The sequence below is a fragment of the Conger conger genome, chromosome 12 (assembly GCF_963514075.1).
Source record: "Conger conger chromosome 12, fConCon1.1, whole genome shotgun sequence".
NCBI classification, from domain to species: Eukaryota; Metazoa; Chordata; class Actinopteri; order Anguilliformes; family Congridae; genus Conger; species Conger conger.
In genome coordinates this window covers 47,970,201-48,041,555 of record NC_083771.1, presented here as the reverse complement: position 1 = coordinate 48,041,555, position 71,355 = coordinate 47,970,201, and the positions used below count along the sequence as shown (strand labels likewise).

The following is a 71,355-nucleotide window of genomic DNA, read 5'->3' as shown; positions in this document are numbered from 1 at the left end:
TGATGCCTATGCTTACATCATTTATAATTTCACAGTACATATGAATAAATATTTAGGCAGAGGACAATAAAACCAGATTTGTTGGGCTAGGTTTGAAACATTGCAATGTGTGTATATATATATTTTTTTTTTTTTTTACATTTCCTGAGGGAAAGGAAAAGTTTACACTTTAAAAACAGCGTTAAAGTGTACTTTCAGAACAATACAGTGGGAAACTTTAGACTAACAAACTGCCTGTATAAGCCCTTATCGCAGGCTTCGGTGGAGTCAAAGGTTTCGCCTCTAAAAATCCTCACAAACAAGCAAACTAAGCAAAAATAAGAGAAGCACACAGGCAAGCAATAATGAGAAACACAGCCATGAGGAAGTACAAAATGAATCCCAACATCAACCAACACGATTACACAGCCCTGGCTCATCTAAAGTTCATATACCGTTTTTTCCGCCAATCTGGTACAAACCCACCAATCCCACCCTCACAACCCACCATGGCCTGACTCCAGGACACTGCTCAAGAACAGGGACATAAGCAACCTTTGTGAATCATAACCAGGACACGGGCACACTGGAGGTAATTATAGACTCAGAGAATGTAGCACTAATGCGTTACGCATGCGTCTCATACAGACCCGTGTCATGGCTGTTCTGCCTTACACACGCGCGCTCACACACACACACACACACACACACACACCAGCATGAGGAGCTAGCACACAGTAGCAGCTAAACCAGCCATCTTCAGGCCAAAGGTGAAATGAGATGAACCATCACTAAGCTCACGCAGGAGTGCCCTATATGAACCCGTCAATTCTGCTATCAAAGAAAGAAAATTACCCCAGAAGGAGGGGTGGTATTACTGAGCAGTGCCAGAATAGACACTCAACACACACACGCACACACATGTCCAGAACATTTAAAACTGTGGGCCCCCACCCCGCCAGTGACCCAAATCACACATTACAGGTCATCTGAGCTCAGTTTCACACACACACACACACACACACACACACACACACACACACACACACACACACACACACACACACACACACACACACACACACACACACCACACACACACACACACACACACGCCAGCAGGGGAGGAATGAATGGAGTCGTAACTAAGCCACAGACACTGAAACAGCATTGTGGGCGGAGTGTGATATCTGCCTGACAGGTAACATTCAAACTCCCCATCCATCAGGCAAGTACATCCAATCAATCACTCCAAACACTGTAAATGAAAAAGAAACAAAAATTCTGGTATTTTTTGCAATTTGTCATATCCAAGTGTAATCGCGGATTTCACAGCAACGTTTACATTAGAGATTACCGAAAGGCAAAGGCAATCTACTGGCTTGCTAGAGTACTGTAGCGTCCAGGGAATGACACAGACGCTGTTGGGCTCCCATCATGCCCTGCGTCCGGGTGAGCAAAAGACTAACGCGCCAATTGAGCAAGATCAGCGAACTACGTAATGGTGCCGGAAAACATACATGCATGTAAAATAAATGCGTTAACTTGTAGGGGATCGGGGGCTATCGGTCTGTTCGTCACAAAATGGTATACTGGTCGCAGTCCAACTGTTTCCCTGTATTCGCGCTTAATAAAGTTGTTGAGCTTTATCATGGAACCCGGCCACGCTACAATACGATTTCATTTTCTTTTTAAACCTGATGGACCGGATTTCTGTTCCTAGAGTGCTTTACGTTAAAAACGATACTATACGGTCAAACTGTTTCACAATGGGTGCAATACAAGAACAGCACGATATATAAAGAAAAAATATATTTAGTTGTTAAACAATATTAAGCTAGTATGGATCAAGTTGCATTGCATTAGGCTTCAGTAATACAAAATATTATGCAGGCCAGAAACCAAAAAAACATTTAGTGTTACAGAACTTGTACCACGTCTACCTTAGGAGTATAGTTGGCTTATGTGGGCATGGCTACATTAGTCAGCTAATTGAACAATTAAAAAAAAGGAACACTCAAAGCTTCATGAAGCTTTTGCAAACAGAAGTGTAGCCAACTATGCACGTTCATGAAGCCTTGCACATACTTTGTTACAGAGATTGTATTAGTCCTAGCTATATTTAATAGCTTAACGAATATAGAGTTTTGATGGTTTTAATCTGCACGATTATCCGGGCAAGAAACCAAGTGAGCCAACGTCAAATGTGCGCCCTGACAAATTACGTCACGCAAAGTGAAACATCTACCGTTAGCTAGCGGCTACATAAAAAAAACAAAAAAAAACAAATTAATTTCCCTCGAGTGAAAATGTCCTTTTCTCTACAGGGGTCCCCTCCCACTTTCAGTGGAAAACAGGCAGACGGTCGCAGGACACTTTTGAGCGTGAGCCAAAATAAATCGCAGATGCTTGGCGTTTTCACTTCGGCGAAAGACACGTGGGTGGAGGGTTCCGTCGTCTCCGTGGTAACAAGATGCCGAACTCGGCATAAGTTGTTTACACTGGCAAACCATCCAAACGCACGAGATGACAGTTGAAGTACAACGGCGTGTGTGTGTGACATAATTCCAGAGGTGCGCGCTTTAACGCTTTAAAGTGCTGTTCGAGGAATACATGAGGCTTATAAGCCCATAACTGTAACCGCAATATTCATGCTAAAGGCACTCTACCACTGAAGTGTGACAAAGCCAGAGTTTTATACACAACGCCATGCAGTCGTGCCGTGGAAAAATTTAAAATAGCTAAATAAATTAATAACACACCCCCAAAGAGAACTTGGTACCATCCCTAAAAAATGCGTAATTGGAGACTGCAGGTGGTGCATGCATATTTCAATGCAAGGGAGGAAACAAAACCGAACAAGTCCGTTATCCATGCAGTATGTGATACGGGGCAAGTACAGAGAGGAGAGGGAGTGAGTGTGAGCAAGAGTGTGGAGTGGAGAATTGAATCAGTTGTGTACACACACGCAGACGTACACACACACACACGTGTACGTACACACACGTACGTACACACACGTACGCACGTACGCACGTACGCACACACACACACTAGGCTTGCCCAATGAGATTGAGAGATGCTGAAAAGTTCCTGAGTTAAAGGAGATTCCCTCTTGGCCGCGCTGGAGGCTAGGGGGATGCTGGAGCAGATTTGGGGGGTTGTTCGGGGAGGGGGGGGGGGCTGCAGGGGGAGAGAGCCCCCATAGCTCCCTCCACACAGCCCCTCCCGGCCCCACCGGTGGCTAGGTGAGGCTGGGAATGTCTGGAATGCCTTGGGAATGTCTGGAATTTCACACAAGAGCAGGAGAGCCGCAGCGCGGGGAGAGTGCACTGGGAGTCATGAACTCACTGCCAGAAACCAAAACCCCTCTAAACCTCTTATACAAAGAAATACAAACAAAGATGAAACTGAAAATTCAGTCCAACCCAACAGAGTAGAATGAACACTCTCGCTCTCTCGCTCTCTCGCTCTCTCGCTCTCGCTCTCTCGCTCTCTCTCGCTCTCTCGCTCGCTCTCTCTCTCTCTCGCTCTCTCTCTCTCTCTCTCTCGCGCTCTCACACACACACGCGCTCTCACACACACACGCACGCACGCACGCACGCACGCACGCACGCACGCACGCACGCACGCACGCACGCACGCACGCACGCACGCACGCACGCACGCACACACACACACACACACACACTGCTCTCTTCCTGCGAGAAACAGCTGCCCCAATGAGGGAGCGATACGTCAGCAAACTCCAGCTGCCCTGTCACTCAAACCTGCCCCACAAAGACCATATATTTACTAAATCTACACACCACACCACACAAGGCCATTTGTCTTTCACTCCAACACCCGCCCCCCCACACCCACCATTCACCAAACCACCACCCGCCCCAACAGGAGAAAACAGACTGCCTTATTTGAAGAAATAAAGGCGTTGTTTGACAGAGGGGGCATGGCGTTTAACCAGCTTCATCACCTCCTACCTGAACAGGAGGGTACAGACGCCGTTTGTCCGGAACCACGGCAGGCACAGGTAAGGATAACTTCCCACACAAATACAGACACCACCCAGTCATCAAGCAGCCCAATTAGGGAACACCCCCCCATACAGAGCTAGACCACTACGCTAGATGGAGTTTCCACAAGAGTTTCATAAAAATGAGTGGAATCTAGGTTTTTTTTTTGGAATGCTCTAAAGTCAGTGTTCTAGAACTCCACTGCATTCGGTCAGCGGCAGTGATTGTGACATCAGCACTGGAATGTTCTGTTAAGAACACGGTAATCACATCAGTGATATTACTCTCCCAAAGGGTTCAAAAGATTAAACTGTTTACAAATAATGATAATAGCATTATTCTCGGACAAAATAGATCCGTGCCACAACGCCAGGCTAAGGGCAACACTCGTTAGCGCAGGACCCCGGCTTTCCAAGCGGGACTGAAAGAAGGCCTGCAGAGTGTGAGGAGATGGGTGCTCTCTCCCTCCCACTCTAGTGCAGAGATGGCCACCCCTCACAATGCTGCTCGTTCACATTCAAACAAGCCCTCGCTTTTCAAACAAAAACAACTGCCCCTGCACCACGCGCACGTGCCCCTTCCACAACCCGCCCCCCTCCCTCCCTCCCCGACGACTCCTCAAAGCAACAGCTCAGAGGATGGGGGGGGGGACTGACTGAGGAACTGGGGGGGGTCCCCCAGAGCATCTGTTCCACAGTGTACACACAGCACAGTACAGACAGGTGTTCACGCTGCACTGCACTGTCTCTGTCAGTCAAAGCCCTGCCCCACCCTCCCCCTCCCCCTCCCCCACACACAGCCGAACAGACCAGTCTTTGTGCCAAACGGGTTAACTCCCCAAGGCCTGTCACGACTCGCAAGGTGCCTGACCTGGCCCTCCAACAAGCCGCACGTTTAAGGAGAGAACACGAGCTTTTTACGGCTTTCGGTCCACTTTTTTACGACTGCAGTCTGGAGTTTTGCGCGGGAGAAAAACAACGCCCTTATCGCACTGGCTTATCGTTCGGCACACGTTCATCAGGTTTCATTTCTGCGTGAATAACAGAATGCAATTCCTTCTGTAGGGAGCTGGTGATCCAAAGACAACGGTGGAGAAATAAACACACAGATGTAGAGGCACGTGGCAGGAGCAGTGCATTATGGGCCGGGTTGCGGGAGGTCTTTGAAACGCTTACCTGGAACAACCTCAATTACCTGTGAAAGGGGTCACAGACCCACAGTCAAAGCCCGGAGCAGTGATGCGTTTACACACCTAAGAGACCTGAGCAGGTTGCTCACACACCTGAGTCTGCTCATCCAAAGCGACTTCGTTGATTAGACTCATAAGGGGACAATCCCCCCAGGAGCAATGTGAAGTTAATGGCTTTGCTCAAGGGGCCCAACAGCTGCACTGATCTTATTGTGGCCACACTGGGGCTTCAATCACCAACCTTCTGGGTCCCAGTCAAGCACCTAATCCATCACTAGGCTACAGGCTGCCCCATCACAGCAGACAGGCAGAGTAGCTGTGGTTCAGCACTGCCTGCGTGACAACGTGAGCACAAACAGGCCGGCACTAATTCAGCTCCGCCATGTCTAGGAGCAGGAGCAGGAGGGCCCGATATCTCTTTACGTGATAACGTCACGCATCAACATTTCCCAGATGTTCTTACCCCGAGGGACTTGGGTATTGGGTACTCATATTTTACTGACAGCAGACAGTAAAATGAATCTTTTTATTGTATTTTTTTTTTTTTAAAACACCTCATGTTGCTGATATTTACAAATATTTACCAGAGCAGTTCAGGTTACGTACCTTGCTTTAGAGCACTGAGCCATCGCAGGGAATTAAACCTGCAACCTCTTTAGAAAAGCAAAGTTTCACCAACTGCTCCACTGCAGGGCCACCATTTAATTTCATTCCCGTTCAGAACACAGCGCAGCTGAGCGACAGCACACTGACCCCAGACTAACGCAGCTGGGGGTTAGGTGTCCTGCTCTGGGACACCCAGGGTGGGCTCGAACCGGCAACAGACTGCCCTTACCTCCTCAGCCGACATCCCCAACGTGTCCTCAAAATACGCACAGCCAACTAAACATACTGTCTACATATTAGTACGCACTGCGTTCCCGAATGCAGAACGCAAATACACGGAAAGAGAAAGTTGGGAAGGTGGTGAATGCAGTGCAGATTATATACATTTTTCCGGAGTTTTGCTGAGAGTATTCGGGAACACGCTTTCCAGGAAGTGTTCCCAGTTCACGTATGCAACGGAGGCAGGCAAGTATCAAACGGATGCGTGACCGTAGTTTTCCGGCTGTGGCATATCTGGGAATACCTGGGAACGTTGAGGAGAATCGGAGCTTTCCGCCAGCAGTCTGACATGAGGCAAAGCGATAGCATTCCACACGCAAATATTTCTCATTCAAGGCCTCAATTTAAAACACAAATTACCCAGAAGGCAACGCTTCCACGTTCAGAAAATGCCTTTCCCTCGGTGACAGACCGGGCCCTGAAGGGGGTGAAAATGCAATCTGTTCTAAAATATGACACCTGGAACTCTCATCAACACCGACAGCCCGCTAACGGCGCTAACACCGCTAACGAGGTAAGCCACATGTCCGAACACAGTGCCGCGGGCCCCGGAACACCTCGGAACACCCACTCAGAGAAATTACAGAGCTCACGTGTCAAACCACCGTCTCCAATCTAAACGGAACTGATCTGCGACGTTCATTATTGGTTTTTTTGGATGGGTGGGTGGAGGTCGTCCCTTCCAGGTTCCACGCATCCGATGTGACGTCATGGACAATTTATTTGAGGCAAACTTTACCACCACGGTCAAATAAGAGGCTTTATTTTTTTATAAGGGGCCGAGGCGAGGCGGAGACCAGGGGCAGGCAACCCTGATCCTGGAGTGCCAGAGACGGTCCTGGTTTTTGCACCATCCAAACCTGCAACTACAAAACGGGATGAATTTTGAAATATTCGTTTTAATGGATTCAGGAGACCACGCGCTGGAGGCACTCGGCGTGTCTCCATCCAGAACATTCAGCCTCAGGCTTTTAATCCTCCATCGGACCATTGTGACCGAGCTCAGAAGGAACAGAAACACAGAAACGTCCCTGAATGGGGTCACCGTCCCCGGTCTAGACCTGGGACCACTAACTCACGGTCCCCAAGGGCTGAGAACTGCCGGTGTCCCACCACCCCTATCTGGGAGGCAGGTGTGGCGAAGGCAGCACTAATTATTCAGTTAATTAACGAGGAGAGAATAAAACAGGGCCAGATTAAACCCCTGGTTCAGACTGACAGTGATCTTAAGCGGGGAAGAGCGTCTGCTAAATGCCTGTAAAGTAATGAAGAGCAGAAAATGGGAATAGAACAAAAAAAAACATTTCATCTCCAGCTTTCAGACTAGCCTGCGATGCCACAAAACTCCTGCTTACCGGGGTGGAGATAAACCATCAGCATGTTCACAAAGACGGTCCAAATTACACCTGAAGTCCTGAGCACTGGAAACAAGCTAACCACATACCCATTAAGGCCTCGTGTGCCTCCCTGATTCACACGACACGTTCCAGCTGTCCCTCACAGGGACCACAGCGTACGCCCCCCTCTAGCGGTTCATACTGCAGCCTGCCCATTAACAATCCCACGTGTCAATACAGTGGCTGCTAAATCAGCATGGGTGCAGTTTAAAATTCACTTCCATTGAAAACATGCGCATTTGTATTGCCAACCCAGAGTGTAACTGAACTAAACATGAAAACTTAAACTCGGAATTCATAACCGTTCAACTTCAACTTCAAAGAGGTGTCATTTTTGAGGCTGCCATGGCTTAAGTTCTGTTTACTGTACACAAACAGCTGCGGTACTCGGATGTCCAGAGTGATTTCCTTGACACGTTTTCCTTCCCCAAAGGAAAGTTCTTCTACTTCTAGCTCCTAGGGGGAACATTTAAAGATGCTGGACCTCAACTGATTTACGGGACAGGGAAAGGAGATGGGAGGTAAAAAAAACTAAGGTTTGGATAGTGAACTCTGCGCACAGGAGGATTCACCCTGTATCTTATAACAGTGACGTTATAACCACAACGACACGGCTACATCAGATGACAGGCCACAGCTGCTGTAACATGCCCTTAATTAGCACTGAATATTTAAAACAGAAACTAATCTGAAAATGTCCATTGCCCAAAACTCTCAGGAAAAGGCTTCTTTGGCTTGCCTTGTTTTTATTTTTTTTATAACAGAATGACAAGAACAGGCCATTCAGCCCAGCAATGCTCGCCTTTTCCCACCTTAGGCGAACCCTTTTTAGTTCCTTCTGGAAACCTTGAGGGTACGGGAGAGAAGTATGGAAGCTCCCAGACTTAACCATTTTTCTTAAGAAAGAACCCTAAACCTAGAACCTCAGAACTAGACCGGGTTCCACCAGACACAGGGGGGCCTTTAGAAACCCTTTCCCCTGAGAGTGAAATGATGTTCTTCACAGCGAACTATGGCATCTCCATCAACCACCAACACACGGCATGCGTGTGCTAAGGGGAGAACACGCAGAGGGGGAGCGTGTCAGACAGTGGGACGTGTAAATGTTCTACAGAACATACGATTCTGTACTGTAAATAAAGTACGCATCTGAACTGAAAACCCAATTTCTGGTAGAGGGATGACGGCCCATATCAGCGGTAACATTTCTGTGTGGGGGGAGTGGGTACCAGTGTATTGCGACCGTGGGTGGGGGTGGGGGGCTTTATGTTAAGAACAGTCATCTGTAAGTGCAGGGTTATTGCGCGTATGATCTATCAGCGACTCTAGACTCAGTGTGTGGTTTACGAGCGACTTCAAGGGGGTGAGCCAAGTGACGGATCCTGCAGGAAGGGGAGTGTCGCAGCCCACAGCCTGGGGTCTGCAGTGACTGGCTGAGGAGCAGTAAACTCCACAGCGAGGAGCAGAAGCCTGGCTGGCTGTGGGGTGTGGTCACTATAGGTGCTGTTCCTGCTCACAGACATTAGGGGGGGGGATCATGCACATGCATCATGTGACCCGTGCCACAGGGGCCCACATTCCAAACAGTCCCTCTGATCACACGCGCGCACACACACACACTGAACACACACACTGAACACACACACTGAACACACACACTGAACACACACACTGAACACACACACTGAACACACACACTGAACACACACACACACACACACACACACACACACACACTGAACACACACACTGAACACACACACACACACACACACACTGAACACACACACACACACACTGAACACACACTGAACACACACACACACACTGAACACACACACACACACTGAACACGCGCGCACACACATGCACACTGAACACGCACGCACACACACACTAAACACACACACACTGAACACACGCACGCACACTGAACACACACACTGAACACAGACAGACACAGACAGACACAGACAGACACAGACAGACACAGACAGACACAGACAGACACAGACAGACACAGACAGACACTCCCAAACCTGTCAGGAGGCAGAACGCAAGCACACTTGCGCGCGCACACACACACACACACACACACACACACACACAGTCAAAAACACGCGCACACACACACACTATGTGTAGAAGAAACATGACTTGGCCAGTGGCCTTTCTGCGAAACATGATTACCAAGCTCATGGTAACATTAACAACAGCTCCACGGTGATTAGATGGATTACACAGGGAACCCATGCCTGCAACTCAAGATCTGTCAACATTCTTTCGAAGGACCAGCTTTATTGAAAAAAGATTGTTCTTCGAAAGATTGTTGCTACAAATACCCAAGTTTGGTACAGTAGATATAGAAATGGTTTCAGAGACAAAGTAAATTGAGTTTTGTATATTCAATATAACTCCATTTTATTTGTATAGCACTTTGTACAGAAGAGAGATTACATATGAGCAGAAACCTGGCCTGAGCCCCCAAATAGCACATGAGGTCAGAGACTCCCTCATGAAGAGAAAAACCCTCGAAACAGTGGTGGACAGAGAATATTAATTCAAAACTGATTCAAATGCAAGAACCAGATTTAATCTGTGAAACAGGCCCATGAAGGGACCAGCTGACGAGTAAACGCCAAACGCAACGCAGCTCGAGTCATTCTCCCGGTGGATACTAATTCGCAGGGTTGATAGGAAGCGTGTGATTAAAATCCTGGATGTGCCCACTTCACAGGATAAGACGAGGCACTTTCCTCCAGCAAGTTAAACCTTCAACAGCAGAGAAGGAAGTCGGAGGGGAGGGGGTCGAGCGGCCAAACCCTTGCTTGCAATAACAAAACGGACCAGCAACACCAGTATGGGAAACAGTGTCGTGGGAAGGGAACATTGTCGGGATAACAAACACTTATGAACAACACGGGCGGAGAATTAAGTTGCAAAACACTCCAGAAGTGTCGCCAAAAGTTTCGGAAAAACTATCTACGTTGCCAACTCCAACGGCATACAATTCCGAGATAGTAAAACTGCGATAGGGCCCAGGAGAGAGGCGTTCCCTTTCTGCGTTCAAAACCAGGTCCCCTCCCACACTTCGACATTATGACCGAACTCCTCTCTCCTATCCACCACGGCAACTTCCCTGTGCGTAAGAGCAACTCAGGCATTCGTATCCAACCGTTCAAACCGAAATCTGTTTATGTGCCCCGAGTGCTGTGGGTGTGATAAACTAGGCAAGAGTCAGGTTTCGAAAATAGCCTCAGGACGATGGAAATTCCATCGAAAAGGCCAGGAATTAAGGTGCATGCTCCTCCCCCTCCCCCCCGCTCAATAAAAAAGGTGTGGCATTAGGAAAATCGGAAATGAATCGACAGAATTACCCAGTAGGCCACACTTATTTACAAACTTGGCAAGAGTCCATAAGCGATAACAAGTACCCCGGTTGCAAGCAATGTTTACTTTGGATAAATTAATTTGCAGTCTCATTAAAAGTTAAAACAAAACACTTCCTACGTTTATTTCAAAGTTGTAAACATTGTAGCAGCGTTGGCCAACTTCGATACATTCGTTCGGTCATTACTGTAAAAAAGCATATGGCTGGATGTATCAATTTCAGTCGATATAGTGGCAACTTGATAGCCTGCACGAGGTGAACTTAAACGCCTCGTGCTTAAATTTAAGCGAGGTAAACATATCCAATATTCTAACATGCGGCGTTGTTCAGCTCAAAAATAAGCCGTTTGACCGTATTTTAAATATGAAAGCAAAACTTACTTTTGCAGTAGCTGGTCGTGCTCGGACCGCAGTTTCCCCAATTCTATCTGGAGCCGCGCGCGCTCCTTGGCGGTGTCATCGAGAGACTTTCGGGTGTCTGCTAGCTCGGTTTCGTACAGGGATTTTAAGCCGGTGACCTCGCGGCCCCGCACCTCTTCCTTCTCGGAGATCTGCAGGTGCAGGACGCTGTTCTCCGACTCCAGGCTGCGCACCTTGTCGATGTAAGTGGCCAGCCGGTCGTTCAGGTTGCAAAGCTCCTCTTTTTCCTGCAGCCGGGAGATCCGCGTGGGGCTCAGAGGAGTGCCAGCGGCGCTGGTGCGGGTGCTCATTCTTTGCCCGGCCGGAGTCGAAGTTGCCGTCGCCATTATAACGAAAAAATGATCAATTTAAAGCAACGAAATGCTATCTATTCCTAGAATTGCAATGCCGGTAAGAAAACGGAATATGCAATAATTTAAAACTCCCTCTCTTGCTAGAAGCAGGGAAATTAATGCAAGGGCAGGATGAATGTTGTTCGGTAAGATGAGACGCTTGTTAGCTAAATATATCTAGGATACCTCGGCGCAGAAGTGGGGGGGGATTCGTTCAACAAGTGAGTTGGACGAAAAGCGACGCCCCGGATAAAATATCGCAAAGCTAGCAACGACAAGCTAGGAAAAACGGAAAGAAAAGATAAGAAAGCCGCAAAGCTCCTAGAAGCGTCCCTCCACTTTGTCTCCCAACCGAATGAAAGAAAGGGCTTGACGAATATGGCCGCTCATGAGTATGAAACAGCAATGTGACCACGCTGGACCAATGACGACGCGCAACGAAATGCGTCCTTTCAACCCAGCGATTAGAGACAAAATTCAAAATAGAAGATGAATGCTTCATGTATTGCGCCAAAATCACCACCACCACACGTGGGCTTTGTCAAAGGATACATTGTACATTTTTTTTGCTTATTTTATTCGTTTATTTATTTTGCGCATCTGCCTCATAAATATTTGTGTTGTTTTTTTGTTTTCTTTTTACCAAGAACACATATATTTTTATTTACAATGGAAAACATTGAATGATACAATCGTTATGTCGCATAAATAAATGCATGTGCCTTCAATTTGATGTGAAAAGGAGTTGAGTTACCTTTAAACCCCGTCGCCTCCGGGGAAGAACCGTGGCATATGCGAAGCTTACATAAAACGGCAAAGCTGTCCTGAGTCCTTTGCCATATGGCGAACTTAGACCACGGGAGCCAGTCGCTAGACATAGAGAGGTGTGATATTAGGCCCACGATAATCAGATCGGTTTCTTTGGAGCAAAATCATCTCAATTAGGCGATTAATTACATTAATTAGTGTGATGATTCCAGATGAAATTAGGCAAGATCAAACAAACATTCTTGAACATTCAATCATGGACAGAACAGTGCTTTGTCACGTTTTCACAGACTGTAGAAAACCCCGATGTTGTAGTAAAATTAAACGTGATATTTACCAAATAAATAACAACGCTAAGTTATTGTCTAATGCTACACGTAGCTATTTCAATATGTTAGAAAACAAAGTGACAATATCAATTACATGAGTGGCACACAAACACATTCATTTATTCATATCCACGGTATTCTCAGAGCTCCCATCGCTCTTAATGTGCAGACATTTGATGGCATTCAGCTTTTATAATTATTATAATTCAGATGGAGGCGGCATGGATGGTGCAGTGGGTAGCACTGCCGCCTCACAGCAAGGATGTCCTGGGTTTGAATCCCCGTCGGCCGGAGCCTCTCTGTTTGCATGTTCTCCCCGTGCCTGCGTGGGTTTCCTCCGGGTACTCCGGTTTCCTCCCACAGTCCAAAGACATGCAGGTTAGGCTGATTGAAGAGTCTAAATTGCCTGTAGGTATGAGTGTGTGAGTGAATGGTGTGTGTGCCCTGCGATGGACTGGCGATCTGTTCAGGGTGTATTCCTGCCTTTTGCCCAATGTATGCTGGGATAGGCTCCAGCCCCCCTGTGACCCTGTTCAGGATAAGCGGGTTAGGATAATGGATGGATGGATGGATAATTCGACATGGGGGGTGACATGGCTCAGGAGGTAAGAGCAGTCGTCTGGCAGTCGGAGGGTTGCCGGTTCGATCCCCCGCCCCGGGCTGTGTCGAAGTGTCCCTGAGCAAGACACCTAACCCCCAAATGCTCCTGACGAGCTGGTCGGGGCCTTGCATGGCAGCCAATCGCTGTCGGTGTGTGAGTGTGTGTATGAATGGGTGAATGGAGAAGCATCAATTGTACAGCGCTTTGGATAAAGGCGCTATATAAATGCCTGCCATATACCATTTACCATAATTCAGAAGTTTGTGAGAAGTGGTAAATGAGAATGATGCAAACTTTGACCAAAGTGATAAAATGCTAATTATACGTTATCTGCTCTTTTATTACAATGGACTGACAAATAACTGCAATAAACTCACTTTCGCTTTTTGTTTGGGAGACGGGTGAATTAGGAACATAATTCCGGCTATGGGTGCATTGTTTACTTCAGTATTGCGTAAATGCACTGTTGAAAGTCTTGTACAAGTCTTGTAATTTTGTGGATTTGGGCCATTGTATTAAATATGATTAACCAATATTTTGTTATGAATAATATTTCAGGTTGTTGGGAGAACATTGGAGCTACACTAAATTGAATTGAATTGGCCTGAGATACCCAGAAGACTCCAGTGTTTTCCATGAAGGCTACACACACACACACACACACACACACACACGGTTCTCCATTGCAGATTGGCTCTCTTTGGTTCATAACAGAAGTGCAGTCTGGGAAGAGGGGCTGTGCTAGAACAGCCATTCAGGTTCTGCCTTTAGGGCAGGGTCATAACAAAGCATTGGCGTTCAAATAGTTGTGCTTTTTTTTGCTGATATCGGTTGCCATGGCATTCTTGGGGTCACGGGGTCAGAGGAGGAGTAAGGCTGTTGGGTTGAGCGTCTACCAGAGGGACCAATTAGGCATAGCACAGCAGGACCTGGGGGGGGTCTGGGGTGTGCATGGGGGGTTCAGCAGGTGACCTGAGGGGAGGGGGGGTCTGGGGTGTGCATGGGGGGTTCAGCAGGACCTGAGGGGAGGGGGGGTCTGGGGTGTGCATGGGGGGTTCAGCAGGACCTGAGGGGAGGGGGGGACTGGGGTGTGCATGGGGGGTTCAGCAGGACCTGAATGGGACCCAGGAGCATCTGGTCAGGTGAGTTTTTCTCGGTGCCCAGTTTTTTAGTGGTGCTACCCTTGAGCAGGCAACTGAACATTGGGATAAGTAATCAGTACTGACGCCTGTGAACACCATGCTTCCCATGTTAAGGGTATCTGTGCTGAAACAGTGCCCTACATTTCCTGTAAAGCAAACATTCTACAACATTCAACTAAGCTGGACGGTGTACAATTAGTTTTACAAACAGTATAATCTGCCTCAGCCATTTTATCTTTCATTATCTTTTTATGTTTTTTCATTATGTTATTATTTGTGTAGCCAAGGTAAGGAGTTGCTGTGTAATAAGTTGAGCGGCCCCATTCTATACACAAGATGCCCACTGTGTGAGGACTTCACCTCCCATGAAAGGGCCCCATCTTAACTCATAACCACTGTTAGTGAAACACAAAATGGCGCTGCCAGTTAAATGCAACAACATTGCCTTACATGACTTGGAAATTCATATTAATCTATTCCTTTATTTGCAATGCAAATAGCAATGTAATTACATGTAAAAATGTGACATAACTTGATTTCCCACATTCAGAAATTAGAAACCCAAATAAGTTGATAAAGGCGGCATGGATGGTGCAGTGGGTAGCACTGCCACCTCACAGCAAGGAGGTCCTGGGTTCGAATCCCGGTCGGCTGGGGCCTCTCTGTGCGGAGTTTGCATGTTCTCCCTGTGTTCGTGTGGGTTTCCTCCAACAGTCCAAAGACATGCAGGTTAGGCTGATTGGAGAGTCTAAATTGCCCGTGGGTATGAGTGTGTGTGGTGTGTGTGCCCAGCAATAAGTGGGTTAGGATAATGAAAAAATTAATAAGTTGATAACAGTACTGTGCTGTTTTAGGCAGGTGTGACAAAATGCTGTAAAGTAAGAATGCTTTCAAAAATATAAATGTTAATAGTTTATTTTTTATCAATGCACAAAATTAAAAGTAAGTGAACGGAAGAAAAATCTAAATCAAATCAATATTTGGTGTGACCACCCTTCAAACCAGCATCAATTCTTCTAGGTACACTTGCACAAAGTCAGGAATTTTGTAGGCATATAGTCAGGTGTGTGATTAACCAATTATACCAAACAGGAGCTAATGATCATCAATTTAATATGTAGTTGAAACACAATCATTAAGTGAAACAGCTGTGTAGGAGGGTTAAAACTGGGTGAGGAACAGCCAAACTCTGCTTCCAAGGTGAGGTTGCTGAAGACAGTTTAATGTCAGAAGTCATACACCATGGCAAGACTGAGCACAGCAACAAGACACAAGGTAGTTATACTGCATCAGCAAGGTCTCTCCCAGGCAGAAATGTCAAGGCAGACAGGGGTTTCCAGATGTGCTGTCCAAGCTCTGTTGAAGAAGCACCAAGAAACAGGCAATGTTGAGGACCGTAGACGCAGTGGTCAAGGAAAGATGAAAGACACATCATGCTTGCTTCCCTTCGCAATCGGAAGATGTCCAGCAGTGCCATCAGCTCAGAATTGTCAGAAACCAGTGGGACCCAGGTACACCCATCTACTGTACGGAGGAGTCTGGTCAGAAGTGGTCTTCATGGAAGGATTGCGGCCAAAAAGCCATACCTGCAATGTGGAAACAAGGCCAAGCGACTCAACTATGCATGAAAACACAGGAACTGGGGTACAGAAAAATGGAGGCAGCAGGTTCTCTGGACTGATGAGTCAAAATAATTAAATATTTGGCTGTAGCAGAAGGCCGTTTGTTCGCCGAAGAGCTGGAGAGCGGTGCAGGAATGTGTTTCTGCAGGCAACAGTGAAGCATGGTGGAGGTTCCTTGCAGGTTTGGGGCTGCGTTTCTGCAAATGGAGTTGGGGATTTGGTCAGAATTAATGGTCTCCTCAATGCGGAGAAGTACAGGCAGATACTTATCCATCATGCAATACCATCAGGGAGGCATCTGATTGACCCCAAATTTATTCTGCTGCTGGACAACAACCCCAAAGATACAGCCAATGTCATTAAGAACTATCTTCAGTGTAAAGAAGAACAAGGAGTCCTGGTGATGGTATGGCCCCCACAGAGCCCTGATCTCAATATCATCAAGTCTGTCTGAGAATACACGAAGAGACAGAAGCATTTGAGGCTGCCTAAATCCACAGAATAACTGTGGCTAGTTCTCCAAGATGTTTGGAACAACCTACCTGCCGAGTTCCTTCAAAAACTGTGTGCAAGTATACCTAGAAGAATTGATGCTGTTCTGAAGGCAAAGAGTGGTCACACCAAATATTGATTTGACTTAGATTTTTCTTCTGTTCATGCATTTTGTTAGTTGATAAACATAAACTATTAACATGTCTATTTTTGAAAGCATTATTATTTTACAGCATTTTTTCACACCTGCCTAAAACCTTTGCACAGTACTGTATATCCCATTATATGTAAATGCACACCATATGTAAAAAGAAATGACCTTGTATTCAAGATTGCTTTCGACCAACAGTAAATCAAACTATAAATACATTTATATTACATCCGCTGTTAAACAATGTTCAAGAAAATGCCGTCGCTCTCCACTCCAAAAGGTTGCTGTGAAAACAAAATTGAAAATGTGTCTTCCAGTGTAACAGTAGAATCTATGATGCGATTAATATTTTGTCAAAGCAGAGCCGATGAGGTGGTTGGAGAAACACAAAAGCCCGCAAAAACACACACAAACCTCAGTCCGATTCAAATGGCTGAGACTTCCTAGTATCGACTGGGATTCCCTTTAAAACGGAGAGGGAACGCGGGGGAATGTTTTCACAGCCAGACACAGATAAATCACACCATGACTGTGAGAGACATCAGGGGGTGCAGCGGTCCAATCACATCAACCGCAGATTGTTTGAAAAGTAGAAAGAAAAATGATCACGGGAAAAGTGAAAAGAAAAACACAGGCTTGCGTTTCCTCCGTTTCTCTCTGGTGACCATCCCTCCTCTCGCTCTCTCTCTCGCTCTCTCTCTCTCGGATGACCGTCCCTCCCCACTCTCCCGCTGAATGTTCTGCATACATAAACAGTGAGGTCCGCATGTATTTGGACAGTGGTTCAATTTCTGTTTTATTGGGCTCTGCACTCCAGTACATTAGATTAGAAATGACGCTGTGAATATGAGGTTAACGTGCAGACTGTCATTTGAGGGTATTTACTTGCATATCGGGTGATCCGTGTAGGAATTAAGTCAACTGCTCAAACAACTAATCAGATAGACTGCTACTCTATATGATTAGTTATGTGTATTTAATCACTTCCTTAGTGCAGGTATTCATTGTATTCATCGCTTAATTTCAAATCCAATGTGCTGGAGTACAGAGCCAAAAGAACGGAAATTGTCCCACTGTCCAAATACTTATGGACTGCAGTGTACTAGTGGCTAAGGTGCTTGACTGGGACCTAAAAGCCCCAGTGTAGCCATACTAACATCCGCACAGCTGTTGGGCCCTTGAGCAAGGGCCTTAACCCCACATTACTCTGGGGGGGATTGGCCCCTGCTAGTCTAATATACTGCAAGTTGCTTTGGATAAAAGCGTCTGCCAAATAAAAAATAAAAATAACCTATAAATCAACCCATTAACATCCATCTGATTTCCTCACCTCTGCCTCCATGGTCACCTTTAGTGCAGAAATGTCACCTCTCTCTGAAAACTCACGCTCCTGAAGGCACATTCATGCGGGAGAAATGTGCCTAATTCTTCTCACTGTTCAGAGGTCAGAGGGCAGGACCAACAAGATCAAAGCGTTACACAAGAATACGCTGCTCATTTAAAACCAAAATCCATTACTAACAAGCTCCCCAATATTATTATTTTATTTGCTAGTAAATCTTTGTTCTGCTCACAGTTTGAAAATGAACAAGCTGGTGGGGGACAGGCTTAATTCAGACTTCAGCAAGGCTGCAAGCTGTTGGTCTACAGTTTTGAACAACTGTTGAACTGTTCAACAAACCCGCTATCAAAACCGCCCTTTTTTGGCTAAACCTATAATCTCGGTGGAAACAAGTTGTTGCGGATACCCCGTCCTGTAATTCTACAGAATAATTGCTGGATACCTTTCCAGCTTAAACGCCGTTTGCGATCGCAGTTCTGTTAGTGAGCTTGAGTCTCCTTTCCTGGATTTCCGGTTGGTCTGTTCCCATGACGCCTACACAAGTGCGGGTGAGACAGCGTTAAACGAAAATACGGTCTTTTATTATTATGTTTGTATTATTTTACAATTTTGAATGAAGTCATTGCCGCCAGTCTCCTCCGTCGTCACGGCGACAGACAGTCGTGGCGCGCGGGTCCTTTCTAAACCCGAAAGGAATCTCAGTAATTTCCCCCTCGTGAGAGAAATATGCGATTCATCGGCGCGTAATGGCGTCCTCACCGCCCCCACACTATGCCGTTTTCATAACGAATATTTACGAAACCATATCAGGTTGAGTAGCCTAGCTTTAAAAGTTTCACCCCCTTTTGGTCACACTTTACAATAAGGGTAGCCTACGTATATGAATTGGCATTACACTCTCAATTTTGTGTAGGACATTTTGTGTTACTTTCAACATCGTCTGTGTTAAAAAAAAGAAGTCAAAAGTAGTAGCTTTGACACAATGTAGTAACACACCGTAGCAACACAATTTCATAACAAAATGTAGTAACACTAAATGTGTTGGATATTAACACATCCATTTTGAGAGGGTAGTTAGTAACCTAAATTAATTGACGTACACACATTAATTGAGCATAACATTTAAATTTGATTTCTTGACTACTAAACAATGTATTAGTTACAGGAATATTTATACCATATACTTTATACTAGAAACATAATTAGTTAACCATAAACAATATTAACAGTTTTTTTGTTTTATTCCAATATGAATTGGAATTGAGTCTGGCCCTCGATGAACTAATGTGAATTAAGTACATTCAAATACATAAACAAAGCTCGACAGATCAGCTACTCAGTTGTTAGTTCGTTAATAGCCACATTAGCGCATGCCAATTCATGTAACATTATTGAAAAGTGTCAATGTGTCGTTTGAACCAAAATATGGACTGAATTCAAACGAGAACATCGCCTCAATCACTGACAAAAGTGTTGCACCCATGACATTGGGTCCTATCCACAGTGAATTAGTGAAATAAAATATCAGACCAGCAGCTCTCTAACCATTATGCAATACTGCCCTCTACCCACCTGGTCAGAGTGTAGCAGAAAGCTTTCTGTATACCGGCTGAGGGGGGAGAGGGGCGGGGGAGTTCTAATTAGTTCTAAGCTAATTAAAGTGGGGATAATTAGATGACCAGCCGGAGAGTGCCAGATTGGGAATTCTGCCAGGACACAGGGAATACCGCCCCCCCCCCCCCACCCACCCACCACCACCACCACCACCACCACCACTCTTAAATAAGCACCATGCAGTTCCTATAAACACCACAGTGGGGTTATGTCGTTTTACCTGACAGGTCAACTGAACACTGAGTGTGTCCATTTGCATGGGTAGGGCATGCAGCCAATCAGATGTCAGAGGGCATCATGTGGCCATATATAGGTGGCATCTCCCTGCTTTCAAGTGATGTCGGTCATAATGGTTCCCCTCATCACAGTAAAGCGCTTTCAGTGAGAAAAGTGCTATATAGTAAGTGCAATCTATTTTTCTCACAGTCAGGAATTGGCCTGCATCACAACTCACAACTCAGACTCATTAACGTTCGTGCGCTCTATGGTCGGACAACTGCAAGAAAGATTTTGTGCGGCTGCATGTTCGTCCCTCTTTGGCCGTTTCCATTCTGGACTACCGAGTTATAGCAAGACATATTCGGCTTTTTAGGGGGTTATGAATGCAAACAACACAGGGAATTGAATGCTGCGGCAGGCCAAATGTAGTCATCAAAGAATGTGTGTTTTAAATTTGTAGCTGTGGTCCCTACGGCTTTCAGGGGACTTGGGTGTTTTGTTCGACCACGGTGAAATTTGAATTAAAATTAGTCATTTTAAATGCGCTTTATAACTAAATGTGACTCGAGTTGATTTGATTGATTTGCCAGTGTGCGCTGCACCTAGAATCCCGATTTTCCCGACTCGAACGTCCACGTCCAGCATCAGGTGTTCACGGGGGGGCCCTTTCGGCGGGAAATGCGAGTCGACCGTAAATCTGACGCCGCATGAAAACAGCGTCTGACCAGGACACCGGGGTCAGCAGCCCGGCCGCTCTGAAAAGCGTCCCGGGACTTTTAATGGCCTCGGCGTGCCAGGACCTCATCCGAAGGTCAGGAGCAGCTCCAGCGCCGGGGCCTCCCGACTTCCCGACCGGAAAGGGGAGGGAATGCTCTGGAATTCCTCACGGGAATACATACCCGCTCCCTCCATCCACCTGCGTTCAGCTCCGCGTGGAGAACCGGGATCACGCTCACGTCTGGGCGCTCAAGGTCAGCGGGGCAGCCCAGCGGTTGGGTGTTTGACCGGGGGCTGCAGAGCTGCTGGCTCGAGCCCCCAGTTCAGCAAACGGGGATGCTGACCTGCATCTGGAGAGATGACGTCGGGTCTCTAAAATGAATAATGAACCCTTCTCCGCACACCGTTGGAAGGATATTGTCAACCATTTTACCATTTTAGCGGAACATGGTTAAAAACAGATACGTGTACGTTCTAATTTTTTTTTTGGGTTTTCATTACATGACATCGCATCGACGCGCGCTGTGTTTAAAGTGTCGGTGTAGTGTGTCCGAAAACCCATCTCACTTTTTACAGGCATACTAAATCCACCTTATCGACACTAAATCATAGTATACACATGTAGTGTATAGTGTGTAGTGTGGAGTATTTGATTTAGGACACAGCCAACAGCTTTCATCTGGCACAGCTACACATGGATTTCACAATCTCTGGGAACACCCCCCCCTCCCCCCCTCCTCCCCCAGCCAACATTTCAGAGGGGCTGGGATACTGGGAGCCTGTCCTCATTCCACTGGGAGGTGACTAATGGATGAAGGAATTTTTATATTGGGAAATTGCTCTCTCCTGTGTTCTGTGCTTTTTTTACATGTAGAGGTGTAACCGTTTGCATTGTGCCATTTAGGCCTGATGCTGGTAGACTCTCTCCCTCCCTGCCTCTCTCCCAAACCGGTACAAGCAGACACAGGTACTGAATCGGACACTCCCTTTTTTTTTTTTGGCAAACACTGATGACAGCATCTCCGTTCCCTCCATTCTGATGTCTGGAAGAATTTTTTTTTTTACACCATAAGATTCTGCCATTTTACCTTATCTTCCTCAAAATGGCCTACTAGATTATGGAGAAAAAGGCTCCAAGGACAGACACTATTTTAATCATATTCACCGGCATTCAGTACAATAATATTACACCGGTTTGTGAGTGTGTGTTAGTGAAAACACAATCTCCCACAGTCCCTATAACTCTTACTAGTCTATAATCCACAACTCTCCATTTCACATTGCGAGGCTTTGACAGGGAATGTATTTTGACTGGATTAGTGAGCTCTTCTTTGTGGGATTTGATTCTGGAGTGTGGAGGACCAGTGAAAAAGTCATCACGAGACCATGCCTGGTCACCGGTTCTCTGGTACGAATATTTTCTCTGGTTTTATGCAATTTTCCAATAAAGGCCAACCCAGGCACTCTCAGTAAATTTAAGGCACATAACTCCCCCTGCTGGTGAGGAATGGAACAGCAGATATATTTAACGGCCATCATAGACATTCATAATTAAGGAAAAAATTATTATTCAGGTGTATGATTCATTGTCAGATTTAACATTTAAGCATCTACTTTCCTAAAGAAAAGCAAGTGAGTTTCCAAAAAAATAAAAAATAGTGTGGTATTTTCTGCCACATCATTCCATAGTTTAGAGGACAATTTAAGGAGGCCAGGTTGAGTGATAATTCTGTGGTTCTGTATAAGACTAGGCAGCAGATCGCAGCACAGAGGCTGATATCAGAACACAGGATGAGAGAAATGCAAAATAAAGCACTTGAGAAACCAGGGCAAAATAACACACAGGACTGAGTACGTGAAAAATAGATAACAGCTATACCCTTAACCCCACGTTCCTCCATTGCTAAACTCCCCTGCTTAGTCTGATCAATTGTAAGTCACTTTGGATAAAAGCGTCAGCTAAATAACTGCACAATAACTAAACAAGACGCAGGTGCCAACACTAAGAAACTAACACTACTATAAAGGCAAGGAGGACAAAGAATAGGGAACTAGCGGCCTCTGGTGGCCAGAGTCAGAAACTGCGACAGTTCTGTAGATTGATTTGACTGGCAAACCGTTTTAATTATTTCTCTTAGAAATTTGAGGTCAGGTTTTTGAAATTTCAAGAAAGTTGATATAAATTTTAAAAAACCGGATCTCAAATTTTAAATATGATTAAACGTTAAAACGGCTTGCCATAGGTGCAAGAGCCCAGCTTTTGTGATTCATCAGCTGCAGATGGGATTAAAAAACGGCCGCCTTCTTTCATTAACGCGCGAGAGAGAAGCGAGAATAACAGTAACGGTAAAAGACGCATAGGACAGATACGCAAAGAAAATTTATTTTGATTTCAAAAGACTTCGCTTGCATCACAAAAGTATCCAAACCTTCCTACGTTGGTCAAGCCAAAGTAAGCCAAGATGGCCACAGAAATTAAATCAAACCACTTCCTGCTACTATAAGCATCATAGCCGTGGCATTCTTACAGAACTTCCTTTGTACATTTACAAAAAAGAAAAAGAAAAAAAAAACCTAAACCCTAAGAATAACAAAAAAACAGGCGTGTCATTGCGATGCTGCTTGGCCAGGGTCTCTAACGCTAGCGAATACACCATGATTAGCGCCGTCGAATACATGAGCCAAAAACAGATTCCGACACACACACACACACACACACACACACACACACACACACTTCCACACAGACGACACACTCCTGTTGACCAGACTCGGGTCAATACAAAGATAAAAACCTATGCATTTAACGTATACAGCACTGGAGATGACGGTTAGTGCATCGAGTGTCTTTGCTAAGCTAAGTGCCAGTCTACAGAGCATCTCACCGGAGATACGAGGGTGAAACGCATCCAAGTAAAAAAACACGAAAATGGGGTACGCACCAGCCTGAGCAGGTGAAGCCACTGCACGCCCTTTTATCAAAAAACTAAAAGTGTCTTATCTGTTCTCTGCGCTCACTGTAATTTAATGATGAAGAACAGGCTTCAAGAACGTAAAGACGGCAGCAGCCACAACATGACGTTAGGGTTGGTTTGAATACATCTTAGTGTTGTTACCATGAAGTGGGGAAAAAAAGAAGAAAAAAAAAACCTCTTGTTCGCGCAGTGGCATTCAACAGCAACGCAACCGCTCAACGAGAACTGCGTTAATTCACACGCGCAATTTCCTGTGACCTCGCCCCACTTCCTGTTGGCAGCTAAATTCATTACAGGTGGCGCGCAGACGCTGCGGGGACAAAGCGGTATGGACTCGTGTTCTCTCCCTCGGAGCGCGGACACGCACGAGAGTTCGGCAGCGCTCGCGGCGCGGCTTAGCGCGCGTTCAGAAGACCTCCAGGTCGGTGGAGCTGTAGACCACGGCCGCGTCCTCGCCGCCCAGGCTGAACTGCGGCTCGGGCTCCGGCGGGCCGGGCTCGGCCGGGTCCTCCAGGGACTCCAGCGCCTCGTTGGTGTCGCTGGCGAAGGTCTCGCGCGACACGTCGTCGTGCTCCTGCAGGTCCAGCGCGTTGATGGCCTGCTTCATCTTCCGGCAGATCTCGTGCCGCCTCCTCTTCTTCGCCGCCTTCCTGCTGGAGGTTTCTCTCTGGGTCTCGTCGTAGAAGATTTTCTGCGCGGAGGACAGAGGAGGAGGAAGAAGACCAATGTGTTAAACGCAGCGTTATTTTAATGCCTTTCGCCCCAACGGCAGTTTGGAATCACCATTCAAAGAGCCTGTCGCTTCTACTGTAATGCTCTAGCCTGCAAGTTATTGACCGTTTTACACTTTATTTTATTTTTATTTGACACGGACCACGCCCATCACAGCTGAAGTGACAGAGTTGGCTCTGTAGCCAATTCTCATCTGCGGTCCCTGGTCAAGGAAGACAAATCACAACACTAAACACAATCCATTACAGTCTACAATAAAACAATAAAACAATTTTTACTAAAAATATATAAATTACAGCACAACAATCAGTAGCAGATTACAGTAGCCAGGCAGACAGATGAAATACTAGTGGCCTCGTGGCTGATTTGGTTTGAGCCGTGTTTTGGGTTGAGCAGAAAAGCGCACCTTGACCTGTTTCCCGCTGATGCTGGGCGTGTTCTTCAGCAGGTTCAGGTACACGCCCCCGGGTGTCCGTCTCCTACTGCCGTCCTATAGGGAAAAGGGGAAGGAGGAGTTAGAAAAAAGCACCGCCCATCTATCCCTTGCAGGAGGACAACTGGCCTAAAAGATGCCTTCTGTATTGATACGGCAACTTTTCCCACTTTGGCCAACTGTAAAAAAAAATTTTTTTTCTTTTATTTCCGGGTTTTTACTCAGGTGTACTAACGTACTTATGAGAAAAAAATAAAAAATAAAAAAAATAAAAAAATGGTTGGATGGAACTACTCACCACTTCACTGACCAGTTGACCCTTTCAGTCCCAAGAGTGCTGTATGGCATTCGGCCTCATACCTTTTCAACCAATTGAATCATTTTCTCACCCAAAGCCAAAACCCCTGGGGATATGGGTGGAACCACTTTATATTGGGACTGAAAGGGTTAAGCAGCCAATTACACAGTTAACCTGATTTACTGGCTCCTACAGGTTAGGCGCTTCTAGTTGGAAACATGTTTCCGGTGGCGCACTACAGTTTAGGAATATTAAAGAATCTGTACCCGGACACATCATCGGTTGCCATGGCAGACAGCATTGTCCTTGGTAACCTCACTTCACGAGATAGACAGGTGAGATTTATTAAACTGGAACATTTCATCATATTTCAGGTGTTAAAAGTGTGCAGACGCTTTCATCACGAGATTTGTAAGGAGCTTCGAGTGTCTAGAAAAGCGCTATATAAATGTAATGATCCATCTTGAACGATTTTTACAACTGCATATTTATAGTTATCATTATAGTTATTGTTATTGTTATAGTAATGGCTATAGTAACTGTTGGTTGGTTGTTTAAAAAAAAAAAATAATAATAAAAAAAAATATATATATAGGCCCTGGTCCTTATCTTTGTTGTACAGGTAGCAGTTCAAATTGTACTTCCCTCTAGGGTCTTTCAGCGAACTTATCCCTGGTTATGGGTATGCACTTTGTTGTACGTCGCTCTGGATAAGAGCGTCTGCCAAATGCCAATAATGTAATGTCATGTAAATGTGGACGGTCTTTAAGTGGCCGCTGAAGATGACCGCGTCGAGCGCTTGGTTACCATGGTGAAAATGCCGCCATTCTGCTCCACCGTGGCGGTCTCAGCCAGCAGCTCGATGGCCTTCTTCTTCCCGACGACGCTCACCACGCGCTCGATCAAGTCCTTTTTGGGCTCCCGTAACCTGTCAGGTTAAAAATAAACATTAAAAATAATAAAATAATAAATAAACAAACACAACGACACCATTTCCAGACTTTCCAATCCATCCACACTACTTCAAATACAACCTTTGGTTGTCATGGCAGGTCTCCATGGTTACCGCCTGTTCCCCCCTGACCTCTGACACCGCTCAGACCCCACCCGGCTCCCAAATAATTTTCATGTTATTTAGCCGACACTTTTATTCAAAGCGAATTACAGTTGATTATACTAAGCAGGGCACAACCCCACCCCTGGATCAATGTGAGGTTGAGTCATGTACCTTAGCCACTGGGCTACAGGCTGCCTCAGTCATGTACCCTAGCCACTAGGCTACAGGCTGCCCCAGTCATGTACCCTAGCCACTAGGCTACAGGCTGCCCCAGTCATGTACCTTAGCCACTAGGCTACAGGCTGCCCCAGTCATGTACCCTAGCCACTAGGATACAGGCTGACCCAGTCATGTACCTTAGCCACTAGGCTACAGGCTGCCCCAGTCATGTACCTTAGCCACTAGGCTACAGGCTGCCCCAGTCATGTACGTTAGCTGCTAGGCAAACAGGACTCCGCCCCCCTGCAACTCACCTGTGCACGATCTCGTCCGTCACCTTATCGTCGGGGTCTTCCTCCGTGATCTGGTACCGCCCCTCGAAGTCCATCTCCGCCCGGGGGCCCAGGCGGTCCCTGGCGGGCCGCTTCCTCTTGGGCTGCTCCCCGGCCCCTCCCCGGCCCTCGCCCTCACCCTCGCCCTCGCCCTCGCCCCCCCGGCCCTGCATGTAGTCGTCGAGCTGGCTGTCCAACATGGCCGCCTCGCCCTGCTCCTCCTGCTCCCGCTCCTTCTCCATCAGCTTGCGGGCCAGGACGTAGTTGTAGGTCTCGCACTGGCGGCTGCTCATGCTCACTGCGCCCTCCATTCCCATGATGCCGAGCTCCGCCGCCACGGCCTCCTGGGTCTGCTCCTGCACCACGCAGCCCCAGATGTTGTTCACCTTGCGGGAGGGCGGGGCCCCGTGCCGCGCGGAGGAAGGGGGCGGGGCCTGCGGCGGCGGCGGAACGTTGGAGCACCGCTGGCGCTTGCGTCTCCATAGCGATGCCTCCTCCTCGGAGTCCGAGTCGCTGCCGCTGGAGGCCACGCCCGCCGCCGTGCTGCGGTAACCCGCGGCCACGGTCTGCTGCCGGGGAGGGGGGCCGCGGCTCCGGAAGGCATGGCCTGTGAAAGCGGTCGCCGTCGCGGGTTTCTGAGGGAGGAGAACGGCGGACTTCAGTTCAGCAGAAAGGGCCGACCTTTACCTTCCTTGTGATGAGCACAGGCCTATAAAAAGGGAACTGAAGGGGCCCCTAGTGTGCACTATAGGAGATTGGGAGGCCAAGTGGCGCCTGTTTCACAAAGCAGTTAGCTGGACAGCTGCACAGAGTAACCTCTGGAACATGGACTAATCATGAACACGGAACATGCGGCGTGGGTTTTACGTTGTGCAGCTAAATCTGTAATCCTGACCTGAGCCTACTTCACTCAAAGCATTAGGAAAGTTAAGCAATAAAAACAATCTTCTTACATACAAACCTAGCCCTGACTTGCCTTATCTTCCAATAGCCGTACCATCTTAATGAGCTGACCTTGGTCAGAACCCGCACGACAGACCTCCGGGGAAAACATTGCTACAGCCTGAAAAGTCTTTGGGTTTTAAATCACACCCGATGCACAGACCACAGACAAAATGCCGCCTTATCACCATTTCTAGTCCTGTTAGCCACTTTAAATAACCACACAGACGGAAGTGATTAGGCAATCAGAAACCGATAGCTAGCTAGAACCCGCGAAATTAGATAATGACAATCTGAACAGATCAATTTGGGCTACCCACAGCGAAGTCCTTTATTTCGTAACTAACGCTACGTATGGCATGCGTGATCCGTCACTGCGTATGACTGGATGGTCAAAAATAGTCAACCAAGCTCATGCAATGCTACAAGCCAATTTGTGCAGGACGATCAACTAACGTTGGCTAGCTCACGGTCATGTTACGCTAACTAGCCGGTTAGCTTTTCTTATGTAACGTTACTTTGCCAATTCAGATAACGCGGTGCTGCGAAATCGATATGTGATTCATTAGCACAGGCTTACTATAAAGTACTGTACTTGCATTAGAAATCGGGCAGGTAAAATAAAAGAGAAACTTCGTAGCTGTGACCTAAGATAAGCGAGTTGGCTAAGTTACTAGCTAGCACCCCGTATACAATGCAGCAAAGAGGGAAGAGTATTTTTGAATCATCCGCTTCAGCCAGTGAAATGTAGTAGAAAATGTTGCTCTAATTTACCTGAGCTCGTTCATCACCCGCCACCCCCATTTGAGAATCTGAGTCGGACCCAGAGATCTCTCCATCTTCCAAATCATCCATCCTGTCTCCGCTGACCACCGCCATTTCCCCCCACCCGGAACTAGACACGGTCGGTTGCGCATGTGCGAGTGGCGGGAAGACTTTGCTGGCCAATCACAGCAGTCGATCAAGAGGACCACGGCAATTTGCCCAATCAGTGGCTTAACTGGATAAAACCGCTACACACACCCTTTTCTTTCAGCGCTCCGAGCTCAAAACAGCTCAAGCTATTCTCAAAACAGACCAAGGTTTCCGTGATATTTTAACATTAATTTTACTTCACTGAATGTTATCCTCTGGTTCTTATGTTCCTGCAATTTTATGTTTATTTTTACTTTCATTTCATTTTTATGCATTCTTGTAATGTCACAGTAATATCTTTGGGACATTTTATTTCCATTAAAACACTCAATTAATACAATCTTCAAGACAAAATCAATTTCAAATGAAGCAATACTTAACTGATCACCACCATAATCCAAATTAATTCACATTATTAATATATGCAGGTATTCATTCAACGAAAACATGAAATCTGTTCTGAAGAATTAACAGAAAAGTACAGCAATTATACTCAATAAATAAATAAATAAATAAATTAAAACAGCTCAAGCTAATCTAAACAAGAAGTTATGTTAGTACGTCAAACCTACGTCAGCTTTGCTTGCAGGTTATGCGCTTTGAAAGGCCCGTACTGCTCAATTATCAAGACACAATTCCAATCGAATTTGCTTGCTAATTATCTAAATGCCACATTAATGTCTGAATCTAAATAGTATCAAAATATAAGAAATAATAATATTATGGAAATAATTTTATGCAAATCGCTCTTCTGTGAAACACGTTTGGGCTGCAAATTGCATGAAGAAAATAATCTAGCAGAGGATGGTTTCGATCCATCGACCTCTGGGTTATGGGCCCAGCACGCTTCCGCTGCGCCACTCTGCTTCTTACTACACCGCTAGATCCTACTCTAGTACATACCTTATGAGTACACTGCTCACCAAAGTAGTAGTTCAGGATATGTTAACTAGCTAGCTAGTTGTACAGCGAGTTAGCATATTGATAATCAAGGATATAGCTAGTTGTACAATTAGTTAGCAGGTTGACAATTGTGTAATGACAACTCTTATCACGACTGTTATTTAATGAACTAGCTAGTCGTCGCTGTCGGGAGTTCTGGCTGGTTTCGGCTCGGAATGGGTTCAGTTAAATGGCAATACTTTTGAACGCAACGTACTACGTACGACCTTAACGCGTTCCAGAAGCAGCGCTCGTATTTCCAAGTTGGAAAGTTTCGTGGAAAGGCAGGTCCGACTTTTAGCCAATCATTTGGGTTCCCTTCGGGAGGCCGGGCAGTAATTGCGTGGCGTGCGCACCCTTGTCTTCCAAATCCACGGCTCTCCTCCAACATGCAACGTTTTATACCCCTGACCATTGCACGCCACTGGGCCATAAGGAAGAAACTCCCCTCGCTGTGCCATCGACAAGTTGCAGCCATGTCTACACTCCTGATCAACCAGTCCAAGTACTCCTGGCTGAAAGAATTAGGGTTGCAGGAAGAGAATGACGGTGTCTACAACGGGACTTGGGGAGGAAAGGGAGAGGTAAGAAGCTAAATCGAGATTAGCTAATTTAGCTAGCCAGCTTTCTAAATATAAAGTGGGAAGATGGCTGCAAAAAGTGGACTTTCTCCTACGACAGTGATGTAGCTGCAATATATTGCTGGCGAGTTGACCAAAATTCCGCAGTTAACAACTAGCTAGGTGGCTTGAGTGTTTTGAAGACAAATTGACTGATTTGAAATCCTATGCAAGCGAATAGCATGTTAGCTCAAACCCGGTGAACGGTATTGACAGTTCACGGCACAACTTGTGCTTGAAGTTCAGACTTCACTAGTCGGCTAGTTAACAGTAAGGGGGTTTTCGTGAAGGTACACTCTGGATACTTTGTAAAGAATGCAACGCATGCTGCATTATTATTCGTTAACAAGCACACCCTGCTTGTCTAGTAAAATGGTTTGACTTAGCGAGCATTTCCGAATATATTCGGGAACATGTGCAACCCTGCTGCAGAAAAAGTGCTCGCCGTCGCAAGAATTTAGCGAGGCCTCTACGCACTTTGTCAGGATTTAGAGATTTTTTTGGATTCAGTTCAATCTTCAGATGTTAATGTGTACAGTTCAGTTATTCAAAAAACACGGTTTATGGAGACCAGGTTAAAGCCACCGAACAGAACAGGTTTTGTAAGTAAATTAACTGAACTATTTGGCAGTGTAGGTGAAGGTTGGAACGTGACAGTGACGGTAGATTTGCCTGTCTGCCATTTGTCATTCAAGGCCATTGCCTGCTGTGGGCTTAGCGCCTCCTGCTGGCCACTGCAGATATTGTGTGTTTATGCAACACTTGCAGCAGCGTGGTCTTCTGTGCTGAGTGGCAGTTGGCAGTTATTCGGAATCGTGCGTCGTCAGATGGATACATTTAAGCAATATTTTTGCTTTTGCTGACCGTTTCAGGAACTTAGTTCACCTAAAAATCAATGTTTTCACTCTCCCAGGGTATGATCTAACCTTCCAGATAGTTTCTCTGAGATATCTTCTTTTTTGACTTTTTGGATACAGTTCAACATGTTATAATAGACCTCAATGGGGTTCATCATTAATGCTCATCAATGCTCCAAAATCTTTTTGTGTGCTTTGTTAGGGTTGGAGTGAAAACCTACAGGACGGTAGATCTCCAGGAACAGGGTTGGGCAGCCCTGCTCTAGCTATTGAATGAGTTGTGCTTTGTTAGGGTTGGAGTGAAAACCTACAGGACGGTAGATCTCCAGGAACAGGGTTGGGCAGCCCTGCTCTAGCTATTGAATGAGTTGTGCTTTGTTAGGGTTGGAGTGAAAACCTACAGGATGGTAGATCTCCAGGAACAGGGTTGGGCAGCCCTGCTCCAGCTGTTGAATGAGGTGTGCTTTGTTAGGGTTGGAGTGAAAGCCTACAGGACGGTAGATCTCCAGGAATAGGGTTGGGCAGTCCTGCTCTAGCTGTTGAATGAGGTGTGCTTTGTTAGGGTTGGAGTGAAAACCTACAGGACGGTAGATCTCCAGGAACAGGGTTGAGATCAGGGCTGAGAGCAGGGTTGAGATGAGGGTTGAGAGCAGGGTTGGGATCAGGGCTGAGATGAGGGTTGAGATGAGGGTTGAGATGAGGGTTGAGAGCAGGGCTGAGATCAGGGCTCTAACGCTTGACCTTTGCCCTCTCCAGGTCATCACTTCGCACTGCCCCGCCAACAACGAGCCCATCGCCAGAGTTCGGCAGGTAATTCCCACAATTCCCACCCTTCTTCTCCCAGCATGCATTGCCTCTGTGCCACTACTTGCTGTCACTCATGACTATTGTCAGGCCTGGAGTCAGTTTGTGTGAAATGTTTTCTCTGATCAAATGTTTTTTTTTCTCGCTGGATACTTTCGATTTATTTTCAATGGTATGTTGAAGTGCTGCTCAATGCTTTTTTTTTGTTGTTGCAGAAACTCATATTTGGACAACAATGGAAGTACAAAATGTGTTTATTCTTAAGAAAGCGATTGTGTTTCTCTCACACTCCCAGATCAAAGGCATGATTGTTTTGGATTCAAATACTATTCTGTGGTTGATTGGTCTTGCCTGGTGCAACTGAGCCAACCAAGAGGACCAGAAGGCAGGGATAGCACAAGTTCCATAAGTTCCAATCCACCAGACAAGCCCAGTAAAGTGTAGAAAAGTATTTGATTCCAAAACAACTACGTATTTGAGAGAGGCCCGGTTTCACCTGTACGCCTTCATCAGGGTAGTGCTAAACATAAACAGACACAGTGGGTGAACCGGCACTTTGGTGAAACGCTGGAGCCCCAGAAGAGTATTTATTATTGGCTGTTATTAATAATAATATTAATAGTAATAATAATAAAAATAATAATAATAATAATAATTATTATTATTATTATTATTATTATTATTATTATATGTTACTACCTATTCTCCTGTCAGCTGAAGTAAAGGATTACACCTGGAAGAGAGAAGCACTGTTAGGGGTCACATATCACCCAAGATCAGCATGGCTCATTGGGCCAGCCCTGTATGTAATGGGTCACGTAATGCAGTCTGTTTGCTCAGTCTTACAAGTTCAAACTGACAGACCACAGTAAGTTCAACTCTTTCCCCAAGTGCCACATTTTATTACACGGATGATCCATAGTAGTGAGCATTGAGGAATAGTGGAGTTAGTATTGGTTCAAATTGAAATGGATCTGTGTTAGGATGAGGGTTGTGTGTGTGGACGTGTGTGTGCCAGGATGAGGGTTGTCAGTGTGGATGTGTATGTCAGGATGAAGGTTGTTAGAGTGGATCTGTGTTGGGATGAGGGTTGTGTGTGTGGACGTCTGTGTATCAGGATGAGGGTTGTGTGTGTGGACGTGTGTGTTAGGATGAGGGTTGTGTGTGTGGACGTGTGTGTTAGGATGAGGGTTGTGTGTGTGGACGTGTGTGTTAGGATGAGGGTTGTGTGTGTGTGTCAGGATGAGGGTTGTCAGTGTGGATGTGTGTGTGTGTGTCAGGATGAGGGTTGTGTGTGTGGATGTGTGTGTGTGTGTCAGGATGAGGGTTGTCAGTGTGGATGTGTGTGTGTGTCAGGATGAGGGTTGTCAGTGTGGATGTGTGTGTGTGTCAGGATGAGGGTTGTGTGTGTGGATGTGTCAGGATGAGGGTTGTCAGTGTGGATGTGTGTGTGTGTCAGGATGAGGGTTGTCAGTGTGGATGATTGTGTGTGTCAGGATGAGGGTTGTCAGTGTGGATGTGTGTGTGTGTCAGGATGAGGGTTGTCAGTGTGGATGATTGTGTACATGTGTGTTTGTCCTCTCTCTGCAGGCCACCCTGGCAGAGTATGAAGAGACTGTACAGAAAGCCAAGGAGGCCTGGAAGGTTTGGGCTGATGTGAGTACCGTCTGCTTTTTCATTTTAATGTAACTTTTATATAAACAGGGTAGGTTGACTGAGCACACATGCTCATTCACAGCAATGCCCTCTTACGCCTCCCCCCCTTTTCAGTAAACGTAGTGGAACTTGATGTCTGCTGTTCCTGATATCTTCGAAAAATGTTGTAAATTGGCCTTGAAGGCTTGAAACATCCTTGAACTGTCTGTGAGAATACTGTCTCCTGTGGTCATTTTTTTTATTTTGTAAACATTTTTTAAATGTTTTGAAAAAAATGTATTTCCTCTAGATCCCAGCCCCAAAGCGAGGGGAGATAGTGAGGCAGATTGGAGACGCACTGAGGAAGAAGATCAAAGTCCTGGGGAGCTTGGTACGTCTGTCTGTCTGTCTGTCTGTATGTACGTCTGTCTGTCTGTACGAGCTGTCTGTACGTCTGTCTGTCTGTCTGTCTGTACGAGCTGTCTGCCTGTGTGTCTATCTGTCTGTCTGTACGTCTGTCTGTCTGTCTGGCCACATCTGTCTGGGTCTGTCGGTGAGGTTTTACCGCAGTGGAATGTGTGAAGTACAGTGTGGTTTTACTGCGAGGCTGATGGTGGTTTGGGTGTTTGGGTGTTGCAGACAGAGCTGCGATTGAGGGGGGGGGTCCTCCCGCGATGCTAACCGTAGCGCGTTTCCTTCCCAGGTGTCTCTGGAGATGGGGAAGATCTACGTGGAGGGCGTGGGCGAGGTGCAGGAGTACGTGGACGTATGCGACTACGCCGTGGGGCTGTCGCGTATGATCGGGGGCCCCATCCTGCCCTCCGAGAGTACGTACCCCCAAGTGTGACTGGATCCAGTCTGAGACTGACTGCATCTGATTGGATCATGTGTGAGACAGACCATCTGTGATTGGTTCATGTCTGAGACTGAATAGATCTTATTGGTTCATGTGTGAAACTGACTGACTGTATATATATCTGAGACTGGGACATGTTTGAAACTGACTGTGATTGGATCAAACGTGAGACTGACTGTATCTGATTGGATTGTGTGTCAGATTGACTGTATATGATTGGGTGATTAGATCTTGTGTGAAACTCTGACTGTAATTGGATGATGTGAGACTGACTGTGACCCCGCCCCCCAGGACCGGGCCACGCCCTGATCGAGCAGTGGAACCCCGTGGGATTGGTGGGGGTGATCACGGCGTTTAACTTCCCCGTGGCGGTGTACGGCTGGAACAACGCACTCGCCCTTGTGTGTGGCAACGTCTGCCTGTGGTGAGCAGGGATTGGGAGTCCCCCCCAGGGTGTGTGTGAGTGTGTGTGTGTGTGAGTGTGTGAGTGTGTGAGCGTGTGAGCGTGTGAGCGTGTGAGCGTGTGAGCGTGTGAGCGTGTGAGAGAGTGAGTGAGAGTGAGTGAGAGTGAGTGAGAGTGAGTGAGAGTGAGTGAGAGTGAGTGAGAGTGAGTGAGAGTGAGTGAGAGAGAGTGAGAGAGAGTGAGAGAGAGTGAGAGAGAGAGAGTGAGAGAGAGTGAGAGAGAGTGAGAGAGAGTGAGAGAGAACTCGGAGCTCATTCTTAATCGTTTTTGGCTGAGCTTTCTTACTACCTTAGTATGGACAAATGTCTCTGACCTTTTTTATTTTATTTTATTTTTAACCTGTGTCCCATCAGGAAAGGGGCCCCCACCACACCCCTCACCAGCGTGGCTGTGACAAAGTAAGTAATTTAACCTTTAACCTTTAACCTCTGACCTCATCCATTCAAGGTTCAGAATGAATATACATACAGCAAATATTGAGCCTTCTACTAGTTCTATTGAGCCAGAGCCTTCTACTAGTTGGATCAAATGGACTGATATTAGTAGCTCTGTTTGGGTGATTTGGTGCAAAAGTGTGCAAAAGCTACAATCAACTTTAGATTTACCGTTTACCCCTTGTTTTGCTTGTTTCGGGCAGAATTGTGGCAGAGGTTCTAGAACAGAACGACCTTCCGGGTGCAATCTGCTCCATGACCTGTGGGGGCGCTGATATCGGGTGAGTGTCGGATGGGGGGGGGGGGGGGGGGGGGTGTGTTTCCTGTAGTCTGTGTGTTATTATGAATAAACATATGTTTTATAGCATCTACAGCCATCCCTCACAGAGAGTATATAGACCTGTCAGTCCCCCATCTCACGAAGCATTGGTCTCCGTGCACCTGCTCTAGGTAGTATTGACCAGTTTGGCTGGTGTTGACCGTGCTGCCTGATGATTTTAGAGGCAGCCTGTAGCCTTGTGGCTAATGTGCTTGTCTGGGACCTGGACGGTTGGTGGTCCAAGCCCCAGTGTAGCCACCGTAAGATTGGTACAGCTGTTGGGCCCTTGAGCAAGGCCCTTAACCCCACTTTGCTCCAGAGGGGATCGTCCCCTGCTTAGTCTAATCAACTGTAAGTCACTTTGGATAAAGCCATACTAGGTCATGTTGACTGTAGCGTTGCCTCTCCTCTCCTCAGCTCAGCTCTGGCGAAGGACGAGAGGGTCGACCTGGTGTCCTTCACCGGCAGCACTAACGTGGGCAAGATGGTGTCTCTGATGGTGCAGGAGCGCTTTGGTGAGTGTGGTTATTCCTCCTGTGGAGTCGGCCAATTCCTCTGCTGGCCACTGGGTGGCAGTGTGCAGTCGCGGCCTGTTCAGAGCGGGTCTGAAAGTCGGCCAGGTTTGCCCTTGAGTGACTTGGGTAAATAGGAAGTTTAAATGAAGTTGTTGACACTGGAGAGGGATGAACATGTCTGCTAAGCTCGTAACACAGGATACAGAGGAGGCACTGTGACCAACTGTGATGTACCCGGAACTGGGTGTCCGGAACATTCTTTACTCTCCTTCTCTCTTGGCAGGTCGGCAGTTGCTGGAACTGGGCGGGAACAACGCCATTATCGGTAAGGCTCTTTCCTCAGGCGTTTAAACTGTCATTTTTCTAAGTTCTAGGATCAGGGATGCTCTGATCTGGCCCTCGTAGACACGTAGTGCTGCCGGTTTTGATTCTTAATGAGTTATTTATCTGACGCTTTTTACACATTAAGTGACATGCAGTTGATTAGACTAAGCAGGCGACAATCCCCCCCTGGAGCAATGCAGGGTTAAGAGCTCAACAGCTGTAGTGATATTATTGTAGCTACACCGGGGCTTGAGCCAACAACCTTCTAGTTAGCCGCTCTGCTACAGACTGCCCCCACCTTATTCCAGTCTAATCAGGACTGAGTTAAAACCTGCACATCAGGCTGAACTAATTCTTAAACTGGTTTATCAACAATGTGTTGTCTTTGTAATTGGCTTAATGTAAAGCACTTTGATCTACATTTTATGTATGAAAGGTGCTATATAAATAAAGCTTATTATTATTATTATTATTGTGATTATAATCTCTGTGATTCTGATTGGCGGTGTTACCGTCTCCAGTCTTCGAGGATGCGGATCTGGACCTGGTGGTGCCGGGGACGGTCTTCGCTGCCGTGGGAACGGCCGGGCAACGCTGCACCACCACCCGGAGACTGGTGAGCCAATCAGCCGCTCGCGCTGACCAATCACTGACCGGAACACTCCCCCCTGACCAATCAGCAGCATCTGTTACTCATCATTACCTCAGTTTCCGGCGAATCGCTGATCAGCATCACTATCAGAGACCGATACCCATAGCTACATAATAGAACGATAGAGTACATTCTTATGTAGTGCTATTTATACAAACAACCCAGGGCCCCTTTACAAGACAATTTAAGATGAAAATAAACCGCAAATAATAAAAACAAATGAGCTAAAAGTGTGCCGTGAAGTCTCCAGACGTTATTTAAAAGAGCACTTTTAGGTTTAGCACTTGTATCCCTTTGTTCTCTCAGTGATTGGTTAGTTTGCGTGTTGGTGAATTTTTTGGGGGCTCGTCCGGGATTTGAACCCCGGCCCTCTCGTCGCCCTGGACTCAGAGCCCTGGACTCAGAGCCCTGGACTCAGAGCTGTGTTCACCGTTCCAGATGCTGCACGAGAGCGTCCACGATGAGGTGGTGCAGAGGATCGCCAAGGCGTACAAGCAGGTCCGCATCGGGGACCCCTGGGACCGTGAGTCCATTTCCCCAGTACCAGCACCGACACTCACACTCTCACACACTCTCACACACTCACACACACTCACACACACTCACACACACTCACACAGGGCCTCAACTGGGTCTGATATCAACCCCAGAACCAGTACTGACTGTGTGAGTGTGTATAACTTGTATCTCTGTGTACAACTCATATTTGTGTTTGTGTTTGTGTGTTGTGTGTGTTGTGTGTGTGTGTGTGTGTGTGTGTAACTGGTGTGTGTGTGTGTGCGTGTGTGTGTGTGTAACTGGTATGTGTGTGTGTGTGTGTGTGTGTAACTGGTGTGTGTGTGTGCGTGTGTGTGTGTGTGTGCAGCCAGCACTCTGTACGGACCCCTGCACACCCGGCAGGCGGTGGAGCAGTACAAGGCGGCGATCGAGAGCGCCAAGCAGCAGGGCGGCACCGTGGTGTACGGGGGACAGGTACGGTATATAGCGCCTTTCACATGAGTTAAAATGAGTACATTTGGGGAGCCAGAGCAGTGAGCCACTGTGACGCATACGTGTTCGTACGTAACGCATAAACGTTTGTACGTGACGCATACGTGTTCGTACGTGACGCATACACGTTTGTACGTGACGCATACGTGTTCGTACGTGACGCATACACGTTTGTACGTGACGCATACGTGTTCGTACGTGACGCATACACGTTTGTACGTGACACATAACGTGTTCGTGCGTGACGCAGGTCATGGATCGCCCCGGTAACTACGTGGAGCCCACCATCGTGACGGGCCTGGCCCACGACGCCGCCATCGTGCACACGGAGACCTTCGTGCCCATCCTCTACGTCCTCAAGTTCAAGGTCACAGCTCACGCCGCTGCCCCGCTAGCTGAGGCTGGAATGTGGTTTTAATTAAGACGTTTTCTGATACAAATGTTCGCTTATTGTATTGTTCCGTTATTGTAAATTAACTGAATGGTATGGGTAACTCGTGTTCTTGGATGTGCTAATTGGCTGGTGTTGAGTGGGCGTGGTCTGTTGTGTTGAGTGTGAGCGTGTTCTCTCTGCTGATTGTTGGTGTGGTCTGGTGCTGAAGGCGGTTGTGTTGATTGGCCGTGGTCTCGGTTGCGTTGATTGGCTGGTGTGGTTTGGTGTTGAGGGTGGTGGTGTTGATTGGCTGGTGTGGTTTGGTGTTGAGGGTGGTTGTGTTGATTGGCTGGTGTGGTTTGGTGTTGAGGGTGGTGGTGTTGAGTGGCTGGTGTGGTTTGGTGTTGAGGGTGGTGGTGTTGATTGGCTGGTGTGGTTTGGTGTTGAGGGTGGTGGTGTTGATTGGCTGGTGTGGTTTGGTGTTGAGGGTGGTGGTGTTGATTGGCTGGTGTGGTTTGGTGTTGAGGGTGGTGGTGTTGAGTGGCTGGTGTGGTTTGGTGTTGAGGGTGGTGGTGTTGATTGGCTGGTGTGGTTTGGTGTTGAGGGTGCTGGTGTTGATTGGCTGGTGTGGTTTGGTGTTGAGGGTGGTGGTGTTGATTGGCTGGTGTGGTTTGGTGTTGAGGGTGCTGGTGTTGATTGGCTGGTGTGGTTTGGTGTTGAGGGTGGTGGTGTTGAGTGGACGGGGTCTCGGCTGGCGTGTGAAAGCCTCTCTAAGCTCCTCTCTCCCCGCAGACGGAGGACGAGGCGTTCTCCTGGAACAACGAGGTGAAGCAGGGCCTGTCCAGCAGCATCTTCACCAAGGACCTGGGCCGCGTGTTCCGCTGGCTGGGGTACGAGAGCCGGGGGCAGGAGGCAGGGGGGACAGGGGTGGAGAGAGAGCGGGGGCAGGGGGCAGGGGGCAGGGGTGGAGAGAGGGCCGGGGCCGGGTTAGTGATTGAGAGAGGAGAATGTTTGAGACTGGCTGAGGGCACAGGCACTTTTGCTGTTCAGGTTCAGTACAGCTCACATAGGGGAGACCCAGAACAACAGAACCAAAGACTGAAAACTGCAGTGGCCGACAACGCTCTGCCTGCATTTTGTTTTTACGCTCCCTTTACGTTTCCAGACCCAAGGGCTCGGACTGCGGCATCGTGAACGTTAACATTCCAACCAGCGGGGCGGAGATCGGGGGGGCGTTCGGTGAGTACGATCTGCCCCGGGGCCCTGCCCCCACAGAGGCGTGTGTGTGTGTGTGTGTGTGTGTGTGGTGTGTGAGAGAGACTAGGAAGTCACACGCAGATGTAAGATCACTTCTGTCAGTGCAGCTTTGTGAAGAAGGACCAGGCACAGAGCAAAGGAAAGGGCGCCAAGGAGCATTAAAGCCCTTTGAAGAACAGGGTTTTGGAAAATTCCAAATCGGTGTTCTAGAACTCCAGTTTTCAGTCACCAGACAGCAGTGATTGTGACATCAGCAGCATCAGAATGTTCAGTTAATAACACTCTAATCACATGTTTATGACCTCACACCTTAAAGGGTTGAACCCATCAACACCAAAGCAGTTGTGTGAAATGCACACAGGATCAGGGGGGCATCTCTCCACAAAGGCAAAACTGTAGGCTAAAAGTAGTCTCGCTTGAAAAACACAAAGGACGGCACTGAAACTGCACCTCTGTTTCTGTCGGTCTGTCTGCACACGTCTTGTCTCTTCAGGAGGGGAGAAGCACACTGGCGGGGGTCGTGAGTCTGGGAGTGACTCCTGGAAACAGTACATGAGGAGATCAACATGGTGAGTATTAACGATAATAATGCATTAAATGTATTATGCACCTTTCATTTGATATCTCCCTGAACCTGCTTCACAGTGATGGGGGAGGTGGGTGGGGGTACTCGCCTTATACAGTGCAAAGTTGCTCCCTCCTGGAGAAGGCAGGGCAGCCATTTTATGCTGACATTGGTGATCATATGAGCTGAACTGAGCTGGAGGAAATGTCACCCAGCTAACGCAGGACGTTTTCACTGCTGCTGCTGCTGCTCTGTAGTGCCAGCGCTGTAACCTTCAGGAAACATTCATCTAACATTGTGAGAATATTTTGTTGGCTGGGCTGTCACTGAAGCTGAAGATAAGGGACTGTGAGGGTTATGTGCATGACTGGGACCCGGAAGGTTGGTGGTTCAAGTCCCAGTGTGGCCGCTGTAAGATCAGTGCAGCTGTTGGGCTCTTGAGAATTAGCTCCTGCTTAGTCTAATCAACTGTAATTTGCTATGAATAAAAGTGTCAGATAAATAATGTAATGACTTTCTCTTCAACAGCACCATCAACTACAGCAAAGACCTGCCTCTAGCCCAGGGAATCAAGTTTGAGTGATGGAGGATCTGCTGCAGGGGCTGCATTTCTCCAGCAGGGGGCAGCAAACCATTAATTCCACAAAAGCATTGCACGGGAATTCAAATACCACAACTGTCTTTACTCTGAACAAATTTAGTCAGAGTAGCAGGTGACTGGATCATAAAAATGTCCACTACTGGTGTGGAAAATCTGAGTAACTAATTTTTACAATGAATGTAGGTCAAGTCAGTGATTTCTTTTTTCCTCCAGCAAGTATCATGGTTAAACCAATTCCGACAATGAAGTTCATTGTTCTTACTGTGATTAGGCAGTTAGGTCTGAACATGGGGAATAATCTTCCACTTGTGTTTGTATGGAAAAGTGGAGAACGCAGCAAAGGTCAAATAACTAACCAGCCTAACGGTTAACATCCTTTCTCTGGTAAGTCTCCCTTCTGTGTGCTCTGTATAAATAAATTTTGCCTTATTTTGGGAAAAGTGGAGTAGTGCCTCTTCATTTCACAAAATTGTCATCGCTCAAATCGTAATGGGGGGAGAGAATCTCAGACCAGTGTCCCCAGTACAAGTTGTGGGGGCTGTTCTGGTATAATAACATGGTTATGTTCATAGCCCTTTGTCGATAAATTTCTTAAAACCACCGCAAACATGAAACCTCAGCAGGGGTCATTCAGAATAGTTTAGTGGAAATGAGAAGTAATTTATCATCTTTATAAAAAACGAGTGCATTAAGTCAGAATCAACTCAAGACTAGTGGCTTGTTCCACAAATCAGGATTGCTCAGTTAGCTGGATAAATGCGCTGGGTAAAACCCACAAAGCAGGATTACTGAGTTAGCTGGATAACTGCACTGAGTAAAACCCACAAAGCAGGATTACTGAGTTAGCTGGACAAATGTGCTGAGTAAAACACACATACACACACACACTCACACAACATTCGCAGCATTCCTCTTCCTGTAGGACAATGATCTTCAAGTAACTTTATACCTGTGAGATTCAGCCCAAAACCCGAACTTTTATGACCCGAAGATTCAGGCCTGTAACCAAAACTGAAACGGGTGATCAACAACCTCCATGTTTTATGTGATTGTGCTTGTTGTGCTAAATGGCAAACAATTTCAACATGGGACTTTTGTCCCAAAGGCATGCATAGTTATTTCTGACGATGTGGCTTTAGAGAGTTAATAATCCCTCTCAACTTTGAAAAGCACCTACCTAAAGATGGACAGCTGGTTAAAATTCTGGGATTGCAATTGTGGCTGGAGTAAAGACCAGCATAAACAGGGGTCCCCTGGGCCCTGGGTTGAATGCCCCTGCTTTTGGGGGAAGAACCCTGGAGCTGGCTCGTTCACACACGCCTTCCTCTTACAACAGCACAGAGACAGCGCGGGTAGAGGCATTCCTTACAGGTGCGACGGTGCGATGAACGTCCCGTCTGACTGCGCGTCAGCACAGGAGCACTTCCTCCACGATAAGATGCGGTTGAATACGGGGCAAGTTTTCCAGGATGTGCGTTGGCTCAGGTGGCAAACCGGAGCGTGGGGGAATTCCAAAAAACACACGGAAGTACAAACTAAACCACCGCAGCCAAGGATGTGCACACAGTCCGTTTGCACACGGTCCACTTTTTACAAAGCAGTATTACTGAGCTGGGAAACTGACGGGAGTAAAAAAAAAAAACGCAGAACTGTTCCCAAACCTGGAATATGGACCGAAGTAAAAAATAGCCGTTTTTAGGTTTACTCTGTGCAGTCATCGGGCTCAGCAATTGCTTTGTGAAATACCACCCAGGAGCTGTTCCGCTAGGACAGAGGTGGCCATCGTGGACCATATCCTTTTCTGGTGTTCATGCCAACGTCTGGCCTTAATTACTTAACGAGCCCTAACATTCCCCCATCTGACACTGTCCTGCAATTTCTTGATAAGCGCATGAATGACAGCCGAAGAGTGATCTTGTGTCCCTGTATGAAACGACTCTCTGTGACCTACTCTAGCTGCGGGTGAACCAGTGCATTTTCCGCTCATTTAGTCAGAGAAACAAGAACCTGCAAGCACGATGCCCCCCCACGTTTTCCAGGAAGGGCGTGGGCTCATTAGGCAAACCAGAGCGCTGGGGAATTCCAAAAACCAAATGGAAGTAACGTGATCTCACCGTGTTAGCGGCCGCTTCCGCCAGAAGTTAACTTCCGTTGAATGGTAGTTTTTCTCCTGAGGAATGCGGTTTATGATTATAGTTTCTTAATGACTATCCCCAGACAGTAATATTTTGATTGATGTGAATTGGACCAATAATTATAGAGAACGACAATCAACTGCACAACGTCCCTGTGTTCGGAAGACGATCACCGCCGTATAAGCCTAAATTGGTAGTCTATCGCGAGCAACAGCTTCCTCACCACAATGCCACAGTGGATCACCATTATAATGTCACTGTATGCTGAAATCGCGTATGTGGCTCATGCCAAGTTTTTATGAAAACGGAAGGAATTTTACTTCATAATTCTTTATAATATACTTTACCAGTCATTCATCATGAAATTTGCACTGTTCAGAACATGGTGAAGTAACTTTGTGTTCGGCACACGGCGAGTTTACGTTACAAACTGAACTAATAGAGTCAAGGTTACGTACACCGTGAACAACCAGGATGCCAGAAGGCAGAGCTGTCCTATTTATATGATTTATTGCAGTGACAGTTTAAAATTGTGGGAAAAAATGAGTATTTCGACAGCCTGCGAACATCAGGCAAGATCTGATGTAGGCAGAACTGCAGATACATGCACTTAAACCACCCCCAGGCTTCATAACATGGCCCCCACGTCGTGTCCAACCCCTTCTACATCTCAAACGATATAGTACGTTACATCCCGCTTCGCTTTTTCTCGCCACCGTACGAAACAAAATTCAAAGAAATGTCTTGAGTTGAATAAATAAAAGTGAGGTTGATTCCAAATGTTTCACAGAAATCGTTCAGCAGCGGATTCATCCCCCTGTTCAGACAAAATGCAACGACTGAAATTGATTATGGAAAATAAAACACTTTATTCTACATTTAGCTTTATAACAGTGCAAAGACAGCAGACGTGTGTTCAAGATGGAGAATTACGCAGCAAACAGGTACTGCTGAACACTTTTAAACAAACAAACATCCCCAACCAACACCTTTTAAATATAAATGGATGCGTCTAACAATGCTAGCTAGCTGATTAACTGCTTACCTGGGATTATTATTATTTTTTTTAAGAGCATTGTAACGGCCAAATGATTGTCAAATTTTGTTCTCTGCGTCATCACTGTCGGCAGCCATTTTTGTTCACCGCGCGCCAAATTTTCTAACTGCTAGCCAACGTTAGCCACAAACAGGAAAAGGTTTAACTTACTTATTAGACTTACTGTGGCTAACGTTAGCTAACATTCACCGTCTTGAACGCACTTTGGGAGTAACAGTACATAAACGTGCTCACAAAATGAAATGCGGACCTTTACATCAGACAATCGTCCCATTGGCTGCCAAATTTACATCCGACAAATTGGCATCAGACATCGTTCCATTTGTTGTCCAATTTACATGAGGTTTCATCACACTGGGCCAGTTCATGCAAGATTTCATCCTATTTGCTACCCGATTCACACCAGGCTTGGATTCAAAATGGCATCGTGTGGCGTCCCCCTCCCTCGTTCGCGACTAAGGTGTGGGCGTGACCCCCCCCGGACTGTTCCGGAAACTCAGGTCTCCTCCAACAGCTTCCGCAGGTTCCTCTGCACCTGCACGGGTCAAAGGTCAAAGGTCAAAGTCGCCAAGAGAAAACCTGAACTAAACCTAAACATACACTCACCAAGCACTTTATTCGGTATGTATTAGATTTATTAGACTTCTACTGCTGTAGCCTATCCAAAGAGTTATAATGCGTTGTGTGTTTAGAGATGCTCTTCTGCATACCACTGTTGCAATGTGTGGTTATTTATGTTACTGTCACCTTCCTGTCAGCTTTGACCAGTCTGGTCATGACGTCTCATTAACAAGGTGTCTGCAGAACTGCTGCTCACTGGATGATGGTGAGTCAGGCAAATGTAGAAGGAGTGAAGGATTGTAACACACCCGAAACAGAATAATTTTGAGCAACATTGGAAAAGGCAAACCGAGCCACTCTTGGACTTCCTAAGACTTATACGATACTGGCCAATACGTGCGAATGACTAAGAAATTAAACCCCAGAGTCAGGCATCCAATCAGGACGGGCGACATACCTTATCTAGCTTCAGCAGGTTCGTGGAGAGTTCTCCTTGAATCTCCGCGTCCAGCTGGTCTCTGTCGTGCGAAACTTTTCTACAACACAGTTTGTTCTTGTTATTAAGTACAACAAAAAACAAATCAAGCCAAACTGTCACACAACCTGCAATACCCTTGGACACTGAGGAAAGTTATAAACTTACACTGAAAAGCACAACAAAGACAAGAGCAAAATGTACCACAAACCCACAGAACTACTGTCAGTCACTAATTTAGGTGCATAGTGTGTGGAAATATAGAGTGGGGGGATGGGACGTCCCCTGTTCTGAGCTGTGGCCATGGTTTTTGAGAGTCTCTTACTGGTTTTTGAGGGGGGGGGGGGGGGGGGTTGACACCGGTTCTGAACTGAATGGTTCAGTTTTTGGGGGGGTCCCCCTGTTGTGTGGGCGTGGATGTGAAGCTGGTTTTGGGGGTACTCTTACTGTTTTTGGGGGTACTCCAGGGAGCCCAGCATTGCAAGCCGCTCCTCCAGGGACATGATCTTGAAGGCCATGTAACAGGAGGACAGGACCAGGATACACACTCTGCACAAACACACACACTGTTACACACTCTGCACAAACACACACACACACACCGTTACACACACTGCACAAACACACACACACACACTGTTACACACACTGCACAGACACACACACAGTTACACACTCTGCACAAACACACACACACATACACTGTTACACACTCTGCACAAACACACACATACACACACACACTGTTACACACTCTGCACAAACACACACTGTTACACACACTGCACAAACACACACACACTGTTACACACACTGCACAAACACACACACACACAGTTATACACACACATACACACACACACACCGTTACACACTCTGCACAAACATACACACACTGTTATACACACACTCACACACTGTTACACACTGCACACACACACACACACACACACACACACACACACACACACACACACACACACACACATGCACTCTGCACAAACATACACTGTTACACACTGCACAAACACACACTGTTACACACTCTGCACAAACACACACACACACACACACACACACACAGTTACACACTCTGCACAAACACACACACACTGTTACACACATACACACACACACACACCATTACACACTGCACACACACACACACACACACACACTGTTATACACACTGCACAAACACACACACACAGTTATACACACACATACACACACACACAGTTATACACACACACACACACACACACACACACCGTTACACACTCTGCACAAACATACACACACTGTTGTACACTCACTCACTCACTCACTCACTCACTCACTCACTCACTCACTCACTCACTCACTCACTCACTCACTCACTCACTCACTCTGCACAAACATACACACTGTTACACTCTGCACAAACACACACACACACACACACACACTGCACATCCACACACTGTTATATACACACACACCGTTACACACTCTGCACAAACATACACACCGTTACACACACACACACACACACACACCGGTATACACACACACACCATTACAAACACACACACACACACCGTTATACACACACACACACACACACCATTACAAACACACATACACACCGTTACAAACACACACATCATTACACACACTACACACACACACCGTTACACACTCTGCAAAAACATACACCGTTACACACACACACACCCCGTTACAAACAAACAAACAAACACACACACACACACACACACACACAGTTAGTTACACACTGCACAAAAACACACACTGTTACACACACACACACACACACCCACCATTAGTTACATACTCTGCACGAACATACACACACCATTATACACACACACCATTACACACTGCACAAACACACACACACCGTTACCCACAACTACTTATACAACACACACACACCGTTATAGCACACTAAGCACACATACACACACCGCTACAAACATACCAATAGTTACAAACAGAACCAAACTCACTAACTACACAATAAATACCATTACATACAAATACACGACACACAGAAACTAACTACACAACACAAACACTGTTACACACACACCATTACAGCCACATGCATGCACACACTCTCACAGACACTCTCACACCCAATCTTACACGCACACACACTCACACGCACGCACGCACGCGCACACACACACTCACGCATGTGCACTCACGCACGCACACACACTCGCACGCACACACACTCGCACGCACACACACTCACAGGAGCAGGTAGAGGAGGAGCAGAGTGTTCAGGGCTGCAGGCTGGTGCAGAGGTGTCTTCCTGCGTGGCTCCGTCCCCGGTTTCACATGTCCTGCAGGGAGGACAGCACCCAAAGATCAAGACCCACAGACCACACCCCGTTTCTGAGCCGTCCAATCAAACACCCCACAGACCACACCCCCATTCCTGAGCCGTCCAATTAAACACCCCACAGACCACACCCCATTCCTGAGCCGTCCAATCAAACACCCCACAGACCACACCCCCATTCCTGAGCCGTCCAATCAAACACCCCACACTGGCACCCCACTTTTATTATTTTTCTTATAAAGCCTCAGAATGGGGACGAAATGTGATCAAAGTGACGTTGACCATGGAATGATTGTTGGTGCCAGACTGGGTGGTTTGAGTATCTCAAACCACCTGAAACTGCTGATCTCCTGGGATTTTCATGCACAACAGTCTCTAGTTTGCAGAGAATGATGCAAAAAACAAAAGACATCCAGTGAGCAGCAGTTCTGCAGGCAAAAATGGGTTGTTAATCAGAGAGGTCAGAGGAGAAGGGGCAGACTGGCCTAAATTGATGAATATTCTCGCTGGGGGCAGCCTGTTGCCTAGTGGTGTAGGTGCTTTACTGGGCCTGGAAGGTTGATGGTTCAAGCCCCAGTGTGTAGCAGCTGACGGGCCCTTGAGCAAGGCCCTTAACCCCCACATTGCTCCTGGGGTTTGTCCCCTGCTTAGTCTAATCAACTGTATCACTTGGGATAAATGACTGCAGTGTTGGGCTCCGCACCGTTCCGATGGGGTCCGTGTTTCGGGTCTGCCGCCTTCTGGAGGTGCACATCCGCGTGTACCGCCACCTCCTTCTTCTTCTGCGCTTTGAAGTAGGTCTGAGGGAGGGCAGGGAACTCTGGGAACTCTGCCACACACACAGGAAGAGCGGTGGCCGTTAGCTCGTTAGCTCGCCCGGCGGGTTTTTTCCGTGTGCGGACACATCTCTGCACACGCTCCGCCACATTCACTCACTCCAGACACGCTATGATCACGCTCTGAAACAGAGCTGCTCCATATTACACACTCCTGAAACACTTTCACAAGGACAGCTACACACTACACACGTCAAGAGTATCATTTGGAAAAGCTAGAAGACTTCATTGCTAACCTAACATACATTCTTTTAAAGGAAACCTAACATAACAATGACGAGAACTGGCCATTTCAGCCCCAAAATGTTTTCCTACCAGTAAACGTGTACCTGAGGTTTAGTTTACCTAAAAACAAGATAGTATCTAGCACGTTGTAATGTAGAAGGGGACTTATCCCAACCACGAATGCATCTGCCCAACACTTCAGAAACAAATTTGTGTATGGACTCATTTTCAGAAGTCTGTTATTCTACTTATAATTTCAGTGCTTTTTCTAGGTCAGGAGGTATATGAATAGGGGATTAATATGGTTATGAGCTACAACTGAAAGTTCCCCCGGCGTGGAAACAAAAACAACTCAACTAGGATAATGTAGTCCAGTGGTATGGAGTTTCCATCCTGCCTGTGTGCTTTGTCACGGTAGAACTCCTTTCAGCTCAGCCATTATTGCGCAAACAAAGCAGTCTGGTGTTACAGAGTCTACAGGTGAGTAAAAGCGCTCTCTCTCTCTCTCTCTCTCTCTCTCTCTCTCTCTCTCTCTCTCTCTCTCTCTCGAGTGAGAGAAATGTGTGTGTGTGTGTGTGTGTATGTGTATGTATGTATGTATGTATGTGTGTGTGTGTGTGTGTGTGTGTGTGTGTGTGTGTGTGTGTGTGTGAGGGTGCGTGCGGGGCGGGGCGGGGGCGAGACAGACCTGCCGGTTTTTGGTAATCGGGGGTTTGGGAGCCGGAGCTGCTACTGTCCATGTGGCCCTTCCTCCTCTTCCTTATCCCCCCGTCCAGCTCCTCCCTCCTCTTCCTCACGACCCCGTCCAGGTCAGAGAAATCCAGCGAGTCCTGCAGAGAGAGGAGAGCACTCTTATTGACTCTCTCTCACTCACTCACTCACTCACTCACTCACTCACTCACTCACTCACTCACTCACTCACTCACTCACTCACTCACTCACTCACTCACTCACTCACTCACTCACTCACTCACTCACTCACTCACTCACTCACTCACTCACTCACTCACTCACTCACTCACTCACTCACTCACTCACTCACTCAGTACTGAGCTGCTGAAGGTACTGAGGGGGCGGGGTTAGGGGTTAGGGGGGTAGGGGGTATTAGGGTTAGGGGGTATTAGGGTTAGGGGGGCAGCGCTGACCAGCTGAAGGGAGGAGGGCTGCTCCGATCGGAAGCTGCTGTCTGTGGAGGACTGCTTGGAGCCGTGCCCCGGCTTCTCCACCTGGAACACCCACAGTCAGGTTTACTCACGCTCAGCTTCGGGCGTGAGAAATATACAAATAAAAATACAAATATAAATTATCCAAAATGTTGAGCACCACTGAGATAAGGCTCTCTTAATTGCATGCAGCATGGAGAGAATTCACAACACATCAGCACAGTGCTTTCCCTGAAGCAAAGCAGCCAGCTCTCTGATACAGGGTCTCTGTATCTCTATACACCTGGCACATTCTATGTCCCAGCCATGTACATATTCTTCTTGTTCCTGATGAATCAACTCTTAAGCAAAAACCTCTTTATCATACGGCCGAGTGAAACAACTTTATCTGACTGCTGACCACAAACACAAACGTGATTGTTTAAAAGTCAGTTAAAATGCGCTGTCAGGATTAAATTAAAAGGTAAACTCGGTGGTATCTTAAGGAACCGAAATTGCACAGGGCAAAGATGGAAAAGAAACATCACAAATAACAGCTAAAGCCTGATCTTTTAAAAGTGAAAGCTTAAACTGGGGGTCTGCACCCCAGGTCCTGGAGAGCCACAAGACCCGCAACCCTAAATTCAGCACCCGATTCTAACACAAATAACCACGCAATGCGAGTTAACTGGGCAAAGATGGAAAAGAAACATCACAGATACGGGGCGGCCTGTAGCGTAGTGATTAAGGTACATAACTGGGACACACACAAGGTCAGTGGTGCCACACAGCCGTTGGGCCCTTGAGCAAGGTCCTTAACCCTGCATTGCTCCAGGGGAGGATTGTCACCTGCACGTCTGCCAAATGCCATTAATTTGATGCGATGTAATGTCAAACTGTGTAATGCTCGGCTTAATTAAGTAACAAGGAAAACCGGCAGGTCCGGTATCTCTCCCGGGCGGCAGACAGCTGCCCTGAAGCATGATCTTAAAATAAATAACGAACACGAGCGCACAGCTGGAAACCCTCCGGCGGATTTCTCCAGAAAAACCAGCCCATATGGATTCAGCACGAAACGAGCCGAGGACCAATCACAGCCAAGGAACAGGGATTCCCAGGGCACTGCTCACAGCAAACAGCCAATCAGCAGCAACCAGAACAACGTTTAGCCAACAGCGATGGCCTAGTGCAGGAGAGTGACAGACGGTTAAATGAAAGAGACTGCTCACTGCCACTGCAAAAATCGAATAATGAGTCTTTTTTTTAGCTAAATAAAGATTAAAATGTTGCCAATTAGGTGAGACAGTTCATTTTAAGACTTGACAATGGGCGAAGAAAATTCCACTCGTCAAGTAAACGGTAACTTAAAACAAGCACATTTTCAACAAAAAAAGAAGTTTGGGTTCGGGTTTAAGCCAGCTTCGCAGACTAGTCCTTAATACTAAATTCTAATTTTAATGGAGATTTTCCATACAAAGCTGAATTTATTCCAGGACTAATCTTAATCCTTGTCTATGAAACTGGCCCTTCATGTCTCATTATAAGACTAAAACAGTTAAGACTGACTTATTTGCAGTTAGTTTCACAAGTCAGCCGTCCTGGGGGTATCAGAGTAGGCCGGCAGGGCGTGGCAGGTGAGGATCAGAGAATACGTACGTCCAGGTGAGGGCAGGTCGATTTCAGGAACTTGTAGGTGGTGTCGCGGGAGAGGAAGGACACGAACACATGCTGCGGAGACACGTTAAACACGACCGCGATCAGAACCGCCATCAGAACCGCAGGACAGCCAGAGGGTCCGGCCGAACCGGGGCGTCCGGTCTCACCCCGAACGGGCGGGTGTGGGTGCAGCTCTGCGTTTTACCCCAGCACTAAGAGACTTCAATACTACTGTAGAGTACCACAACATCCTCCATCTCATGCCTTTTCAACCAATACACATCACTGCTGTCCTATCTGAGTCCCTATTTAAACTCCACTAACTTGCATTTACTTTCTCAATTTTCCTTCGCATTGGGATTCCTTCATATTGGGCTCGGGACTGAAAGGGCTGATTGGTCTGGTCGGATCAGACTCCCCCCTCCCCCCTCCCCCCTCTTACCCGTTCGTCCGCTGTGGCCACGACAAGCGCGTTCGGCACCAAAATGGCCGTTTTGGTTTTCTTAATCACGGTCACGGACTGCGCAGGGATAGCAATCTGTTTGAGAGATTAACATTCAAAACGAAACAAGCAAGTTACATCAGAACGAAACAGCGGTCTTTCATTGGAAATCGCTGCCAGAAATTCCAATGAAGCGAGACGGAATTTCTTTTGTGTTGTCGTACCTTGATGCCCTTCCCGAACACTTTGGAATGGAAGCAGATCCAGTTGTCAGAGACGTACAGCTTCCCCTGGTAAAGCATGTCCTTCTGCAAGGCGCACGTGTAACCTGAGGACACACCAGGTATTCAGAACACAGTCACTGAAGGCAGCGGCTATCTGTCCCACAATGCACTGCTGTGCCCGAAAAACACATCATCTTGGCACTCGCCATACTTTCCCGATTAGACGTGACGATTAGACGCGATTAGAAGTAAACGCACTCATTTGGTGTCCGTACACAGCATGCGAAACACAATACCATTCTGATGAAAAGTTATGAAAAATGGACAAAGCGGTTTGTACAGCTGCATCCCTTTTTAATAGTTTTCCAGTGTCATCTTCATGCGTGTATCAGTGGCTATTAGTACTCCACATTCTGACACTCTGCATCAGGTCAGCTCAGTTCAGCCAGACGCTGACCCCGCGCAGGCATTCTCAACGCAGAGCGGAAACCGTCAGCCAGACGCTCGGCATTCTGGGAAAGCAGTCACCTGCGACAGTGGTTACTGTTAAAAACATGAAACCCGTTCACTCACTTTGCCTCAGCAGCTCCTCTTTGCTGACCTCCTTGAACAGTTTGTGGTAGTGGTCGCTTGCCTTGGACAGCTGTGAGATGAGACACCGGTAAGGATTGGGGGGAAAAGGGGCACTTCAACTCATTACATTATTGGCATTTGGCAGACGCTCTTATCCAGAGTGACGTACAGTTGATTAGACTAAGCAGGAGACAATCCTCCCCTGGAGCAATGCAGGGTTAAGGCCCTTGCTCAAGGGCCCAACGGCTGTGTGGATCTTATTATGGCTACACCGGGATCAAACCACCAACCTTGCGGGTCCCAGTCATGTACCTTAACCACTACACTACAGGGTCATGTACCTTAACCACTACACTACAGGGTCATGTACCTTAAGCATTACGCTACAGGGTCATGTACCTTCACCACTACGCTACAGGGTCATGTACCTTAACCACTACCCTACAGTCATGTACCTTAACCACTACACTACAGGGTCATGTACCTTAACCACTACGCTACAGGGTCATGTACCTTAACCACTACGCTACAGGGTCATGTACCTTAACCACTACGCTACAGGGTCATGTACCTTAACCACTACACTACAGGGTCATGTACCTTAACCACTACGCTACAGTCATGTACCTTAACCACTACACTACAGGGTCATGTACCTTAACCACTACAGGGTCATGTACCTTAACCACTACACTACAGGGTCATGTACCTTAACCACTACACTACAGGGTCATGTACCTTAACCACTACACTACAGGGTCATGTACCTTAACCACTACGCTACAGGGTCATGTACCTTAACCACTACGCTACAGGGTCATGTACCTTAACCACTACACTACAGGGTCATGTACCTTAACCACTACACTACAGGGTCATGTACCTTAACCACTACGCTACAGGGTCATGTACCTTAACCACTACGCTACAGGGTCATGTACCTTAACCACTACACTACAGGGTCATGTACCTTAACCACTACGCTACAGGGTCATTTACCTTAACCACTACGCTACAGGGTCATGTACCTTAACCACTATGCTACAGGGTCACGTACCTTAACCACTACACTACAGGGTCATGTACCTTAACCACTACACTACAGGGTCATGTACCTTAACCACTACGCTACAGTCATGTACCTTAACCACTACACTACAGGGTCATGTACCTTAACCACTACACTACAGGGTCATGTACCTTAACCACTACGCTACAGGGTCATGTACCTTAACCACTACACTACAGGGTCATGTACCTTAACCACTACACTACAGGGTCATGTACCTTAACCACTACACTACAGGGTCATGTACCTTAACCACTACGCTACAGGGTCATGTACCTTAACCACTACGCTACAGGGTCATGTACCTTAACCACTACACTACAGTCATGTACCTTAACCACTACACTACAGTCATGTACCTTAACCACTACACTACAGTCATGTACCTTAACCACTACGCTACAGGGTCATGTACCTTAACCACTACACTACAGTCATGTACCTTAACCACTACACTACAGTCATGTACCTTAACCACTACACTACAGGGTCATGTACCTTAACCACTACGCTACAGGGTCATGTGCCTTAACCACTACGCTACAGGGTCATGTACCTTAACCACTACGCTACAGGGGCATGTACCTTAACCACTACGCTACAGGGTCATGTACCTTAACCACTACACTACAGGGTCATGTACCTTAACCACTACGCTACAGGGTCATGTACCTTAACCACTACGCTACAGGGTCATGTACCTTAACCACTACGCTACAGTCATGTAGCTTAACCACTACACTACATGGTCATGTACCTTAACCACTACACTACAGGGTCATGTACCTTAACCACTACACTACAGGGTCATGTACCTTAACCACTACACTACAGGGTCATGTACCTTAACCGCTACACTACAGGGTCATGTACCTTAACCACTACACTACAGTCATGTACCTTAACCACTACACTACAGGGTCATGTACCTTAACCACTACACTACAGGGTCATGTACCTTAACCACTACGCTACAGGGTCATGTACCTTAACCACTACGCTACAGGGTCATGTACCTTAACCACTACGCTACAGGGTCATGTACCTTAACCACTACGCTACAGGGTCATGTACCTTAACCACTACACTACAGGGTCATGTACCTTAACCACTATGCTACAGTCATGTACCTTAACCACTACACTACAGGGTCATGTACCTTAACCACTACACTACAGGGTCATGTACCTTAACCACTACACTACAGTCATGTACCTTAACCACTACACTACAGGGTCATGTACCTTAACCACTACACTACAGGGTCATGTACCTTAACCACTACACTACAGGGTCATGTACCTTAACCACTACACTACAGGCCGCAACTCATTCATTAGAGGGGTAGTGGGTTTGCCCAAGTTCCTCAGTCTCTGGTAAACTGATTACATTTCTTCTACACAAGGTCCTTTCTTTAGCTGTCCAAAACTATGCCTGCATAACTTATGCACTAGCCACTCAGGCAGTTACGTGAGTTTAAGAACACCAATTGAGGAATTTTTAAACACTGTTAAAATAGTCTTAAAATTGTTGTTCCCATAGGTTTATTCCGGGGTACTCTGGTTTCCTCCCACACCCAAACACAGGCATGCCGGGTTAGGTGCGCTCCTGTTTTGCCCCACAGGGTACAATAAAATGCATCTCATCTGACATCTTAAATTAAGTGCAACCCACACACCCATACCAATTTCTCTACATAGGTCTTTCAGGTGATTTCCAAAAGGCAACATTTAGGAAGAGTCACCAATCACCACAAGGTCTAAAATGGGTGCTAATCTGAAATTCTGTGTAGCCACTAGCCTGGCTGGGTTCGTCATCAACCCCCCCCCAAAGTGATTTAAGTAAAAATGCAGATGGAGGGAGTAGTTCCCCCTGCAGCACAAACCTTCTTCCTCTCAGCCCGGCCTTCATTATCGCTCCCAGCCTGCAGCACGGAGGCCTGGTCCACTTCTTTTGACCTAGAAAAGAAGAGTAAACACACGGCAACGTTTCCATAACTGGAACAATATTCAAAGTATCGAGAGTTCTTTTCAGAACAGGTTTTTAGGAACAAGTTCAGAAGCAAACGCCCTCGCGGGCGCGTCAACACCTGGACACGGCCCCCAAATTTAACCCTTTCAGTCTCAAGCGTAACTACCTTAATATCCCACATGGCACTCTCAACCTTACGCCTTTTCAACCAATCAAAATGGCTGCTATACTATTGTCTTGAGCCCCTATTAAAACCACTACTAAATTCTCAATTTTCTCAACCAAAGCCAAAAGCCCTTGGGATTTGGGTGGAGCCATTTCATATTGGGCTTGTGACTCAAAGGGTTAACACGCAAAACAAACTAAGGTAATTTCACCTGAACTTCAAAGTGACATTTACAAAAAAAAATTATGAATTCCTTTTCAAATACATAAACTTAATATCCACTTGAATAGCAATCATTCCACAAAAACACGCTTGCACTTGTCCTCATGAAATGAAATGAAATTGAATTTTGCACAACCCTGGGGAAGCTTTGACTGACGCACGGCAAACAGAAGTTCACAGAAATGAAACACAGAAAAAAAACACGCTTTAAAAGACAGGGACAAAGGCAAGTTAGCACGATGGAAAAATATCAGCGCCACCATTATCACAACAAAATATACAGTTGACGGAGAGACACTCTGTGGTCCCAATTGCCACGGCCAATGGCGTTTTAACGTCAGTGCGTTCACAGAGAAGGGGGAGGGATAAACAGTGTTGTGGTTTGAGGGCGTTTCTTGCTGCATTTCCTCTCTTGACCGTGAGGAGTCCGAAATGACCCGCTGTACCTTTAAAAGCCCTAAATTTGATCGCTGTGGAGGATCAGGCCAGGTGCACCTCACCTGACCACACCTGAACACGGCCAAGCCCATGAGCCCAAACAGCCTGCGTGCAGCGTAAACACGGCCCCCGCTCCCACATCAGTCACGGCCGTGAAAACAGGCCTTGAAATAGCCACGTCTTATTTTAGACCCCAACAGGTGCAGCCGTTCGGAGGCAGGGGATCAACATTACTCACAGCGTAGATAAAATCCAGCGACCGCGTTCAACAAACAATGCCAGCGATACGCTTGGGAGAAATAGCACGTGTGAGATCGTGAGCACACTTGCTATTTTAACCAATTTTAACTATTAAAATTGTATTTCGTGTGTGTGTGTGTGCGCAGTTTTTTCTCGCGACTGTTTCAGGGTTTTTCTCCCCCACAAGGGAGTTGTTTACCTTGTGTGCTATCTGGGTGCTCAGGGCTGGTATCCTGTTCTCCCTTCTGCTACTCTGTAAAGTCCTCTGTGATAGTGCTATACGAATAAAACTAAAGTGAATTATTGTATGCACCACAGCCACAATAGCTACACACTGGAGCCTATGTGCTATAAGTTAATTTCCCAAGGGCCAAGACCAGCAGTCAAAAGAGTCCTTGTTAAGCCATGTCATGAGACCAGGTGTTGAGGCCAGCATCCCATGGCATAGTTAAGAGAAACCGTTCAACACAAAACATTGCAGCCTTGTTTGAACAGGCCTACACATACTGAACTGTAGATCGACACGGCACGGCTGCGTTCAGGAATACACAGGGCCGACGGCTCTGGGCTTTTAGAATCTCTGCATGTTTCAAAAACGTCTCGGGTACAGATGCAAAGGTTGTGCTTGGATTTGGAACGGATTCCGTCCAATCCCATGGTCTAAGGTGTCGGGGACTTTTTCCACAGGTGTGATATGGGTGTTTGATAACGATTTTTATTTACACAACATAAAAAAAAAAAAGGGATTTATGTATACTTCCGTTTATCTAAAGACTGTCTGAAACCAGTCAGTGTGACAAATATGCAGTAATAGAGGAAATCAGGAAGGGGACAAATACTTTCTCACGGCACTATGCTCTCCTGCAGTGTCTCACCTCCTGAGTGGCGGTTTTTTCCTGCCCTCCGCACCATCCGATTCGATGTCCGCCACCAGCAGCGGTTCGGTACCCGGTTTCCCACCATTCTCCGTCTCAGAACTGGATATGTCCGTAAAAAAAAAAAATGTAAAAAAAAAAATGAAACCATGAGCTAGCCGTCTATAACCGAGGTCCTAGGAACACAGTCGTCTGATTTCTTCTACTTTTTTGCATTAGCAACCATTTTATGTCAATGAAGTGCCGAGTAACACTGAAGACCAAACACCCTGTAGCTATCCAGGACTAGGGTTGCAATCCCTGATTAAAAGAAACACTCGTCAGAGAAGTGACAATGGCAATTAACTGGATAAAGCAGCACATGGCTACGGCAAACCTAACGTACTCTAGGTAATAATTTGTTGAACCTAGTTGAAACGCCAGTGTCTTAACACTAGCACAAGTTTACGCCCAGTGGGACGCAGAATGCGGTTAAAGAGAAGTCTGTCCACATCCTGCAGTTAAATTTGTTTTTTTTCTGCCCGAATTACTTTTCAGAGCCCACAATCACGGATGTTAATGTATGTTATGCAAACAACAACTCGGCTATCATACCAAAAACTATGCTCTACGTGTAAGACAAGGTAACATTAGAAAGCTCATTGGACTTGGAGAGTCTGAAGCAAATTTATTTGCAAGTTAACTACATTAGTAAACCAGTAACAACAATATTCTGTTTCTTCTGTTGGTGTAATGTAGTGTAACCATGGCAAACAATATAACTCCCAAGTAGTCACGGACTTTAAAGTGGCTAAGGTAGGCTACATAACATAACTGTTAAACTCACATCACACACCTAAAGCCAAATTAATATATTGTTCAAAACAAGTAGCCTAATTAAATAATCTCAGAGAAATTATGAAATGTATTTAACTTATGCATGCAAAATATGACAAGCCAAACATAGCTACAAACTACTTGATCGGACAAATCGAAGTACGCCAGGTAGGCTCCTATTTCACTAGCACACATATGTAGCGAAAAGGTACTTTTATTATTATTTATAAAATTAGCTGGTAAGGTTCATTAAACACACATCTGATGCGCGATCCGGAAAAACAAAAATCCGCGAAGCAGAAACACAGAGTATCCATTAATATATCATTACAATAAGAAGTCAAAAGTAAAAAAACAAAAACAATTTTAATAATTAATTTCAAGCTAGCCACATAAAAAAGTAACTGGGCGGGCCTGCGTCGTGGTCAGCTAACGCTGGTTTACGAGTACGAATATTAGCCAGTTTATCGTCCAAACTTACTTCGACTGTGTCGTCTTTACGTCTTTCTTGCTGAATTTTATAGACTTGAGTTCTTCTGGCGTAGTTTGTGGAGTCAAAATGCTCGGCGGCGGCTCGGTGATCAGTACCATCTTGCTCCGGACTTCCCGGAGTTTCTGACTCCGTCATTTGCTTCCCCTTTTCCTTTCTCTGTGGGAAAAGCAAACCAAACCGGGGCTGGGATTTAGACCGCCCAGAGGCGAGGATAATTTGGCAAGCAGGCCCGATTCAGGAAACTTGTTCAAGGCAAGAGGGTTGACGTGGGAGGGGACAGACCCCGCTGATAACACGTGTTTTGTGTTTTTATCAGTCAGCTAACTGTGAGGCTAGTTAGCCAGCAGCGAAATCAGGATTTGGCTGTGATTGGTGTTGTGCTATATCGATATTTCAAGATGTTGCCGTTGCCTTGTTTCATCCAGGCAACCCGTTATACAGGTTTCCAAATACATGTTATCACAGGCAGTTAACTTCTCAAATCGTTGCATCTGCAGATTCTGCACAAATTGAAAATGTGGGACCTTACAAGGCTGGCTGAACATTTCTGGATACATTTAAGCAGATATTTTAAAAATCATGTTTTAGTAAAAAACAAAACAAAAAAAACAATGAAAGAGTACTGGATATAACGTTGAAATTAATTATCTTGATACTGTGGACGCTAATTTTCAATGTCAGTCATCACCGTGTAACATCGATTGCACGATAGCTAGCTTGCTCGTTGTTGGCGAGAATTAACGTAGGCCTAGCTGGGGCGATCATTGGGTCGACTCTCCCAGTTTCAACACTCTTCTCTTTCCTGCTTCGCCACCAGCATCTGAACGAGATGAAGCCACCTAGTGCATAGCTGCCAACTCTCACGCTTTCGGCGTGAGACACACGCATTTGCATGTGCGTGTGAAAACAGGCAAATGCGTGTGTCTCACGCCGAAAGCGTGAGAGTTGGCAGCTATGCTTGTGCTTACTTTACCAAACAGAGCAACTGGAGTGGACCAAACTAGCTACACATAGGCACTGATTCAACACATCAAGGAAAGATACGTGGGATGTAGCCTCTTGTGAATTTAGTTCCCAGGCTACAGAGTCAATAAGATTTCTCAACATCGTTAGCATGCACTGTGAGACAAACACTCCTCCTGACCGCAGGTGTGAAAATTAATTGGCTGTGTCGCGGGGCTCCTGTGTTTCACTTTCCCCGCAGATACAAGCTCACCTGGAGGAAAGAGAGGTGAAGGAAGTTTAATGGACAACAGCGCCACCTTGTGGCCCATCAACAAACAGCACCTAGGTTCCAGATTGTCAAGAAGCTCATTTTTGTATTAAATGGTAAATGGCAGGCATTTATATAGCACCTTTATCCAAAGCGCTGCACAATTGATGCTTCTCCATTCACCATTTCATACACACACTCACACCGACGGCAATTGGCTGCCATGCAAGGCGCCAACCAGCTCGTCAGGAGCATTTGGGGGTTAGGTGTCTTGCTCAGGGACACTTCGACACAGCCCAGGTGGGGATCGAACCGGCAACCCTCCGACTGCCAGATGACTGCTCTTACTGCCTGAGCCATGTCGCCCCATGTGAAGTGCTTCATGGACCTGGCTTGAAACTAACCAACCAACTAACTAACGAACTTGCTAAATAACACAGTAACGAACTCACCCACTCACCTTTAGGAAACTTTGCAAGAGATTTGCATCAATGACATTGTGTTTTTTATTTTATTGATGAAAGTATTATATTTTCAACCAGAGGTTTAATTATGATTATGCTCTAGTGTCAAGGTAGTGCCCAACCCTGTTCCTGGAGATCAACTCTCCTGTAGGTTTTCACTCCAACCCTAACAAAGCACACCTCATTCAACAGCTAGAGCAGGGCTGCCAAACCCTGTTCCTGGAGATCTACCGTCCTGTAGGCTTTCACTCCAACCTTAACAAAGCACACCTCATTCAACAGCTAGAGCAGGGCTGCCCAACCCTGTTCCTGGAGATCTACCGTCCTGTAGGCTTTCACTCCAACCTTAACAAAGCACACCTCATTCAACAGCTAGAGCAGGGCTGCCCAACCCTGTTCCTGGAGATTTACCACCCTGTAGGTTTTCACTCCAACCCTAACAAAGCACACCTCATTCAACAGCTAGAGCAGGGCTGCCCAACCCTGTTCCTGGAGATTTACCACCCTGTAGGCTTTCACTCCAACCCTAACAAAGCACACCTCATTCAACTGGGCGAGATCTTGTGGAGCTACTAATTAGTAAAATCTGTGTCAAATTAGGGTTGAAATGAAAGCATACAGGACAGCATATTGCCAAAAACAGGGTTGGGCAGCCTATGTGTAATATCTTCATTAACCAACAGATGGAGACAAAGACTGTAATGGTTACTTTGGGTCACTGAGTTTAGTCAGATCTGCCTAAGACACATGGGATTTGGTTATTTCTTTGGAATTGTTATATATAACTGCAGTTATAATGCTTAATTACTAGTTTGTTCCATGTTTATTAAATACAAGTAATACAAGCGAGCTACAGTGGTATAAACCGAGGCAAGTTATCATTCAAATTAATCAAACATCATTGATCACATCTGTCTATGTCTCATTAGTAAAATGTGCATTAATGTAGCAAACTGGATTCCAAACTCAGTCAGTGCTCCTGTTTTGAGAAAAAGATCTGAACTGACCATTGACTTCTAGAGTTACATGAATCCGGTTACAACTTGTGCGCTGTTCACATTTTTAAAAATGTTCAGCATGTGATACTTTCAAGAGACATATAAAACAAACCATCAAATGCATTATCCATGACAAACACCAGTTCTACAGTAACTACAGTACCAGTTCTTCTTATGTTGTCATATATTGGGCCAGTTTCACAGACACAGATTATGCCTAGTCCTAGACTAAATTCAATTTTGAATGGAGACTCTCCAGACAAAACTCAAGATGAATCTGCTTCTGTGAAACCAGCCTGTAAAGTTGTAGAACTTCTTCCCCACCACAAGGTGGCGCTGTTGCGTATCTTAGCAAGCACAATTACTCTTTCTTAAGACAAAGAAGAAAAAAAAAAAAAAGAAAAAAAAAAAGAAAGACCACAAAGGAGGGAAAAAAGAAGTCTGTCAGAGTTCATTAAGTACCGGGGGAACAATGCTGAAACAGGCAGCGCGAGCCGTGCTAGGCTGGGCCGCCATTAATCACGCCAGACAGGAGACCGGGTCTGCGGGGGTCTGTGGGGGGTGCAGGGGGGTCCGGGGGGGTCCGGGGGGGGGGTCTGGGAGCACTGCCAGGAGCTCTGTTTGTGATCACTCAGCGGTAGCAGTGGGAACGCTTAGCCTACAGAAATAATAATTAAGTTAGTTAAGACACTCTGCGCTAAGTCGTCATAGTAGCTAACGCTTAACCCCCAGAAATAATAATTAAGTTAGTTAAGACACTCTGCGCTAAGTAGTCATAGTAGCTAACGCTTAACCCCCAGAAATAATAATTAAGTTAGTTAAGACACTCTGCGCTAAGTAGTCATAGTAGCTAACGCTTAACCCCCAGAAATAAGAATGAAGTTAGTTAAGACACTCTGCACTAAGCAGTCATAGTAGCTAACGCTTAACCCGCAAAAATGAAAATGGAGAGGTTGGTTAAGATGCTCGGCTCTACGCAGTTGTAGTTACGGAGCCCCACTGGTCACTCGAGGTGAAAAAAAAAAACATACGATAATTCGTTCTCTCGGTTTTGCAATCCATACCCTTAAACCGCGCTCTCTCTATTACGCCATGCGTGCGTTCGGTTTGCCTTGAGGGTGCGGATTGGCAAAATGAGCGCGCGGTTTACTAAACTGAGGGTACGGATTGGCAAACCGAGAGTCTGGATTTCTGCGTTTAAACATTTGTTTTAGCTAGGGTGACCAGATGGGCCGCATCCTCAGTAGATCACACTTAACCCACGGAGAGGTTGGAAAGACAGGGTTGTTTTTTTAGGGATGAATACGTGTAGTTTCCGTGTGTGACTGGTTCTTTTCTGCCCCCCCCCCCCCCCCCCCCCCCCGAGTCTTGAGGTTAGGTTGGAAAGCAGCTGCCCAGACGTTCGGCTGTTTTCTGACCTTCCTGCTGCTCTGCGGTTGGACAGAGGCCCTGGAACACACGCCCCCGCTGTGTTTGTGCTCCAATCAGCATCCCCGCTGCGTTTGTGCTCCAATCAGCATCCCCGCTGCGTTTGTGCTCCAATCAGCATCCCCGCTGCGTTTGTGCTCCAATCAGCATCCCCGCTCCGTTTGTGCTCCAATCAGCATCCCCGCTGCGTTTGTGCTCCAATCAGCATCCCCGCTGAGTTTGTGCTCCAATCAGCATCCCCGCTGTGTTTGTGCTCCAATCAGCATCCCCGCTGCGTTTGTGCTCCAATCAGCATCCCCGCTGTGTTTGTGCTCCAATCAGCATCCCCGCTGTGTTTGAGCTCCAATCAGCATGTGAGGGAGAGAGGGATAAGAGAGAGAGGGGGAGAGAGATAAGAGAGGGAGGGAGAGGAATAAGAGAGGGAGGGAGAGAGGGATAAGAGAGAGAGGGAGAGAGAGGGAGGGAGAGGGATAACAGAGGGAGGGAGAGAGGGGTAAGAGAGGGAGGGAGAGGAATAAGAGAGGGAGGGAGAGAGGGATAAGAGAGAGAGGGAGAGAGAGGGAGGGAGAGGGATAACAGAGGGAGGGAGAGAGGGGTAAGAGAGGGAGGGAGAGGAATAAGAGAGGGAGGGAGAGAGGGATAAGAGAGAGAGGGAGAGAGAGGGAGGGAGAGGGATAACAGAGGGAGGGAGAGAGAGGGGTAAGAGAGGGAGGGAGGGAGAGGGAGGGAGAGAGGGGTAAGTGCAGCTCTGTGACAGCAGAGATTGAAGCCCTGTTAAGTGCTGTAGTTGAGAGCACGTCTGGCCTCATTAGGTGTCAGTTGTAACAGCACTGAACTGGCAGAGAAGAGCACTCGCCGTCTCACACCCATAAATCACAGTCTGACAGCTCAGTGACAGGCTGGGAACCAGAGCACTGCACACACACACACACACACACACACACACACACACACACACACACACACACACACACAGTCACACACACACACACACACACACACACAGTCTCTCACACAGACACACACACAGACATACACACACAGTCTCTCACACAGACACACACACACACACAGAGTCTCTCACACACACACAGTCTCACACACACTAACACACACACTCACATGCACACACACACAAAAACTCTCAGAAAGGGGCAGTGGTGTGGCCTTGTAAAAGCGTGAGTGTATGTGTGTGTGTGTGAGTGTATGTGCATGTATGTGTGTGTGTGTGTGTGTGTATGTGTGTGTGTGAGTGTATGTGTGAGTGTATGTGTGTGTGTGAGTGTGTGCCTGTGTGTGTGTGAGACTGTGTGTGTGTGTGCGTGTATGTGTGTGAGTGTATGTGTGAGTGTATGTGTGTGTGAGTGTGTGCATGTGTGTGTGAGTGTGTGTATGTGTGTGAGTGTGTGTGTGTGAGTATGCGTGTATGTGTGTGTGTGTGAGTGTATGTGTGAGTGTATGTGTGTGTGAGTGTGAGTGTGTGCATGTGTGTGTGTGAGACTGTGTGTGTGTGTGTGTGCATGTGTGTGAGTGTGTGTGTGTATGTGTATGTGTGTGAGTATGTGTGTGTGTGAGTGTGTGTGTGAGTGTATGTGTGTGTGAGTGTGAGTGTGTGCATGTGTGTGTGTGTGTGAGACTGTGTGTGTGTGTGTGTGTGTGTGTGTGTGCATGTATGTGTGTGTGTGAGTGTGTGTGTGTATGTGTATGTGTGTGAGTATGTGTGTGTGTGAGTGTGTGTGTGAGTGTATGTGTGTGTGAGTGTGAGTGTGTGCATGTGTGTGTGTGTGAGACTGTGTGTGTGTGTGTGTGTGTGTGTGCATGTATGTGTATGTGTGTGAGTATGTGTGTGTGTGAGTGTGTGTGTGAGTGTATGTGTGTGTGAGTGTGAGTGTGTGCATGTGTGTGTGTGTGTGAGACTGTGTGTGTGTGTGTGTGTGTGTGTGTGTGTGTGTGTGCATGTATGTGTGTGTGAGTGTATGTGTGTGTTCTCGGGTCCAGCCTGGCGCAGCGGTGTGTCTGACAGCAGCATCGCTGGATGTAAAAAACACACTAATAATTCTGCTCCTCCTGCTCTCCCCAATTCTGCTCCTTCTATACTCTATAATTCTGCTCCTCCTGCTCTCCCTAATTCTGGCCTGAAGCTCCCTTTCCTACACCACACCATCTCTATCGCTCTCTCTATCTCTCTCCTTCCCTCTCCATCTTTCTCTGTCCATCCTTCTCTCCCTCCCTCTCCATGTCTCTCCCTCTCTCCCTCCATCTCATTTCCAGTTCTCCGTTATCTTGCCCATATCATTTATGAGCCACGTCACTGTATTTTCATTCTGTCAGTAGCCTGACCTCCCTGTCCCGTCTCTGTTCATCTTGTTCTTCGTCTTCCTCGTTATCATCTGCTGTTATCCTCTGTTCTCCAGCTCTCCCTCCTCTCTCTGCTCTCCAGCTTTTTCTGATATGATACTCATGTTCACATGACACAGACACAGAAACAGAAAAGGTTAAAAAAATAAAGGAGGAGGAGAAGGAGAGAGAGAACGCACGCACAGTCGCTCTCCCAGGACAGCTTGCAGCTGCGCACGGGTTATCAGACTGCCCTCTTTAACGAGGGAACGAGACGCGTTGATTCATGTCCTCCAGCACAGAGACATGAAGAGGGAAGAGCCTCTGACCTCTGACCTTTGACTGCATGACTGCGTCGTCCAATTAGCTCAGAGCACGGGACAGCGGCGGTCCGGATGTCTTGCTATGTACAGGACAGGAAAAAAAAATCTTTACAAAAAAAACCAAAACTATTCATTATCTTATTTCTGTCATTATTAGAACTACTATTCTTAGAATTGTAGGTTTTGTTAATATTACTAGACCAGGCAAACCTTCCTCACAGTCATAGTTTCAGATTAAAGGCCCATCCACACCAAGAACTATAACTATAACCATAACTATAACAATGTGAGCATCCACACCAAGAACTATAACCATAACTAAAACGATGTGAGCATCCACACCAAGAACTATAACCATAACCATAACAATGTGAGCATCCACACCAAGAACTATAACTATAACCATAACTATAACAATGTGAGCATCCACACCAAGAACTATAACCATAACTAAAACGATGTGAGTATCCACACCAAGAACTATAACTATAACCATAACAATGTGAGCATCCACACCAAGAACTATAACTATAACCATAACTATCACAATGTGAGCATCCACACTGATGAATCATAACATTCTTTAAATAGCCTCTTGTCATCTGCCATTTTTAAGTTCAGTTCTTCACTGTCGTTGTCGCAATAGTTGTGGTGTGGACTACACCATCCACATATTTACAGTTATAGTTATCGTTATCGTTATATCTTGGTGTGGACCGGCCTTGAGACTTAATAATAATCAGATCGGTGTTCACACAAGCACAACGGCGAGCGTTCTCGTTTAAACGGAAGGCCTGTCCTGGTCTTTGACGCTCACAGTGACATCACTCTCACCCTCAACGCCATCATTCAGAGAAGCTGCTACTTCTTCTTCTTCTTCCAAAGTGCTTCAGTCCTTCCTCTTCCTCGTCAGCTGCTGGAATGTGGGCAGGTGCGCTCCGTCGTCCCGAGACGGGACTCCGCGACAGCCGTACAGGCCCGGCTCGGGTCAGAGGCCTTTCCCTCCTGCCCGCGCCGAGGGCATCCATTTTGGGCCCGGGTGACCCCCGGTTGCCCCCCCAGCCGGGGCAGGTAATTACAGGGCTGTCTGATCCGTGAGGGATTGAGCCACGGGTTATTGGATTTCTCCGTCACTTCTCACTTTAACAGGCCCCTCTATTATCACCTGTTGCCCACCCCAGGGAGGTGGCGGGGGCTTCACGCAGGGACGTGTTTTTACCTGCGGGACCGGACCGGTCCTCTGCAGTGTTCTCAGAGCACATGTTGACACGAAAGACTTTGCTACCAGAACTCTATAATATAGAAAACAAAACTAAACTAAATGTTAAAAAACTGAAACAATAACTGAGCAAGACGCTTATCCCCACATTGCTCCCAGGGGGACGTTGTCCCCAGCTTAGTCTAATCAACTGGCTTTTGTGGCTTCTGATAAAAGTGTCAGATACATAACCCTTTTTACTCTCTAAAAGAACATACACGTATGAAACCTTTTCAATCACCATCAGATTCATACGGTCTATTTGGAATTTACAGGCACTTGAGCAGACGGCTGTCAGCTCATTATCGTTGATCTAATCTTGCCATACAAACCCCCCAGAGCCCTGAGGTCATGTGACGCTGGCTCTAAACCCAAACTCTCACCACTTTTAAAACTAATCTAAAAACATTCACGTTCTGGGCTATAATATACTTCAATCTCTGCAGACTGTTTTACTTGTTCCTTTTACTTTAACTTATTGACACTGTTTTTAATTCTAATTTACTCCAATAACATTTTTACGGAATGTCTTTCTATGTCTTATCTAAAGCGCTTTGAGTCGCTTTGAGTGACGTGACTTGACATTTTGCAGAATTCAGTGGCTGTGTCCAAAACCACATACTTAGCACACTACACATACTGCATTTCAGTGAAAATCAGTGTAGTATGCTAGTATGCTAGTATGCTGTTTTGGATGCAGCCACCGTATCAGACAGAAAGGCATAGTAGGGAGCTCCCTCAGAAGGTATTGTCCTTCAGAGAAAAGAAACCTGAAAAGGCAACACATTTTAAATGGAAAAAAAGGCCAGTCATATCCCAATTTGCAGTGATTTTCTCTTGGGTCTTTGAAATGAAAAAACTAGATCTGAGGTACTGTATGATTATAGCAGCACTATTGTTTCAGTGCAGCAATGAATGGCATCATTTTGCAGGTTTTTTTGGTTGCTTGTTTATTTTTGTTTGATGTTTTCACCCAACACAGAATTATGTTAGCGTCACAAACACACAGAGTTCAGTGTAGTCGCACACAGGCGTTCAGTGTAGTCACACACAGGCGTTCAGTGTAGTCGCACACAGGTGTTCAGTGTAGTCGCATACAGGCGTTCAGTGTAGTCGCACACAGAGTTCAGTGTAGTCACACACAGAGTTCAGTGTAGTCACACACAGGCGTTCAGTGTAGTCGCATACAGGCGTTCAGTGTAGTCGCATACAGGCGTTCAGTGTAGTCGCATACAGGCGTTCAGTGTAGTCGCACACAGAGTTCAGTGTAGTCACACACAGAGTTCAGTGTAGTCACACACAGGCGTTCAGTGTAGTCGCATACAGGCGTTCAGTGTAGTCACACACAGGCGTTCAGAGTAGTCGCATACAGGCGTTCAGAGTAGTCGCATACAGGCGTTCAGTGTAGTCACACACAGGCGTTCAGAGTAGTCGCATACAGGCGTTCAGAGTAGTCGCATACAGGCGTTCAGTGTAGTCGCATACAGGCGTTCAGTGTAGTCGCATACAGGCGTTATCTTTTTACCGACAGTACTATGGCTGGAAGTACCCTATGCCTGAATCAAACGCTTGTTCTGTACGTATGTACGTATGTACACTTCGCTACTGCCAATCCGGCCCCATCAGTGTTCTTTACCATTTTAACTCAACACAAAAAACCAAGTTAGACCCACTCAACTCCCTTTAATCCTACTCTCTGTCTCTCTTTCTAAATCTCCCTCTCAGTTTCTACCTCCTATGCTGCAATTCACTTTTTCCCAATGGCACAGCATTACACACACACACACACACACACACACACACATACATACCCACACAAATACACACACACACACACACACACACACATGTCCTGCCATAAATCAACGGACAGAATCATGTCTGCCAGTTAGACTAAACAAGAGCGTTTGTGGGGATTTGTTCTTGGTCATTAATCATCTTGACAGCTCGAAAAACACATTTCCCCTTTAATGACTAGATTTGGATAATCCGGCCTGTTTCCTTTCAGGCTCCTCTCTCCCTCCCCTTTCTTTTTTACCCAGTAAAACAGTCCAGAACTTGGAACATGAACGAGAGAGAGAGAGAGGGGGAAAGGGAGAAAGAGGGAAAGAGAGAGGGGGAAAGGAAGAAAGAGAGAGGAGAGAGAGAAGAAAAGGGAGAAAGAGAGAGAGGGAGAGGGAAATGGAGAGAGTCTGTGAAGTGGAATTATGAAAGTAGAAATCACAGTTTCTGAAGAATATAACCACAAACACAAACCTTAAATAAATGTTTTTTTTAAACCACTGTGCCACCTGCATCTTCCCCCAAACCTCCGTGTCTGAAGCACGCAGCCTTCTGGAACATTCCACCCCCAACCGACATGTTTTCCAGGGCACGTAGAGCTGGAGCTAACAGACACTCTTTTCTGTTTTTACAGAGGATCAATTATATACAGCTGGGTAATTATTAAACACCAGGCTCAATGGCACAATGGCAGTGGCCAACCAGGGAATCGAACCTGCAACCTTTAGGTTACAAAGCCAGTTCCCAATCCATTATGCCTGTCTAGACGTGAGAAAAGGCATACGAACATCCCAGGCTTATTGATAGGCCCTGGAGTTGTAGGAGAGTTACACTGTAAAAAGAGGAAAAACCCCTCACACACAGTTTATTCGACTAAGCAGGAGATAATCCTCCCCTGGAGCATTGCAGGGTTAAGGGCGTTACTGTGCGGATCTTATTGCGGCTACACAGGGATTAGAACCACCGACCTTGCGTGTCCCAGTCGCAGGCCGCCCATCGTGTGCAGGACAGACTCATTCCGGGACCTGCCTGATACACACCTGTGCCCCGCTTCAGGTCCCGACCCGCGGTTATGCTCTCGAGGGATCTAACCTCAGCCCCAACTCGGGCTTGAGTGCACCAGGCCTGCGCTGTCAGGCCCAGCCTGTGCTCCAGTGTTCAGCGTGAGCGAGCGGTGCATTTGGGTTTGGACCGGACGGCAGAACCGTTCGATAACGGCCGCTGAGCTGCCGTGACCCCACTCCAGCGAGGCTAATGTTGCCAGAGAGGAGGGCAGGGTCAGATCCCGTATGGGAATTGGGCAGAAGTCATTATGCCGACTCCCGGGAAAAAGTTCTGAGAATCGGAAAAACGGGCTCAGCGTTCCCGCCCTGGCTGTTCCGGAAACTGAGTCGGAGACTCGGGAAAGCGCTGACAGAACGAGTGTTCAGATTAATGTTAAACGCCGTCCTGACAGACTCTGAGATGAGTGCGTTTGTGATGGGACCCACAAGGTCGGTGGTTCAATCACCGGTGTAGCCACAATAAGATCCGCACAGCCGTTAGGCCCTTGGTCAAGGCCCTTAACCCTGCATTGCTCCAGGGGAGGACTGTCTCCTGCTTAGTCTAATCAACTGTACATCGCTCTGGATAAGAGCGTCTGCCAAATGGCATTAATGTTATGTGTAAACTTCATATTTTGAGAAAGAAATGAAGACCTAAAAGAAGTGTCTGGAGGTTTTCGGGAGCTGTGCGGCTGTGGCAGTTTGGGTCAGTCGGTTGTGGGTGTGTGTTCGGCCGACGCACACACGTCATTTTGCGGGCGGAAACGCTGGGGAAGAGGGTGACAGGGGAAACGTGGTCCGGAGCCCAGAAGTGGCAGCTCCGTGCCAAGGCACGCTCCTCTGTCAGCTCCGCGGGTGGGTGAGGCACGCGGGCTGACAGGCTCCCCAGAGCACCAGGAAATCGCTCCCAGCTGGGCTCCTGCACGTTAGCATTAGTGTTAGCATTAGCATTAGTGTTAGCGGTGCATTGGGCAGACTGTGATGAACTAGGCCGCCAAACATTAGCATTAGCATTAGCAGTCCTTTGGGAAGTTTACGCTCAGCTAGGCTGCCAAACATTAGCATTAGCATTAGCAGTCCTTTGGGAAGTTTACGCTCAGCTAGGCTGCCAAACATTAGCATTAGCAGTGCATTGGACAGTTTGTGCACAGCTAATGGGCCATACATTAGCCCTAGCATTAGCATTAATGTTATTGGTGCATTGGGCAGACTGTGACAAACTAGGCTGCCATACATTAGCATTAGCAGTGCTTTGGGCAGATTGTGCTCAGCCTGGTGGCCAACCATTAGCACTAGCGTTAGTATTAGCGGTAGCAGTGCATTGGGCAGGTTGTGCACAGCTAGGGGGCCATACATTTGCATTTGTTTTAGCATTAGGAGGGCATTACGATTTGGATGGTAGGAAGGAAAAAGGGGGCAGCACGGATGGTGCAGTGGGCAGCACTGCCGCCTCACAGCAAGGAGGTCCTGGGTTCGGATCCCCGTCGGCCGGGGCCTCCCTGTGTGGAGTTTGCATGTTCTCCCCGTGTCTGCGTGGGTTTCCTCCCACAGTCCAAAGACATGCACGTTAGGCTGATTGGAGAGTCTAAATTGCCCGTAGGTATGAGTGTGTGAGTGAATGGCATGTGTGCCCTGCGATAGACTGGCGACCTGTCCAGGGTGTATTCCTGCCTTTCGCCCAATGTATGCTGGGATAGGCTCCAGCCCCCCTGCGACCCTGTTCAGGATAAGCGGGTTAAGATAATGGATGGATGGATGGAAGGAAAAAGGGCAGGAAAGAGGGCAGGACGGAGAGAGAGAGTGGTTGGGGCCGCAGGATAATTTACTACGGATTCCAAAGTAATGCAGTCTGTTCAGCACCAAAGTTTTTTTTGGAGAGGGGGTGACT

The 71,355-nt window shown here is 46.8% G+C and overlaps 4 protein-coding genes across 5 annotated transcripts in view; 1 reads left to right on the top strand and 3 right to left on the bottom strand.

The window, feature by feature from the left end:
* The window catches only part of lmnb1 (lamin B1), a 24,873-nt gene extending 12,904 nt beyond the window's left edge, over positions 1 to 11,969 (bottom strand). Inside the window, exon 1 of the mRNA XM_061262642.1 lies at positions 11,235 to 11,969. Coding sequence (XP_061118626.1) covers positions 11,235 to 11,599 — 365 coding nt within the window. The 5' untranslated portion in view covers positions 11,600 to 11,969. The remainder of the gene's footprint in view (positions 1 to 11,234) is intronic.
* Positions 11,970 to 22,964: 10,995 nt separating this feature from the next.
* Positions 22,965 to 28,423, bottom strand: phax (phosphorylated adaptor for RNA export). 2 transcript variants are annotated; one of them, XM_061263409.1, is made up of 5 exons: positions 28,305 to 28,423; positions 26,571 to 27,223; positions 25,848 to 25,968; positions 24,716 to 24,799; positions 22,965 to 24,268 (listed from the first exon to the last, which is right to left on the bottom strand). In XM_061263409.1, the coding sequence occupies exons 1-5, from the start codon at positions 28,407 to 28,409 to the stop codon at positions 23,984 to 23,986; spliced, it is 1,248 nt and encodes a 415-aa protein (XP_061119393.1). In that variant the 5' UTR covers positions 28,410 to 28,423; the 3' UTR covers positions 22,965 to 23,983. The 2 variants fall into 2 exon arrangements, with proteins under 2 accessions (XP_061119393.1, XP_061119394.1); XM_061263410.1 differs by lacking the exon at positions 28,305 to 28,423 and adding an exon at positions 27,565 to 27,939.
* A 997-nt stretch (positions 28,424 to 29,420) lies between these two features.
* On the top strand, positions 29,421 to 41,092 carry aldh7a1 (aldehyde dehydrogenase 7 family, member A1). The gene is made up of 18 exons (XM_061262737.1): positions 29,421 to 29,971; positions 31,621 to 31,674; positions 33,259 to 33,324; positions 33,614 to 33,694; positions 34,007 to 34,130; positions 34,451 to 34,583; positions 34,976 to 35,020; positions 35,260 to 35,337; positions 35,793 to 35,890; positions 36,174 to 36,215; positions 36,736 to 36,830; positions 37,305 to 37,389; positions 37,732 to 37,838; positions 38,107 to 38,223; positions 39,022 to 39,119; positions 39,395 to 39,468; positions 39,980 to 40,055; positions 40,580 to 41,092. Exons 1-18 carry the CDS (start codon positions 29,777 to 29,779, stop codon positions 40,632 to 40,634), a joined length of 1,623 nt encoding a protein of 540 aa, XP_061118721.1. The 5' UTR covers positions 29,421 to 29,776; the 3' UTR covers positions 40,635 to 41,092.
* A 2,544-nt stretch (positions 41,093 to 43,636) lies between these two features.
* Positions 43,637 to 59,450, bottom strand: LOC133142133 (GRAM domain-containing protein 2B-like). The gene is made up of 15 exons (XM_061263142.1): positions 59,310 to 59,450; positions 58,610 to 58,777; positions 57,313 to 57,414; positions 55,286 to 55,358; positions 52,332 to 52,401; positions 51,759 to 51,862; positions 51,535 to 51,630; positions 51,093 to 51,164; positions 49,440 to 49,520; positions 48,983 to 49,124; positions 47,937 to 48,062; positions 47,144 to 47,234; positions 45,328 to 45,429; positions 44,863 to 44,941; positions 43,637 to 44,379 (listed from the first exon to the last, which is right to left on the bottom strand). Exons 2-15 carry the CDS (start codon positions 58,717 to 58,719, stop codon positions 44,341 to 44,343), a joined length of 1,287 nt encoding a protein of 428 aa, XP_061119126.1. The 5' UTR covers positions 58,720 to 58,777; positions 59,310 to 59,450; the 3' UTR covers positions 43,637 to 44,340.
* Positions 59,451 to 71,355: the final 11,905 nt, after the last annotated feature.

What these genes read in the sequence shown, in the direction of transcription:
- aldh7a1 (XM_061262737.1), top strand. Translation starts at nt 29,777, where the DNA reads ATGCAACGTTTTATACCCCTGACCATTGCACGCCACTGGGCCATAAGG. An exon ending in CGGGAACAACGCCATTATCG is followed by an intron (nt 36,216 to 36,735) that starts GTAAGGCTCTTT and finishes TACCGTCTCCAG; the next exon opens with TCTTCGAGGATGCGGATCTG. An exon ending in CATCGGGGACCCCTGGGACC is followed by an intron (nt 37,390 to 37,731) that starts GTGAGTCCATTT and finishes GTGTGTGTGCAG; the next exon opens with CCAGCACTCTGTACGGACCC.
- LOC133142133 (XM_061263142.1), bottom strand. Translation starts at nt 58,719, where the DNA reads ATGGTACTGATCACCGAGCCGCCGCCGAGCATTTTGACTCCACAAACT. An exon ending in TGGCCACAGCGGACGAACGG is followed by an intron (nt 51,165 to 51,534) that starts GTAAGAGGGGGG and finishes GTGTCTCCGCAG; the next exon opens with CATGTGTTCGTGTCCTTCCT. An exon ending in CGATTACCAAAAACCGGCAG is followed by an intron (nt 48,063 to 48,982) that starts GTCTGTCTCGCC and finishes TGTGTGTGGCAG; the next exon opens with AGTTCCCAGAGTTCCCTGCC.
- phax (XM_061263409.1), bottom strand. Translation starts at nt 28,409, where the DNA reads ATGGCGGTGGTCAGCGGAGACAGGATGGATGATTTGGAAGATGGAGAG. An exon ending in CGGGTGATGAACGAGCTCAG is followed by an intron (nt 27,224 to 28,304) that starts GTAAATTAGAGC and finishes CTCCTCCCTCAG; the next exon opens with AAACCCGCGACGGCGACCGC. An exon ending in ATGGCGGCATTTTCACCATG is followed by an intron (nt 24,800 to 25,847) that starts GTAACCAAGCGC and finishes TTTTCCCTATAG; the next exon opens with GACGGCAGTAGGAGACGGAC.